Source organism: Panthera onca, chromosome B3 (genome assembly GCF_046562875.1).
Source record: "Panthera onca isolate mPanOnc1 chromosome B3, mPanOnc1 haplotype 2, whole genome shotgun sequence".
NCBI lineage: Eukaryota > Metazoa > Chordata > Mammalia > Carnivora > Felidae > Panthera > Panthera onca.
This window is the reverse complement of record NC_138344.1, coordinates 62420153-62489453: the sequence shown is the minus strand read 5'-3', so window position 1 is coordinate 62489453 and position 69301 is coordinate 62420153. Positions and strand designations below refer to the sequence as shown.

Genomic DNA, 69301 nt, shown 5'->3' with positions numbered 1-69301 from the left:
ACGGGCATGGACGCTGATAGCGGCAGCAGCAGCAGCGGTCCGGCTCCCTGCCCGGGTCCGGATGAGGAGCAGCAGCCCAAGGAGGAACCCTTGGCCCCAGACGGCAGCTCCCCGGACAGGTAGGGCGGACCGCTCCGCAGACCCGGCTCGCAGACCTTCCCAGCACCCCCGCCTCAGGTATCCCTGTAGCCGCCATATGTCTCCCTCATTCATTCCCCAGCCCCTCCCAGAACCCCTTCCACCGCCCCGAGCTACCGGCCCCCTGGCCACGCCCTCATTCTGCCGGGTCAATTTTCTCTTTCCCTGATACCCCCTACTGTCAGTCCCCGTCGCCCTCATTGCCCAATACCTGCCCCACCCACTGTGCCTACCTTACCTCTAAGGCCGGGGGTTCCTCCGCCCCTCCAGCCCTCTGAGCCCCTCCGTCTAGGCCCTGCCCCCGCATCTTCTCAGTAAGCTCCAAGCCCGCAGCCCGCAGTCCGGGTTCTAGCATGTCAGTGTACTCGAAGGTGCGTGTGCAGGGTAGACAGGAGGATCCCCAAGGTGTGTGTCCTGGGGAGAGCAGACACTCGCCGCCACGCCAAGGACTGTCTTTGTACATCACTGTCAGTCTCCAGTCTGCCCTGTATGGCCGGCTGCGCACATGTGGGCTTGAGTGCCCGAGTGTGGCAGCCACCGACAGGCCCTGGAGACGCTAGGGTGGGCAGGCTCTAAGGCTCAGGCCGCGGTCAGTACTATCCCTGAAGGAGCCCTAGGCCGGTGGGACAAGAGGAACACCTTCTCTCTGAGGACCCAGATCTTGGTGCCTCTCCTCCACCTTCCTCCACCATATGTGTGAGGGAACAGCCCAGCCAGGTAGCAATATGGCGCAATTTCTGTGCCCTGCCTGGTCTGCCACCCTCAGAATTCCTCCCCTGACATGATACTGCCTGTCTCTCTCTTGCCTGGACTGAAATAAGAGGTATTATTTGGGGGCAAAAAACAGAGATGGACATATGTCTACACTGCACCAGTTAAAATGTACATTCTGTACCTCAGAGCAAAGGGGAGGCCCCACAAGTGGAGAAAAATGTTCTCTTCCCTCTATTGTCGACACATCAGCCTGGATAGATTTAGCCACCTTTCACTCTGAAAGGCACAGAGCTTTCTTCAAGGAGGTGAAATAGGATGGATGTGTTCCCTGGACCAGGGGGGTACCTGGGACTATGGCCTGACCAAGGAGCTAGGGACGGACATGACAGGAGCAGGACACAGCAGGGCAGGGGCCTGGGACCAGGAGCATCCCTAGAAGGGGCTGGAGAGTCATTTGCTGCCTTGGATATTTCTTTTACCAAGGATAAACCCTATCGAGTCTAATCACTTTCCCTGCACATGAGGATCATTCCTGGGCACAGGAACCACTTGCTCTCCTTCAGCAACTCCCTGGGACCTCTGGCCTCTCTCAGCACTTCCCCAGAGACCCTGGGCACTAAGCAGGTGAAGGGACACAGTTCAATTCAAGAAACACAAATATGTTCCTGCTGAGCTAAGGACTACTCTAGGGTTAGATACACAGTGAATAAAACTGCACGTGTGTAAGCACACACAGTCCTTTACTAATGCATTAACTACAGAGCAATTTGAAATAGTTCATTCTCTGTTTCTTTTTTTAATTACCTTTTTATTTTCCTAGTGGCATGAATTCCTCCCTCATCTGTCTAGGCCTGTCTGCGGGATCACATGGATGTCCATATGGCTATGTGTCTGTGGGCCTGGGGGTGCTGTTGATGCACATGTACATTTATCTCTTATGAGTCTTCCATGTGGGGGCTCTGTGTCTGGGGCCCTGTCAGCCAGGCCATGGCTGCTTTAGCCTTGGCCTCTTGATGAAGCCTGTGTCACCACTTTCCATCCCCCTGCCTGCCTGCCCCAGTCACTTGGGTTGCAGGCCAGCCTAGGAAGTTGCTCACCCTCGTCAGAGCGATGGAACTGAGGGGATAAGAATAAAAGCTGCCTGGGGAGGCAAAGCCTGGGATGTTTAACTTGTATTATCACTAGGTATCCTGGGAACAGAGGGCAGCAGGAGCTGGCAGGAGAAATCTTTTTTTCTCAAAAGAGTGTGGCTCTTCTTCTTGGGAGGGTTGAGTCTGGAATGTGGAGGGTTTCAAATTTTGCCACACTGACAATGATGGGCACTGTCAAGAAAGATGGGATTTAGAACCAGCTGATCTTAGGTCCTTGGACAGGGATAAGGGGGGTGTAAAAGAAGGGGCTGGGGCCAGGGAGACCCCCGTAGAAGCAAATCAATGGTAGAGGCTGGAATCCCTCCTTGAACAAAGCCAGTTAAAGAACGATGCAGGCTTACGAGCTTTGGCAGACTGGTTAAGGGAGAGTGTTTCCTTTCTCCTCCAGCACCTCCAAAGTGCTTCCCTTCTTGAAGAAAAAACAAAACAAAACAAAACAAAACCAGACACTCCAAGTGGAAGGGCCTGGCTCCTAGGAAAAGCCCAGTGCTCAGCGAGTGCTCTAAGGCCATGAGCAGCTGGAAAGGCCCCCTGGCTGCCCCCCCACCACCGACCCTTGGAAGGCAGGCTTTGATGTAAAGAGGGTGACCAGGGAGCACCTGGCTGGCTCAGTCAGTGGAGCATGCAACTCTTATCTTGGAATTGTGAGTTCGAGCCCCACATTGAGTATAGAGGTTACTTTAAAAAATAAAATCTTAAAAAAATAATAATAAATAAAGAGGGACACCAAGACTAATGGGTCATATTCATGCCTTCAGGATTTAACCCAGACCAAAAACAGTGCCCAGCATGTGGTAGGTGCTAAAAAAAAGACCTGCAGGAAACAAAAAACACCTTAAAGAAGTACATGTCCACACTTATGCACATAAACCTGGCCATTTATCCAGCTTTATCCAGCCTCCCTTTGGCCCATGGGGAGGGGTCAATAAGGTCTTTTATCTGCCAGGACGCTGGCTGCTATATCAATTCTATGGGTCATCTGAGGTCTTCTTTTAGAACATCTTTGGTCAAATTCCTATTTTTCTAAAGGTTGAGTTACTTTAAAAATAAGTATCAGTGATTTTTTAAAGTTTATTTGTTTATTTTGGGGGGGAGGGAGAGAGAGAGAGAGAAGGAGAGAGCCAGTGGGGGAGGGCAGAGAGAGAGAGGGTGGGGGAGAGAGAGAATCCCAAGCAGGCTCCACACTGTCAGTGCAGAGCCTAATGCAGGCTCAAACCCACGAACTGCGAGATCATGACCCAAGCCGAAGTCAAGAGTCGGACACTTAATGGACTGAGCCACCCAGGTGCCCCAATAAGTATCAGTGATTTAAACCATGAGATCAAATTCTGATGTAGCTTTTAGATAACAAAAAGGAAAGTATTTATAATTATATATGTAATGAGATTCTCAAGGTACGGGAAGTTCTAAAATGGAGATATATTATCCGAGGTGCCTAAAGAGGTCAAACTGTAAATATAAATATACTTCTTAAATTATATGCTTCCTGAAGAACTGAGTGTGGGAAGGGGCAGGAAAGCAAATGTATCTTCCACATGCCAGGCTCCATGGCAGGCACCTCACGTATGTTGTATCAGTTAATTCCCACACCCAACGGAGAGGGGGCATTATCAACATACTCTCACTCAATAGGCAAGGATGCCAGCACTCCAAGAATTGTGTCTTTCCCAAGGCCCCAGAGCTAAAGGATGATGGAGCCAGGAGCCCACTTCCAGTGCTCCCCCATTTTGCTCTCAGCATGGGGCTTATCCTTTCCCAGACTGCTATGCCAGCCAGTCATCCTTCTGGGTGGAGGAGGAAGAGCTTACCTATTCTATCCACTTCCTCTACTTGGTCTCTGGGCAGAAGCCAGCCTCCCTGGGCAATGTCTACTTGCCACCATGGCTGGGACTCTGGCATATAACCCCTTCAGCAGTGCAGCAGGCAGGGCCGGAAGCCAGGGTTGGCTCAGCGTAAACTACACAACTACACAAGTTCTGGCCAGCCAGGTGAGTCAGTGAATGGGGAGAGAAGACAGAACTCTGCCAGGGCTTCCCAGTCCGAAGCCCCTCTGGAAACCCTCCATAGCCCTCAGCTACTCTGTTCTGTGGACATCTTCTCTCGTCTTAGGTCTGGCAATCCTGCCACTGGGTGGGACTCCACCTCCCCCTGCACCCAAGGAGTGGGGCTGCGTCCATGCACTGAGAGCTGCTCTCATGAGTAATTTTGAAAGAAGAATCTATTGCCGATTCTTCCTTAGCAAGTTCCTTGGGGGTCCCAACTCCCTCTCCCAACTGTGCACACTCTTACAAAGCAAACCTTCTGCCCCATGGCCCAAGGCTGGTGGAAGGGCAGCACTTGCCTCTGCCAAACCTTCCCTGAGGTTTGGCATACCCTAAACCTCACACCCCTATCAAAGCTGGGCCTTCCTCTGGGCTCCTTCAGCCCTCTGACTTCCTCTCTCACAGCACCCAACATGTTGGACTGTTGTCAACCTCTCCTGCCTACCATGAGTGCCTAGAGGCCAAAGGCCCTATTCATCCCAGGACCACTATTAGCAGCCTATCTAGTGCTCAGTAGTCATTCAGCAAACATTCCCTGGGCACCTTCTGAGTGCAAGTCACTCTTCAAGGCACGAGGGCTGCAGAGATGAACAAATGCACCAGACCCTGCTCTCCTGGAGTTCACATTCCATTTGCGAGCCAGGCAATAAACATGACAACACTATAAGGTCTGGTGGGGCAAATGCTGTGAAGAAATATAAAGCAGGGTAAGGGGATAGAGAGCTGACAGGTGATTATTTAGAAAGGGTGGTCAGAGAAGGCTTCTCTAAGAGGGTAATAGTTGAACAGAGACTAAAGAGGGGCTATGAGCCATGCAGTTATCTGGGGGAGGAGCACCCCAGGCTGAAGGAGGAGAAAGTTCACAGGCTTTAAGGTGGAACCAAGATTGCAGCAGGTGCTCAATAAATGTCCGACAAGAGAATGAACAGATGACTGCAGCCGGAAGAGCACAGGACTGCAAGTCAGACCTGGGTTTAAGGCCCAGCGCTTCATGGCTCACTGAACCTATTTTCAAATCTATAAAACACGGAAAGTATCTCCCCTGTAGGGTTTTTGTGAGGCATACAGGACACCATATATGTAAAAGCACAGTGTTCAGCATGTGCCAGGCTCTGCCAATAACGTTTTTTGAGCGTGTGGACAGATGAGTGAATGAGATAGCGGACCCAAGAGGTAGGCTGGGGAGTAGCCTGCACCCTCCTCACCTCTCCCCCAGGACTAGTAATAGAACAACCCCAAGCCCCCGGCTCCTTGCCTCCAACTCCTGAACAATGATGGGGCATGGGATGACCCCCGCCCCCATCACCGTTGTCTCCTCTCTCAACAGGTCCCAAAGCAAGGCTGTGGCCCCTGAGGCAAGCCCAGAGAAGAGCTGCTCTCTCCACAGCTGCCCCCTTGAGGAACCTTCCAGTTCTTCAGGACCCCCACCAACGACTTCCACCCTCCAGCCTGGGGGCCCGTCAAGCCCCTTGGCCCCTGCACACTTCACCTATCCCAAGGCACCACAGGAATACCGGGGGGACAGTTCCCTGCCAGGGCTTGGGGACCGGGCAGCTCTATGCTCCCATGGCTCTAGCCTCAGCCCTTCTCCAGCCCCCTCACAGCGAGATGGGGCCTGGAAGCCACCATCTGTGCAGCACCATGTGGTCAGTGTCAGGTAAGGAGGGGTTCAGCAGCCTGCAAGCTGCCACTGGAAGGTGGGGCAAGGCTTAAAAGTGGAGTGAGCCCCTGGGGCTCAGGACTCCTTCATTAGGAGGCAGCCCAGGATGTCTCCTGCCTCTGATGGAGGAGGCAGCCTGGATGGAGGAGGAAGTAAGGGTTGGAGCTTGGGAGTAGAACAGCCTGTATGGGTTAGTACCATCTTCCTCTACCTCCCACCCTGCAAGAGGGCTCTGACAAGCAAGTATCTTTTCTTCTCTTCCACAGGCAGGAACGGGCCTTCCAGATGCCAAAGAGGTAGGCCTGGGCCTTCTCTGGCCCCCTAAGGGTGACTAGGCTGGTGCCAAGTTTGGCCCCACCACCCCTTCTTGTTGACTCCTAAGCTCATCACACCCTGCTGCCTTACCCAACACCAATTCCTGTGGGTTCTCTTCCTCTTTCCCAGCTATTCCCAGCTGATTGCCGAGTGGCCGGTGGCCATGCTGCTGCTGTGTCTGGCTGTCATCCTCCTCTGCACCCTGGCTGGACTGTTGGGGGACCGACTGCCTGACTTCTCCAAGCCCTTGCTGGTAAGAAAGGGCGGGACGGGGAAGGGATAGGGGCCCCAAGGCCTGGCCACCTCGACTCTGTCTGGGGCAGAAAGTTGGACAGCACAGCTGGAGTGGGGTGGCAGTGCACGTTGGGGAAATGGTACAGAGGCGATACTCTCATCCAACAATCCAGACAGGTGGACTGGCCTTTTCTGCTCCAGGGATGCAAAGGGGCAGAGCCAAGAAGGGCCAGACGGAGCACCCCTCCTCCTGCCTGACCTTCTCTGTCCTCCTTCCTGCAGGGTTTTGAGCCTCGAGACACAGACATTGGGCGCAAGCTAGTGGTCTGGAGAGCACTGCAAGCCCTCACAGGCCCCAGGAAGCTGCTTTCTCTTTCCCCAGACTTTGAGCTGAACAGGTAGTGGGTTCCCACCTTTCCACTGTTGAAGCGAATGGGGGAAAGAGAGGGGGCATTGGGTGACCTCCCCAAATGCAGGTCAGAGGGACTTGCTGGGATCCCCTGGGGAGTGGTATCCGGCCTCCTCTGAGCCCCTACCCCTTGATGGTGCCTGGCATAGATTTTCTCTCTACCTCAGCTCAAACCCCCACACCACTCTGAGCCCCACACCCTGGAGCAGTGCCCAGGAGGGCTTGGTCCGGCCTCGAAGGATGGTGGAACCCCTGGAAGACAGAGGGCAGGAGGACTTCTTTTGTGGTCCCCCTGGTAAGCTGCAGCCTAGCCAGTTCTTGCCTTTCATGGTGGTCCCCTTCCTACCTACTAGAACAGGAGGGCTCAGGAGAACAAATGTGGGCAGACAGAAAAGGAAGGAGGTTGGTTGGCCATGTTCAAGTCAAGGAAGTTGGGTTACAGCTGGGAGGCTGAGGCAGGTCTCGGGTACTCCAGCCACACAGGGTCAAGCTGGGTGGGGGTGGAGCACCGGATCAGGCAGCCTGGCACAGGTTTCAGACTCCTGAGACTCTGAACCTCATATGGCCCTGGGTAAGCGTCTTTCCTCTGGTGGGCCCAGGACCTGATGCCAAAGAGCTGAGCTCTGGAAGGGGCGGGGGGTGGGGTGTGTTGCAGAGAAGAGCTATGCACAGCTGGTGTTCATGTCGACCTCAGCGGGCAGCCTATGGAACCTGCACGCCATCCATTCCATGTGTCGCATGGAACAGGACCAGGTGAGCAGACTGGGGAGGTGCCAGGGGTTGGGGGGTGTGGGGGTGGGGCAGGGACATCAGGGACCTGATCTCAAGGAAATACAGCTGAGCCAAGACTGCCAGGGTGGACAAGGGAAGAATATTCCCTGCTTAGAAAATTATTCCAACCCTGTTGAGAGGCTCCAGGTCGGGGTGGAGAAAGAAGAGTCAACTTTTTATAAGAGCCAAGACACAGACTATGTGGAGCCTGGGGATTTTCAAAAGGTCCCGAAGAAAAGCTTCAAGAGCTGTTGAGGAGGACCCAGCCCAAGGCCCCCAGCCTCCATCAACCCAAGCAGTGCCAATCCAACCATGCCAATTGGAAAGTCATATACCATAACACCTGAAGAAAGATTTGCTGCTAAAAACAGTGTGAACACCACTGAGTAGCCCAAGGCACTCCATACAAGTGAATTCAAAGTACCAAAAGACTCCTTAACATGCGCCCTGGAGTCAGATGCCTAAATTCAAGGCCAGTTCTAATACTCCCTGGCCCTAAGAGGGTTTAAGCAGACCTGTGGACAAAGGTGGGGGGCTAAGGCTTGGCACTGACCCTGATCCTGGAATGTTTTGGCCTCACTTTTCCCATCATTTGCTTCCAGTTCCCTGGACCCTTGACCCCTCTGTGGCTGGCACTCCACTGGCACTCCTGGCTCAGGCAGTGAAGAGCTGGGGTGTGTGACCTGCAGGGGTCCTCAGGGCAGGACCTCTCAGGCTGAGGCCTCGGGCAGCATCCCTGAGGCTCCTCTTTGATGGAGTCAAGATGTAGTCCGGAGCCAAGTGCAGCTCTGAGACAAGCCACTTCTACTGGGCTGGGGAGATACCTCTCTGCCTCTGCCCTATAGCCTGAAAGGAGGTGAGGGGGCCTTGGATAGGGCTGGGGAAACCTGGGCCCCTGCGTTGCTCCTGAGCTCTCTCCCGCTGTGTGTGCTGTACAGATCCGCTCCCATACCCGCTTTGGGGCTCTGTGCCAGCGAACGGAAGCCAACAAGTGCTGTCCCAGCTGGTCCCTGGGCAACTATGTGGCCGTGCTCTCCAACCGCTCCTCCTGCCTGGACACGACCCAAGCGGATGCAGCCCGAACACTGGCCCTTCTGCGGGCCTGTGCCATCTACTACCACCGCGGTGCCCTGGTGCCCTCTTGTCTGGGCCCCGGGCAGGACAAGCCCCCGCACTGCGCCCAGGTTCCCACCAAGTGCTCTCGGAGCAGTGCCGTCTACCAACTCCTCCACTTTCTGCTGGACAGGGACTTCCTGAGCCCCCAGACTGCTGACTACCAGGTGCCCTCCCTCAAGTACAGCCTGCTCTTCCTGCCCACTCCAAAGGGTGCCTCTATGATGGGCATCTACCTGGACCGCCTAGCCACCCCCTGGGGGCTCTCTGACAACTACACATCCATCACTGGCATGGACCTGGGCCTCAAGCAGGAGCTGCTGAGGCACTACCTGGTCCAGGACACAGTGTATCCCTTGCTGGCCCTGGCTGCCATCTTCCTCAGCATCGCCCTCTACTTGCGCTCCCTCTTCCTCACACTCATGGTGCTGCTGGGGGTGCTGGGCTCCCTCCTGGTTGCCTTCTTTCTTTACCGTGTGGCCTTCCGCATGGCCTACTTTCCCTTCGTCAATCTGGCAGCCTTCGTCCTGCTCAGCAGCGTCTGCGCCAACCACACCCTCATCTTCTTCGACCTGTGGCGCCTCAGCAAGAGCCAGCTGCCCTCTGGGGGGCTGGCACAGCGCGTGGGCCGCACCATGCACCATTTCGGCTACCTGCTGCTGGTCTCGGGCCTCACCACGGCCGCGGCCTTTTATGCCAGCTACCTGAGCCGTCTGCCGGCCGTACGCTGCTTCGCCCTCTACATGGGCACGTCCGTGCTGGCGCACCTGGCGCTCACGCTGGCCTGGCTGCCCTCCGCCGCCGTGCTCCACGAGCGCTACCTGGCCCGCGGCTGTGCGTCCCGGGCGCAGGGCCCGTGGGGCGGCAGTGCGCCCCGGCGGCTGGCGCTGGCGCTGCACCGGCGGCTCCGCGGCCTTCGGAGGGCGGCGGCCAGCACCTCGCGCCTGCTCTTCCAGCGCCTGCTGCCCTGTGGGGTCATCAAGTTCCGCTACATCTGGATCTGCTGGTTCGCCGCGCTGGCGGCAGGGGGCGCCTACATCGCCGGCGTTAGCCCCCGTCTGCGGCTGCCCACTCTGCCGCCGCCCCGCGGCCAGGTCTTCCGGCCTAGCCACCCCTTCGAGCGCTTCGACGCGGAGTACCGCCAGCAGTTCCTGTTTGAGCGGCTGCCTCAGGGCGAGGGCGGCCACATGCCTGTGGTTTTGGTGTGGGGCATCCTGCCCGTGGACACTGGCGACCCGCTGGACCCTCGCAGCAACAGCTCACTGGTGAGTGACCCTGCCTTCTCTGCCAGCGGTCCCGAGGCCCAGCGCTGGCTGCTGGCACTCTGCCACGAAGCTCGGAATCAGAGCTTCTTTGGTGTCCAGCCCGAGGGCTGGCCCACGCTGTGCTTCATGGAGGCCCTCCAGCGCTGGGTGGAGAGTCCTGCTTGTGCCCGCCTGGGGCCTGGCCTCTGCTGTGGCCACTCAGGCTTCCCTTGGGCACCCCAGCTTTTCCTGCACTGCCTCAAGATGATGGCTCTGGAGCAAGGCCCCAACAGCACCCGTGACCTAGGACCCCGCTTCAATAGCCAGGGCGGCTTGGCTGCCCTGGTTCTGCAGTTCCAGACTAACTTCCAGTACAGTACAGATTACAGCCAAGCACACCACTTCTATGCTGAAGTCAGCCACTGGCTGGCAGGGGAGCTGGGCAGAGCACCTCCCGGCCTCCACCGGGGTTGGTTTACCAGCCATCTGGAGCTGTACAGCCTGCAACACAGCCTGAGCACAGAACCTGCTGTGGTGCTGGGCCTGGCTCTGGCGCTGGCGTTTGCCACACTGCTGCTGGGCACCTGGAACGTTCCACTTAGCCTGTTCTCCGTGGCAGCGGTGGCAGGCACCGTACTGCTCACCGTGGGGCTCCTGGTTCTACTCGAATGGCAGCTCAACACTGCCGAAGCCCTCTTTCTCTCTGCTTCTGTGGGCCTCTCAGTAGACTTCACTGTCAACTACTGCATCTCCTATCACCTGTGCCCACACCCCGACCGCCTGAGCCGCGTGGCCTTCTCGCTGCGCCAGACCAGCTGTGCCACAGCTGTGGGGGCCGCGGCCCTGTTTGCGGCCGGTGTGCTCATGCTGCCTGCCACGGTGCTGCTCTATCGCAAGCTGGGCATTGTCCTCATGATGGTCAAGTGCGTCAGCTGTGGCTTTGCCAGCTTCTTCTTCCAATCTCTGTGCTGTTTCTTTGGACCAGAGAAGAACTGTGGGCAGATCCTCTGGCCTTGTGCCCACCTGCCATGGGATGCTGGGAATGGGGAGCCTAGTGGGGAAAAGGCAGGCCGCCCAAGATCAGGGCCAGTGGGAAAGGCACCCGGATCCTGCTCAGAACAATACGAGCTACAGCCCCTGGCACGGCGCCGGAGTCCCAGCTTTGACACCAGCACAGCCACTAGCAAACTGTCCCACCGGCCCTCGGTGCTCTCTGAGGATCTACAGCTGCATGATGGCCCCTGCTGCCCCCGGCCCCCACCGGCCCCTGCCTCCCCAAGAGAGCTGTTCTTGGACCACCAGGCAGTCTTCAGCCAGTGCCCGGCCCTGCAGACCTCCTCCCCCTATAAGCAGGCTGGCCCCAGCCCCAAAACCCAAGCCAGGCAGGACTCCCAAGGGCAGAAGGCTGAGCCCGTGCAGGCCTCACCAGAAGCCTCGGCCCACCCTCCCAAGCCCAAGGCCGTGGAGCCTCCTGATTGCCTCTGCTCCTCAGCTAGCACCCTGGAGGGGCTCAGCGTCTCTGACGAGACCTGCCTAAGCACCTCCGAGCCCAGTGCCCGAGTGCCAGATTCTGTGGGTGCCTCCCCAGAGGACCTGGACGAAACAGAGCAAACGGTACCTGAGCGGGGCCAGCTGAATGAGAAGCGAGACACCCTATGGCTGGCACTGAGGGAGACCGTGTATGATCCGTCGCTGCCTGCCTCCCACCAGAGCAGCTCCTCCTGGAAGGGCCGTGGGGCACCAGGGGATGGCAGCCCTGTGGTGCTGCCCAATAGCCAGCCAGATCTGCCAGATGTTTGGCTACGCAGGCCCAGCACCCACACTTCAGGCTACAGTAGCTGAGGGAGGCCCAGGAAGGCAGGACTGGGGCACAGAGCCTGTCAGAGGTGACAGGAAGGGGGCAGCCCCAGACTGGAGCCTGATAGTGTCTGCCCGCATCAGCATGGAGAGGTCTCACCCTCCAGCTGTGGATTTTAAACCCTGCCAGATGTTTCAGCCTTGGTCCAGACTGCTACTTACTCCCCACATCTGGAGGATTCAGTGGAGAGGGTCTTTGGAGAGAAATGTCAAGCTCTCCTTGTAACTTGCTGAGGTCTCATTTGTCCCCATATGCCAACCAGGACCTCTGGAAGGGGGAGGGCCAGATGTGTAGCTCCAGGTATCAGGGCGAGGCTGACCCAGCCCCCAAGCCAAGTGGGACGAAGGGACTCAGTCCGTGGAATCCTGCCAGGGCACCTCACCAACCAGAAGAGCCCTAGGGAGCCTCAGCAGCCTCCAGGGCCTCACACCTTTCAGGGGCTCTTCAGCAGGACACTTCCTTCTCTTTGGAGAGCTTCTCTGGGCCGGAATTAAGCGACTCTTTCCTGAACAGCCCTACCCCCTCACACTCCCCGGGCTGACCAGATATTTGCCAGGGCCTGGCAGAGACGGCTGCTGGGAATGAAGCAGGAGGAGGAGGGCTGGTCAGCCTCAGAGTGTCTCTCAGTTACAGGACGGTCCCTCGTGAGGAGCTGCTCTGGTACACGAAGCGTGCTCTCCCCTGTGAACAAACAATAAGAATCCTTTACATCCTGCATCTCTTAGTTTACAGAACACTTGCACACCCACTTTCTCCTTAGTCTCACCATGTCACTATGGGGAAGCCTGCGGTTAGCCAGGTCCTTCTGCCCCCGATTTATAGGTAAAGTCATTGAGAGTAAGTAAGCTTAAGCGATTGACCCACAGTCACAGAACTAGTACAGGGGGAAGCAACTTCCCTGGCTCACTCCCCCCTGAAACTTCCACTCTCCTGGCTCCCTGCCCCAGGGACATTGGCTTGTGGCTAACTTGACCCTTCACCTCTAGCACCCTCTTACGACCTGCCTTCACAGGTGTCTCTAAGTGCAACACTCCCTTCCTTCCTCTCTTTAGACCTCTGTCTCCAGAGAGAGCTATACTCTGAGCTGGCTGCAAGTTGCTCCGCATCTGCCCAGTGCTTCCCTTCAGATCCACTGAGAACCTATCGGCTATGGGGCATCCTGGCTGATCTGCTTCCCAGGTTCAGGGGCATGCTTCTTCCATGGCCACAGTGTATGGAGAGCCCCTGTCAGGAGAGGCACTGAGAGTAGTAGAGGTTGAACGGAATTCAGTTAAGGCAGGACCCCAGGCCTGCCCCCTTTTGGGAGTGCGTGAGTCTAAAGCTATTCCCCACGTCAGGGTCCCCAGCTTCCTAAGGACATGTCGTTCTGGGGGTTCTCAGCAGACCAAAAGGTGACTCCTCCTCCCCAAAGCAGAGTCTCTCCGCAAGGTTTTTGAGCCCACGTGAGAGCGATGGCACTTGGAGCACATTTACTTGAACACCTACTCTCCTACGGTACTTCGGGGAGACGGAGGCATGGAAGGAAAATCGAACATCTGCCCTCAAGGAGCCCGCCCTCTAGCTGGGGAAACAGCTCACATAGACACACAGGAGCGATGGGTCACTGACAGCACCATGCAGGGCATGCTGAGGGCCAAATGCCTGTCACCATTAGTATCGCTGGAGGTCAAGTACCCAGGACTGGGTAACCAGGAAGGCTTCCAGGAGGGAAACAACTCAAGCTGGGCTTCAGAAGTGCAAGTATCTCAGACTGGAAGGGACCTTAATGATCATTTATTCCAGCAGTTTTCTTTTCTTTTGTTTTTTTTTTTAAGTTTATTTATTTTTGAAAGAGAGAGAACACAAGGGGGGAGGGACAGAGAGAGAGGGAGACACAGAATCTGAAGCAGGCTCCAGGCTCTGAGCTGTCCGCACAGAGCCCCACGCAGGGCTCGAATCCACAGACTGCAAGACTGTGACCTGAGCTGAAGTCGGTCGCTTAACCGACTGAGCCTCCCAGGCGCCCTAATTCCAACAGTTTTCAAGCTCTGTAGCCTCAGGACCCTTTCTTCAAAGAATCCTTGTGTGAAAACACAGCATATAAAACATAACAAGCAGTGACTCTAGTGGGTTCTGGGTGGGGTATACAGAGCCAGCTGAGCTCCCCTTTTTACTGTGCCTCTCAGACAGGCCCTGGGGAACCCCTCAAGTTCCTGGCAGCTCCACAGAATGTAGCATGAAAACCACTGATCCAGGCCATCTTACAGATGAGTATCACAGACAGGAAGGGACTTTTCTAGGGCCAAACAGTCTGTGACCATGCTGGAGGCAAATCAAAGGGCATTTTTGGTTTTGTGTTTTCTTTATATCGTTGAGACCTACCTCCCACCCCAAGTAGCCCAGAAGGGGAGCAGGAACCCGAATGACAACAGGAGTTGTGGAAGAGAGAGAAGACCGTGGGCAGGAATTATGGGATATGTCGGCTCCTTTGCAAAATAAGAAAATCAAATCCACTTGACCCCTGACATCAGGAGGAGGAGGAGGCAGTGACTAGGACCTAACTTGGACCCGTCCCCCCGGGAGGTCTGCTGGGACCACTCTGTCTTCATGTCCAAGTGAAATTCCACCTGTCTGGCCTGTGGCTGTCATCAGGGTCTTGGCTTCTCTACACCATGGACGTGTCCTCCTGTTGCCACACATCCAGGCCGAGAGAGCCCTGGTCTCATCTGGCACAATCAGCCAGGGGGAGGACAAGGTGAGCCCTTCCTCCTGAGCATAAGCAGAAGTCTGGCCTTGATTCAAAAGAGAGACCAGCATTTTAGTTGCTTCTGAGCAGCTCACCAAGGCTCTTCTGCCCTGTATTGTGGGAGGGCAGCAGGGATCCAGACCAAAAGAACCTGTTCCCCCACACCCTCTCTTGTGTCTTGCAAGAAAAGACATGGTGTCTAGGACTGGAGCTTCAAAGCTTTTTCTGACTCCGTTAGAATACGGAGGGGTGGGTGGGGCAGGCATCGAGGATTTGGGCACACCTGAGGACCCTACTCGGGGATTTCTGGGTCCCATTCTTGCAGGCCACAGCCACAAAACCCTACAGGAAGGCAGACAAGCCAGAGTAGTTAAGGTACCAACTGGATCTGTTCTTTCTACCGCCAGGCCCAAAAGACTGGAAGAACCCAGTGGTGACCTAAAACATCACCTTACACCTAGAGGGGCCCATACCAACAGCAGGCAATCCACATTAGTGAGTAACCCAGCTTGCCTCTCCAGCCCCAACTGTGGAAAGCAAGATGTAAAGCATTTCCAATTTCCTTTGAGTTTCAGCAGACCTATTCACTTTATTAATATATCAGTGGTTACAATGAGTATATGGCTTAGAAGCATGCTGTGAAGCAGAGGAAAACCAGTTAAAGCATTTATGTTTGCTCTGAAAAATTCAAGAAACGGTTTCTTAACACGGAGACCCTCTAAAATAGAACTACGTTGATACCCATTTGGGATTTAAGGTCATTTCTCCTATTTGTGCTACAGATCCTTGAACTCACACTCAGAGTATGAGTATGCGTGCTGTATGTTTTTAAAATGTAACTTGGTATACTTTGTTACTATGGAAAAACCCATCCTTCCATGGCTCTGGTGCTTTGTTGACAATGTTAGAGATTGATTTGACCGGCAGAATCTTAGATTTTACTGGCACATGGCATAACTGATACCATGATATTTAGGCAATATCCCAACTTGAGCCCGATTCTGAAAGAGACATCTCACAAGAGATTTATAAGCCAAACTTCCTCAGCCCCCTCTAACTCGTTCCTTTCTTCTCCCAGTGCATGAAAGGGCTGGGAGGGGTCTCGGGAAAGAAGATTCATTTGGTTTACAACCTTCACCCGTTTGTCCAGAGAGTTTCTGATCTTTCCTTCCATGGTGGCCTTATCTCAGCCCTTGATAATACACGCAGGCAACAACAAGCTCTCTGACACCCATGCCATCCATCAAGATTTCATTTACTTGGGGAGAAAAAAACAGGCATTCCTCACCCTTTCTACCCACACCCTTGTTCCCAGGGAAGACTATACCTCAAGGTCTGTAGGTGTTTTTGCTTAGGAGAAGAAATTGTAACTCAGTTCAGTGGAAAGATGAGAAACAAAAGAAAGCCACCATGTGCTATGTGAATGGTTGGTTGTCCTAAAGCCACTCTGTGCTGAAAAGCCCTGGAAGGACCTTAAAGTTATAATCATTATCAGGTCTCTGTGTGATTATTCACATTATACCTCAACATAGGAAAAAGATCAGGATTTTACCAGATTCACAAACATCTAATAAGAGCTTCAGTACTGCTAAAAAAAATCATGCAGCTGGGCAGATTGGTGTAGATTTGAACTCGTGACCACCAGACTTTACTGGACCCTCAGCTCTGCCTACCTTGTTTCCATTCTAGTTACTGGTTTCCATTCTTTGTAATGACCATTTAACACTTTCTCTTGCTTCCTCCAACATCTGAGACAGAGAATTCTGGAGATCTGCAAAGGACCCCCTCGAGTAGTCAGCATAGCACTACTCATTGTGTAAATGTGAGGAAACTACTTGAGACTAAGGAAAGAACCATTCAAAATGATTAGAGGGAACAGCAGCCAATAGTCATAGAGGACTGGAATAGTGCCTGTTCCCATCAGCCAGACTTGAAAACATCATAATTTATGGAGCATTGGTTGGAGTTCTCAGAAGGGTCTTGCCTCAATAGTGGGGATTCAATTAGCCCTAGTTTATTTATTTTTTTATTAGCCCTAGTTTAAACACTGCTCACCCCATCTAATAATTGTTTCCCATCTAATAAATTTTAAAGCAAGACCTGAAGGGATGAAACTGTTTCTAAGTAATGTAACTGTATCCCAAAACAAACATCAAGAATATTCACATGAATACAAAAATAACCAGCCACCAAAACCAAAATTTACAGTGTGTGAGGCCTAATAAAAAAAAATTACTTATCACACGAAGAAGCAGAAAAATATGACCCATAGTGAGGAGGAAAATCAATTGACACCGACCTAGAACTAACATCTATGTGAAAATCAGCAAAGACATTGTTATAGTTGTATTCCCTTTATTCATATAACTACATAGAGACTTGGAATATGTTTTTAAAAATATACAAATTGAACTTCCACAGCTGTCTGAGATGAAAAAAATCACTGGATGGAATTAACAATAGTTTAGACACTGCAGAAAGAAGACTGGTGAACTTGAAGACATGGCAATAGTAATTGTCCAAAATGAAACACCAAAAGGAAAGATTTGTAGAAATGAACAAAGAGCAGGGGCACCTGGGTGGCTCAGTCAGTGAAGCATCCAACTCTTGATCTCACCTCAGGTCTTGATCCCAGGGTCATGAGTTCAAGCCCTGCACTGGGCTCTGTGCTGGGCGTGAAGCCTACTATTAAAAAAAAGAAAAAAAGAAATTAATAAAGAGCTACAAGGTATGTAATAGGAAGAAAGTTGGTCCTTTACAAATATCTAAAATTATGAAAAAATGTAGGCGTCAACTAAAAATGGGTGAGAGGGCACATTGGTTTTTGTTTTTGTTTTTGTTTTTAATTATTTGTGGAGGTGGGTGAACAACAACAAAAAAGATTTTGAAAATGCTGCTCCAGATTCCATCTTCCTTCCCCTTTTCTGTATGACTTTTCTCCTTTGATCATCCCCTCTCCCTCTGAAGCATCCTTCTCTTCCTGCCAGCCTGCTTGTTCCCATGGGCACATGTATCCACTAGTAGCTGCATCTTTGAAAAAACCCTTCCTTGACCCCCACAACCCACCTCCAGTTATTGCCCAATTGCTCTACTCCATTCACAGATTCTTTAATGTCTACACCTGCCATCCCTGCTTCCTCATCTCTCATGTACCCCTTAACCCACCTTGATGTGGCTTCGCTCAGACCTACCTCTCCACCAGAGTTCCTTTTGCTATACTTGCCAATGACTTCTTTACCAGTTATTCTCCATAGTTTGCCACTCCCTCCTTCCGCAGTTTAAGACTTCCTCCTCCTGGCTTCTAAAACACCACCCTCTTTTTGTTGTCTTGTCACCTCTGTGGCACCTCTTTATCAGGTTTCTTGGTTGGCACCTTATCATTGCCACTTCTAAATGCTGCTATCCCTATCCTTGGCCCTAAGGCTCTCTGTATACTCCTTCCCTTGGAGATCCCATTCAGCTTTTATTTTATTTTTTTAAATGTTTATTTATTTTTAAGAGACAGAGCGTGAGCGAGGGAGGGGCAGGGAGAGAGGGAGACACAGAATCTGAAGCAGGTTCCAGGCTCCAAGCTGTCAGCACAGAACCTGACTCGGGGTCAAACTCATGATCCTCCAGATAGTGACCTGACTGAAGTCAGACGCTCAACCAACTGAGCCACCCAGGCACCCCCCTGGCTTCCCCCCTCCCCAAATATATCCATAAACCCATGACTCCTAAGAGTCTATCTCCAAGCCAGACTCTCCTCTGGGCTGAAAGCCTATTTCAAACTGCCTACTTGACAACTCCACTTGAGTGTCTGAGAGGCATTTCAAGTTTACCTTGTTCAAAAAATCTCTCAATCTCCCAGGAACACAAAATAGTGACTCTATCCACAGTTATTCAAGCCTGGGAGTTATCCTTAAGATCTCCCTTTCCCCTGCCCCTCCTTCTCCCGTATCCAGTCCAACACGGAGTCCTGAAATCCTACCCTCCAAAAGCTGTCTTAAATGTGTCTGCTTCTTTTCCATCACTGTGGTGTCTGAATGGGGTCTCTGATTGGATGGGGGCCCCCAAATGTGGGGCCAGTGGCATGGACAGTGAAAGTGATGAAGTTTAGGGTGATGGGGGGTTCGTGGGGTCCGGAGCCGTTGGCCAAGAAAGAGTTCTGGAAGATGTCTTTGGTGCAAAAAGGTGATTTTATTAAAGCACAGGACAGGACCCGTGGGCAGGAAGAGCTGCACTGGGGTCCTGACGGGTCACTCACTATATACCCTCAGGTCAGGATTAGAGTAAGTATCTAAGGAATTTTGGAAGCAAGGTTTCCAGCACCTTGAAGGACTAGCTGTTGCTAGGGAAATGCCATTTATTACCATTTAATAAAACCTCAGTCATGAGACCCTTCTGATGTATATCAGGGGGCCATGAGCTTGGAGTATGATTGCCAGTGTATATCTTGGGGCGTTGAGATAAAGGAAGTCGACTTACAGGGTCCTCTAGGTTGGGATAATGTTAAGCTAAGGTTCTCTTTGTTCCCAGCAAAGTGTCATCCTTGAGGCAGCTGAGCTCCTAGAGGGAGGTCACTCTGCCGATTTCAAGGACTTGACAGTGGGCTGTAGGCAATAAGGGAATTTAATTTTTCATTTGCCTCAGTTTCCCACCTTACCATGGCAAGCACTTGAGCCCCTTTCCTTTGTTCTTGGGTAGCTGGGACTGTCCAAGGAACATCACACATATTCCACCTGGGGGGCAGGTGTGCTGGCCTGTATTTTACCCTCAACCTACCTCATGCTCCCTCATCAAAAGGATTCACCTGAGGCAGAACGAAGGCGATAGAAGGTGATGGAATACACCGCAAAGGAGCAGTGGGCAGGACAGCAGAGGGGCTGTCTGAAACAAGGCAGTGGGTGGGGGCTGTTTTTAAAGGCAGAAGGTGAGGAGGTGTATGGACTATGGAATTTTCCCTGCTTTGGTAACCGTGCCTAGTTGTAAGCAGCCCATTGGGTAGTTAGGGCCTATGGATATTTTGAGGTGGGTGGCCTGACGGGCCGGTCAGGTGGTTGCTCTGGGCCTTTTCCACATTCTGTCTCTCAAGGCTGTTTGCCTAGAAGCGGTCTCTACAATCCTCACCGCTACCACCAGCCTTGCGGCCAGGCCACCATCATCTCTCATTTGAATGATTACAGTAGCCTCCCAGGCATCTCCCTAGTTTTGCCCTTGCCCCCCTTCAATCCATTCTCCATGAAGTAGCCAGAGTGAGCTTTTTTTTTTTAATTTTTTTTTAACGTTTATTTATTTTTGAGACAGAGAGAGACAGAGCATGAACGGGGGAGGGGCAGAGAGAGAGGGAGACACAGAATCGGAAGCAGGCTCCAGGCTCTGAGCCATCAGCCCAGAGCCCGACGCGGGGCTCGAACTCACGGACCGCGAGATCGTGACCTGAGCTGAAGTCGGACGCTTAACCGACTGAGCCACCCAGGTGCCCCCAGAGTGAGCTTTTTAAAATATAAATTGAATAACACTCTACTGCTCTAATATTTCAATGACTTCCCATTACTCTTAAGGATCAAATCTAATCTCTTTACCTTTGGCCTGTAAAGCTTGCTATTTGGCTACTTATCTCTCCGGCTTTATCTGTACCACTTTCCTCCTCTGTGTCAGCCTTGCTTGCTCAATCCTGCTTTGGGACTTTGCATTTGTCCTCCCTTCTACCGACCCCACATTGTTCATCAGATTAACTCCCACTCATCTTTCATTAATCAAACATAAGTGTTTTCCCTCACTATTCGATTTCAATTGGGTTTCCCAGGCTTTTGCTGCCATAGCAGTGTAGAAAATGTTGAGGTTCGGAGCCAATGGCCAAGAAAGAATTCTTGAGACATCTTCAGTGCAAAAAGGTGGTTTTATTACAGCACAGGGACAGGACTTGTGGGCAGAAAGAGCTGCACTGAGATTGTGAGGTGTGGCCGATGATACACTTTCAAGTTGGGAGGGGTTAGGAATAGCACAAGCCTCCAAGGTATTTTGAAAACCTTGAAGGTTTCCAGGATTCTGAGGCTAGGAAAAGTTAATTTATTACTGTTTAGTAAAATCTCAGCCATAAGACCCTTCAGATGTATATCAGTGGGTCATATTCTTGGAGGATGATTGCTAACATACATTTGGGGGGGGGGGGTAGAGATAAAAGAAGTTTCCAAAGGAATTTTTATATGTTAGAGTAGACGTACAGGATCCTGGAGGTTGGGTAATGTTAAGCTAAGATTGTCTTTTGCCCTTAGCAAAGTGTCATCAAAGCAGCTGAGTTCCTAGAGAAATGTCACTCTGCCTATTTCAAGAACTTGTCAATGGGCAGTGAGGAAATTTAACTTTTCATTTGCCTTTGTTTCCCACATCAATTGTACATTGTGCTTTTCCTTCATAGTTTTACTACAGTTGGTAAATATGTATTTATTTGGTTTTCTTCCCCCCACTTAATTGAGGTGTAACTAGTGTTTGTGTGATTATTTGTTTATCATTTTCTATATTGTAAACTCCAGGAGGGCAGAGCCAGTCAGTCTGGGTATTTGTTGCCCCACCCCCATCTGTCCTGTTAGAAGAACGGTCTGGCACACAGCAAATGTTCAATAAATATTTATTGAGCGAAATGAATGAGTGCTTTAAGAGCTTGAGTACCCTCCCCTATTCTCTAGGAGTAGCTCTGAATCTCTTCTTAAAATCTGGGTAAGTGTTGGGGTACCTGGCTGGTCCAGTTGGTAGAGAATATGGCTCTTGATCTCAGGGTCATGAGTTCAAGCCCCAGGTTGGGTGTAGAGCTTACCTTTTTTAAAAACGGGCGGGGAATCTCCATGTGTTATTACAGTTAGGACTGAGGGCAAGTGCCTGAGGTATTTCTGTCCACAGATCCTCTTTAAACGTCACCTACCACTCACCACTCTCTGCCTATCCAAATGCTCTGCGCTGTCCCAATCAGCATGCAATCTCCCTAACAATCATGGACCAAAAAAAGAGAAGGATTGTGACATGGACTCTAAACGTGACCGCATTTGCGTCTCAAGCCAGGAATATGACGCCCACAGCTCATTGCTCCTTCCAGGCCCGCAGAGTGCACCACTTCCCTCCCCTGCCCAGACCTGGGGGCTCCAACACCCAAAGCCTAGGAGCCCAGGCTCCGGCCATTCTTTTGACCTGCCGTACAGCATGGCAGCCCCCAAAGGCGTGGCCCAGGGCACTGATAGACGTACAACATGGCCGCCTACAGGAAGCACACCGCACGCCCTCCCACCCGGCCACCGGAAGTTTCCATTTGAAAGCCAGGCGGCAGACCGGGTTGCTGGTGCGGCAGTTACTGCGGAGCAGCTTTTGAACCAGAGCGACGAGGGCTGCGAGTAGGAGCTACAGGCGCCTGGGTTCGGTTGTCCCAGGGCGAGAGACGGGGCTGGATGTCGGAGGCGGGCGGGATGGACTGGGAATGGAGAATTTTCTTTCTCCCGACTTCTTACCCGGGCCCGGACAGGCCAGGTCGCCCTCTCCCGGGGCCTTCCACCTGCTTGGGCCCCCTGGCCCACCGCAGGCTAACATTCGATTCGCACCTTCCAGGGCCCAGCCTTGCCGCCTCGTTACGATGACCAGCGTGGTTAAGACAGTGTACACCCTGCAGCCCCCCGCTGTGCAGAGCAGCGGCCTGCCGGCAGGTGGGTATCAACGCCGCCCTGCGGACTCGCGGAGGTGGTCTAGCCTAGGAGTATGAGGGCTTAGATCGGTGGCCGGGAAAGGGGGAGGCCATTCCATTGGCTCTGACACCTGCTAACTCCCCCGAAACCTGGCTAAATTGCTGATTGTTCCACAATTTATTTCCTCAAGCTAGGAATCCCTTGTTAAGCAATTGCTCGTTTTGTTTCCAGAGTTGGGCTATCTGGCTGGACCTGATTTGTTACCTGGGAGAAGAGAGGAGAGTCTGATTCTTAGAGGCCCCAGGGTTCACCCACGTCTAGTTCACATTTGTAACTGCACAGTATCTCTTATGTAGTATGTTCTCAGTGTTTGTTGGGTGAAATGAGGGAGAGGGGCCAGGCCTAGCTGGAGTTTTCCACAACCTTGGGAGAAGAGAGGATTAAAAACAATTTTTGATTCCTTTGACATCCTGCTTTGTGTTACTGGGCTTGTGGTTGGAAGTCATCTCCTACAATCTGCAGTTGTCCAGCTGAGTAATCTGGAGAGCGTAGCATATAATAGACTTCAAACATCAGAACCTGTTGTGGGAGATTTTGAAACAGCTTTATTAAGACTCGTTTCCAGGAGACTGCCACTGGTGGGTGAGCAGTAACAGGATTGATCTGTGAGGTAAACAGGCTTGTCTCCAAAGGCTTAAAGGTTTTTGTTAGTCTCATGTGGCCTCAGAACACCTAAATGGTAACCTGGCTTCAGCAGGACTAGGAGTCTCTGGGGGAGCTGGAGCCTGGCCCCTTTACCCTGCCTTTCCCTTGGAGAACAGTGACCATCCTTGGGTGGAAAATGACGGGCTCTCCCCAGACAAGTTGGGAGTTTTCATCTCAGTTTTCTGTCCCTGTCCCAGCTTTATGATCATATATGACCAAAACAGTTTAACGTTTTAAGGCGATCTCCTAGGTTTTTTGTTTTGATTTTGGGCATCGACTCGTTTCTAAGTTTTAGTTTTCCAACTAGGTAACATACACATGTTAAAAATCCAAAGTTAGAAAACAATCTGCGGTAAAGACCGAGTCTCCCTTCCTTGACACCAGCCACCCAGTTCCCCTCCTTAGCGCCTCTCATTTCAAGAAGACAGTCTTTGTTAAATCCTGCTAAATTTTTCCTACAATGCAGCCCTTAGGTTCTAGCAAGTACGGATTATTGGATCTGCTTCCAGTCAACGAAGAGTTGTTAATTTTGATCAATTTACTATTAAGACCCTTTCTCATGGGATATATTTGTTACCGTGTAGAACTTCATACCTGAAATAGGATGTTCCCCCAGGATTACCTTTTACTTCAGACAAAGACCTGGGGCACCTGGCTGGCTTACTTGGTAAAGCATGTGACTCTTGAGCTCAGTTCTGAGTTCAAGCCCCACATTGGGCATGGAGCCTACTTTAAAAAATAAATAAAAACAAATAAATAAAAACATGCGTACTTCAGAGACTTCAAAAAGAACCTTTTTTTTTTCCAACATATGAAGTTTATCGTCAAATTGGTTTCCATACAACACCCAGTGCTCATCCCAAAAGGTGCCCTCCTCAATACCCATCCTCCACCCTCCCCTCCCTCCCACCCCCCATCAGCCCTCAGTTTGTTCTCAGTTTTTAAGAGTCTCAAAAAGAACCATTTTAATCTTTGCTTTGTGGGCACGAGAATGGAATATAGGGTATAAGTGCCCAGTGAGTGTACCTATAAATGAAATCATTTGTCAGCCTGAGAAATCATATTTATTCCAAACTATTGTGCAGCTAAAGTCATCACAACAAAATCTGTGTCAAATACAGATACCAGTTTCCTAATGCCTGTGATCCAGTGCTTTGTACCTCATTTCTTCAACTTGATTTGTTACAGCCCTTAATTTAGGTCAAGCTGAAGGAGCCATTTTACACTGAGCAAAGTGAAAGTTGGTTTAAATTAGAAAATCCGTGGGGGGAGAGGTGGAGAGGCAGCGTGTAACTCCAGAACATGTTACTTGAACTTGCTGTGGTCTATAAATGGTGAAAAGACTGTGTGGTGGAGGGCTGGCATAGGGACTAGGGGGAAATGCTCCTCTCTGGGGCAGAAGCGTGTCATGGCAGGGCCACTTCTCAGGTTATCTGGCAGTACCCTAGCAAGATTGGAACAGAATGTCAACTAGGGAACCTCTACACTTAATGAATAAACAAAAGGGCTGAAGTAAAGGCAATCATCATGAAAAGGGGAAAGAAGGGGCACCTGGGTGGCTCAGTGGGTTAAGCGCCCGACTTTCAGCTCAAGACATGATCTCACGATTCATGAGTTCGAGCCCCATGTCAGGCTCTGTGCTGTGTGCTGACAGCTCGGAGCCTGGAGTCTGCTTAGGATGCTGTGTCCCCCTCTCTCTCTGCCCCCTGCCCCCCTCTTGCACATGCTTGCTCACTCCCTCCCTCCCTCTCTCTCTCAACAATAAATAAACATTAAGAAGTTAAAAAAAAAAAAAAGTGGCGGGCGGGGGAGAAGACTAGAGGAAATCATTCAGAAATGGTGTATGAAATATCGTCAAGTGTGAAGTTCTGAAGTGTTCTATATGTTCCGCAAGTGGGTACCAAACCCCTGTTAATATGCTGGATACTCTCTAGGCGCTAGGGACACAAAGACATCTCAGAGTATTTAGGGAGACTGGTCAAAACAAGTGTGTGGCAGTTCAAAGAGAACCTCATAGCAGCTTGAGTGTAGCCTTGGGAGAGCAAACTGAATGCTTAGGAGCTTAAGGTGGTTCGATTCCACTGGAGATGGATGAAGGATTCAGCTGTGTTTTGCCCTGCTGACGGCCACGCTGGCTCGCATTTGGCTCTTTGCTTGTATCAGCCTCCACTTTCACATCTGTGCCCTCTGGCCGTTCACTTTGCTGCACCATCAAGCTTTTGGCTGTCCTCAAACACATTGCACTGTCACATTCGAAGAGTTTTAGTTTCCATCCCCGATTATTCTCGAACTCTTATTCTTCTGAATTGATCTCCACGAGTTGTGGTTGGCCAGAATGAAAATCCAAGTGTCCGACGACCTGGAACAGAACTGTTTGTTATAGAGTCGCAGCTATCGGGTCATGGTGCTTGAGTCTTCACCCGCTTGCTTTCCTTTGCAGACACACAAACTCGAGCCCCTTCGAAGAGCCTCTTACCAGTGAAGTCCAAAGAAGTGGATGTTTCCAGGCTTCATTCAGGAGGTGCAGAGAACGATATTACAAAAATCATCAAACCAAGACGAGAGAACGGGTGAGAGTCAGAGCATTGGTATCCAGTGAGAACCTCTTGCTAGAAATTACTCAGCATGAAGATTTAGAAAGTAGGGTTTTTGAAAGCAGTCGATCAGTTCTGAAGAGGCCCAGCAAGGGTTAAGATAAGAGGTACTCTTTCCTCTCTCACCACTTGCTCTGAGTGTGCAGACAGCAGTACTGTGGCCAAACACCAGCCCTAAGTGGTGGTCGGAGTGGGTGGGGCTGCTTGCTAGCCTAGGTTGCTGGTCTGAGCACAGTCCAGCCCAGGGAAGTGTGTGCCCCTCCCTCTTCTCAGTTCCCATAGAAGCAAGGTTGACATGAGATAATTACACCGTTTTGAGCAGCAGCAGGTCTGTCGGGTGGTCGAGGTGGTCAGGAGAGGAGCCCATTCCCTATTAATAGTCTGGGCTGAGACAAAAGTGCAAGGACCCTCAGAGCTTCTCAAGCGTCTGCTGTTTGCATTCTATGGAATCTCTGGTTCTTTCCTCAGAAAACCAAGCTCTTTGTTCTGCCTTGTTTACCACACATGTAACAATGCCACAAGTCTCTGATTTCTCTGTTGTTTCCTTTTTTAATTGAGGTATGTTATTAACACATTATATTAGTTTCAGGTGTACAATATAATGATTAGGTATTTGTGTATGTTGCAAAATGATCACCACAATGAGACTAGTTAACATCCGGTTTCTTTGTTTTTGCTCCTCTAGGCAGGTGAAAGCTGCAGACACTGCCTTTAGGAGGAACATCAGAAAAAGGTGAGCATCGGGGTAAATGAAAGCTGGCCACTATTTTGGGGTGGTGGATCTCAGTCGCGTACCTCAGAATCGCTCATGGGTTCTTGTAATGTGTTATAGTCTGGGTGCCATCCCAGAAAGTTGAGTGGAACTTTCAGGGATGAAGCACAGCCAAGTTTGAGAACCACTGTCAGGGCAAGGATCAGTGATGCTACCATCTTGAGAACCAGACGAGCTTTCTGGGCTCCATGCCAGGACCACTGCTAATTGGAAATCAAACCCAGCTAGATAGCCCATCAATAGGAGCATGAGCCTTCAGGATAGGAGGCACTGCATGTGGTTAGTGACTTTGAGATGGGGGTGATGGTGGTGGTGTTAGAATCCTGGGGAAGGATCCATCTCTCTGTTTGAGGCTAGCTTGGATGTTTTGCAGTCCTGAAGACAGAAATAGTGCAAGCTGGAAAGTTTGTAGAAATAGGTTCTGATTCCAAATCTAATTCCAGATAGGTTCTAATTCCAAATCTATAATAGATTTGGGTATGTCTTAAAAGTTCTGGGGCGCCTGGGTGGCGCAGTCGGTTAAGCGTCCGACTTCAGCCAGGTCACGATCTCGCGGTCCGTGAGTTCGAGCCCCGCGTCAGGCTCTGGGCTGATGGCTCGGAGCCTGGAGCCTGTTTCCGATTCTGTGTCTCCCTCTCTCTCTGCCCCTCCCCCGTTCATGCTCTGTCTCTCTCTGTCCCAAAAATAAATTAAAAAAAAAAAAAAAAAAAAAAAAGTTCTGAAGATAGGAGCACATGGCCAGCTTAGTTAGTAGAACAATGATGCAACTCTTGATCTCAGGGTTTTGAGTTCGAGCCCCATGTTGGGTGTGGAGATTACTTAAAAATAAAATCTTTAGGGCACCTGGGTGGCTCAGTCGGCTGAGCATCCGACTCTTGATTTTGGCTGAAGTCATGATCCCAGGGTCATGGGATCAAGCCCCACGTTGGGCTCTGTGCTGACTGTAGAGCCTGCTCAGGATTCTGTCTGTCTCACCCTCTGCCCTTCTCCCCTGCTTGTGCTCTCTCTCTCTAAAAAGTACAGGGAAGCCTGGGTGGCTCAGTCGGTTGGGCGTGACTCTTGATTTTGGCTTAGGTAATGATCTCATGGTTCTGAGATCAAGCCCAATGTTGGGCTCCGTGCTGATGGCATGGAGCCTGCTTGGGATTCTCTGTCTCCTTCTCTCTGCCCCTCCCCCATGCTCTCTCTCTGTCTCTCTCAAAATAAATAACCAAAAAAAAAAAAAAGTAAATAATAAAACCTTAAAAAATTTATGAAGATAAAGTACTATTCAAGAAGGACTCTGAGGGCATCAAAAAGAGAGGTTGATATTGATCATAATGGCTAATATTTATTAGGTATTTACTGTGTATCTGTAGCTGTGCTAAGAATTATTACATGTATTCTCTCTCCTTTTTCACAATAATGTTATGAGATGTGGGTATTACCCTAATTCTAGAAATGAGGAAACCAAGCCTCAGAGAGGTTATGTAGCTTACTGAAGGTCATAAACTATTAGATAATGAAGCCAAGATTCGAACTCCTGTTTGTGTGACCCTATAACCCATTTTAACCCCTCCACTGCTTCATACAAGCACAATTATCATTACAGCTACAAGCCACTGAGCAAACAGAAATCAGAGGAAGAGCTCAAGGATAAGAACCAGCTCTTAGAGGCCGTCAACAAGCAGCTGCACCAGAAGTTGACTGAAACTCAGGTGAGAGACCCACCAGACCTCTGTCATCACTGCACTGGGGAATGCATGGAATCCCGAGGGACGGCCCCTTGGGTGGGAGCAAGCTTGCAATGCCCAGGTGCCCAAGGGCAGAAGGGGAGGACACCGGGTGTGGGCTGTGGCTGTCCAAGAGTAAGGGCAGCAAAACCACCCCCACAGAGTGGAACAGGCCTCATCTGTCTGCATGGCACCCTGATAGGGAGAACTGAAGGACCTGACCCAAAAGGTGGAGCTGCTGGAGAAGTTTCAGGATAACTGTTTGGCAATTTTGGAGAGCAAGGGCCTCAACCCAGGTAAGAGACGGTACACAGTTGCCTTCAGAGGAGTCAGTGCACCTGCCGCCTCCTGGGCTGATTGTGGACTGGCTGTCAGGAGTCCGGCATGGCATCAGCTGGTCCATTTAGTGCAGGGGTTGCTTAGCAAAACCCTGAAGATTTGGAGGAGTTTTTCTTTCTTTTTTTAAAGATTTTTTTCTTTTTGTTTTTAAGTCATCTCTATACCCAATGTGTGGCTTGAGCTTATAACCCAGACATCAAGAGTCATATCCTCTACCGACTGAGCCAGCCAGGCACCCCTGGAGAAGCTTTCCTTTGTTCCCTTGTGATGTTGACTTAAACCAACAGAATTTCAGATAGTTGTAGAGAGAGGATTATCTCTTATCTGAACACTTTGTGCCATTCATTTGATGCTAACAAGTATGACCTTGCAAATAGATCAGAAATATTTCATTTCTTTCTTTTTTTTAATTTAAAAACTTTTTTTTTTTACGTTTATTTATTTTTGAGAGAGAAACACACACACAGCACAAGCAGGTGAGGGGCAGAGAGAGGGGGAGACCCAGAATCCAAATTAGGCTCTAGGCTCTGAGCTGTCAGCACAGAGCCCGACGTGGGCTTGAACTCACGAACATGAGAGATCATGACCTGAGCTGAAGTCGGATGCTAGCCAGCTGAGCCACCCAGGTGCCCCACATTTCTTTCAAGGCAGATAGCAAACAGGGTAAATTTCCCAGGTGGGAAAAGATAGAGGTGACACTATTTCAAGAGTTCCTAAACCTGGCTGATCAGCAGAATCACAATAGTTAAATGTGACTTTTTTTTTAATATTTGTTTATTTTTGAAAGAGAGAGAGAAAGACAGGCAGACAGCACATGAGTGGGGGAGGGGCAGAGAGAGAGGGAGACAGAGAATCCCAAGCAAGAGCCAGGCTCCGAGCAGTCAGCACAGAGCCTGACGTGGGGCTCGAACTCAAGAACTGTGAGATCATGACCCGAGCTGAAGTTGGACACTTAACCCACTGAACCACCCGGATGCCCCTTAAATGTGATTTCTATTCTGACCCTGTCCCTAGAAAGCAGAGTCTGTAGCAAAGAGGGGCATAGAAAAAGGAATTGCTGAAAGACTGTACTCAGACTGAGTTGAGGAGCCTGAGAATACCAGGTAAAGGGGCCCAGGCTTCTTTGAATTCAGGGACACTGGCTTTGAATGCTGCTGATTAACCTGTGCATTTTAGTATATATTCTTTATAATCACCATATATGTTTTTGTATAATTTTAATTTGCGATATATGTGCACTACTTTTACCAAAAATAATAATTTATTAAGCCTGAAAAGATTTTTTTTTTTTTAAAAAAAGACACATTTATTCAGCATCGTGATCAGACTATTACATTTAGCAATCAACAGCATGGGTGCAAAAAAAAAATCTACATTAAAACCCTTTGCTGGAATGCTTTACACTTTCCACAGAACAAAAACTAAAATCACCTATGTTAAACAATTAGTCACAAATACAATCCTCGAGTTTTTGTCCATACACACGAGTATTGTCTAATAAATGTCTTCTTTGTAGCAGCTAGGCCCTGCCACCACTGTGCTTGGCTGAGTTCACAAATCTGTTGTAACCTGTAGCTTCCCTGTCACTTCTGTGGCTCTCCCCTCCTGCTAAGTTTTGTTTCCTGGCAGTAATTAAAACCTTCTGCCACTGCCATAGCTACTGCTGTTGCTGGAACCATCATAGCCACTTTGGTTTTGTGGTTTGGCAAAGTATTGGCCTCCACCACCGTAGGGGCCAGAGCTTCTGCCTCCAGAATTTGAAGACTGACTGTTGTAATTGCCAAAATCATTATAGCTTCCGCCACCTTCAAAGTTGCTTCCATCGATACCAAATCCGTTATAGCCATCCCCACTGCCACCATCCACCATCACCTCGACTGCCACCAAAGCCACCTCACCCACTGAAGTTTCCTCCACAGCCAAAGTTGTCATTCCCACCAAGAACACCTCCACGACCACCACCAAAGTTTCCAGAACCACTTCGACCTCTTTGGCTGGAGGAAGCACTAGCCATCTCTTACTTAGATGAAACTTTCCTTACTTTACGGTTGTGGCCATTCACAGTATGGTATTTTTTGAATGACGATCTTGTCTAGAATCATGGTCATCAAATGTTACAAAAGCAAAGCCTCTCTCTTTTTGCCACTGCCTCGGTGAGTCATGATTTCAATCACTTCAGTTTTCCCGTACTGTTCAAAATAATCTCTTAGATGATGTTCTTCAGTGTCTTCTTTAATGCCACCGACAAAAATCTTTTCCACAGTTAAGTGGGGACCAGGTGTTTGAGAAGCTTCTCTCGAGACAGCCTCTTTGGTTCTACAGCTCTTCCATCCAACCTTGTGTGGCCTTGCAGTCATGGCTGCATCTGTCTCTTCCACAGTGGCCTACGTGACAAACCCAAAGCCTCTGGAGCGCTTGGTGTTTGGGTCTGTCATTGCCACACAGTCCGTGAGCATTCCCCATTGCTCAGAATGGCTCCTCAGACTCTCATCCATTGTCTCAAAGCTCAAACCTCTGATGAAAAGCTTCCATGGCTTTTTAGGCTCTTTGGGATACTCTGACTTAGACATGACAGCGGTGTGGAGCTGGGAGCTGTGGACAGCGGAGCGGAGGGGAGACTTTAAGGATGCTTAAAGGCAGCATCCACAGGCAGAAAGCCGGAAAAGCTTTTAAAAATAGTTTTTTGTATTGTCAATGAAACAGAAAAATCCAACCTTTGCATTTTCTCTAGACAGATTTTCTGCTGAGCTGAAGAGAAAGCAGACTGAACTTTTGACCATATCCAAAACTAGAACAGAGGGAGGTAAAATAAAGCTCGGAGGGTGGGTGTAGGTGACCCTGCCAAGGTGAAAACTCAGGAGACAGTCAGGGACCAGACACTCAGAGAAGTTTCCCTCATGAGTATTCCTATACTTGTCCGTGGAGGGGTTTTTATTTCTGTTTAAGGTGCAGTTCCCTAAGCAAGCTGACTCTGTTGTTTGTATCAGTTTTAGGCAGTGAGACCCTGGCGTCACGGCAAGAAGCCACCACAGATCACACGGACTCTATGGTGAGGGCATGGGTGTGAGTATGTGGGGGCCAAGGGACCACGGGTCTCTGCACAGCTAAGAAAGTCTCTGCCATGTGTCCAGCAAACCCCAGGAAGCAGCCTTTGTTTCCATGATAGTGGAAGAGAGCCGTGGATATGTACTCGAAAAGCATATTTTACTTGGAAGGCAATTTTGTGCTTACAGATATGAGTGAGCCTGAGTTGAAAATATGCTACTTTGAGACACATAATAGGATGAACCTGTAGAGAGAACTTTCTGGTTTTTCTGTTCTCCACTTTACCAAATTTCTCCCCTTACCCATTTACTGAGAACTGTATGATGGAAAGGTGCAGCCTGAATTAAAATCGGCTTCTCTTTGGTTCTCTCCCAAAGTAGGAAGGTAGTTGTTCAGGGTTAAGTCTTTTGAGCTTCTCTGACTTCTTCACCAGGAAGATCAGTGGTCATATTAGAATAATAGAATACTCGAGATGGAAGCCTTCCTCCAGTCCCACAGGCTAGTAGTCACCTCTCCGGTGGCTACTGTGTTTGGACCACATTGGCTGTGTAACATAGAGCACCCGGAAGTGGGGTGATCTGTCCATCCTGTGGATTGAGTTCCTCCGGGGTGCCCACTAGAGAGCCTGCCACAAGTGGGGCACTCAATAGATGACTGAGCTAAGGGAAGGCTTGTTAGCAATCATCTAACCAACTTTCATTTTATATAAAGAGATTAGTTTATATAAAGCAAGTTTTCACCTATCAATAAAGATTTGTTATCACACTGTACTTTCCTTTTAGTTGCTACTGGAAACTTTGCAAGATGAGCTGAAGCTTTTTAATGAAACAGCCAAAAAACAGATGGAGGAGCTACAGGTGAGAGACAGATGTCACCCCGAGTCAGGATTACCATTTCCTACCACAGTAGGTGGATCTGTGGAGGACTCTTTCTTATTTACCTATTTATTTATCTTTAACAAACCACTTTTTAACGATAATGGATTTACCGAAGAGTTGCAAAGATAATACAGAGAATTCCATTCCCTTAATGTTAACACCATATATTATCGTAGTACATTTATCAACATTAAAAAACCAACATTGATGTGTTACTCTTAACTAAATCCTGAGACTTCATTTGTTTTCACCACTTTTTTTCAACCAGTTTTCTCTTCTAACGACGCAGAAATGTTCACAGCTACAGGGCTTGAGGCAATGTGCAAACACTAGATGGCTCAAAGTTAGAGGTGGGCCTGTGCAAACTGTGCTCTGGAAACTTGGTATCTCAAGGAAACCTGGAATAGGAAACCCAGATTCTTGGGTCTGGACTTCTTTGGATTGGTTGGAAGAATCATCGGATAGTACACTGGAACCTAGAGGATTTCGTGGCCCCACTTTAGATATAGGAGAGAGACCATCCCTAAAATGAGCACAGATGTACAAATTTAAGGTAGAAAATACAATGTCTGTCAGTATTCTAATGGTCTTCCTCAATGGAAGAGAAGTATCATGTCCTGAGATGGTATTGTCTCCCATGTGAATCAAAGTTTTGTGGGTGTTTGTCTTGTTTGTTTCTTTTTGAATGTCTTTCCATGCAGGCCTTAAAAGTAAAGTTGAAGATGAAAGAAGAAGAGCGGGCCCGGTTCCTAGAGCAGCAGACATTATGTAACAGTCAAGTGCATGATTTTACAACAGCCCTTGAGGAAATGGAGCAGCTATTGGAAATGTGATAAAAAGCAGACCAGCTGGCTCCCTCTTGGGGTTAAACTCTCAGAGGAAGCCACTTAGGACATCTGCTTCTTGGCCATGACCTTCTAGGACTCACCATCCCCAGAATGAAAACAGTTTCTGCAGTAGGATTAAGGACAGTTGATGCCGGAATGGCGGTTCCTCCTTAAACAAGTGTTCCCAGCCTTTCAGATTGGTCGGCTCTCCTGAACCTCACATGTACGTAACTGAGGCCTACAAAGAGGGGGTGCCTGGAAGCTTGGATCAACCTTCTACGCAACAAAGCGGCAAGCCATTAGAATCAGACCAAATCAGTCATAGTCAGAGGATCCCAAAGGTAACATTCAGATGTGTAGGAAGAAAGCCTTAATTGTACAGAGGAGCACAGATGCTCCACAGGAGACATCACTGAGAAGCCATGCTAGACTTCCTAACTTGGAACACATTCTGTCTCATCCCGGTTGGGCTCTATACCTCATTGTAAATCATTGAACTTGAAGTTACTTAAGATGGCTTAATAAATGGGGGTGAAGGTATAGATAGCAATAACACCTACCTGAAACCGTACACCTTGGAGCTTTTAATCTAAATCACTTCCGTTTTGGGGGTTTGGTTTTGGTGATTTTTACGAAGTGCTACTTTTAAAATAAATATTTCTATAACTGTCCGGACTACACACTGAGAAATGGAAATAGCCTTTTAACTTAAGTATGTCCACTGAACACTCTTGAGCTAATCTAGTTAACACAGTCAAGACACTGATTTAACCCAGAATATTTTTCTTCTACTTAAGTGCCCTGTGGCTAGCCCTGCCGTCTTCCAGGAGCAGTAGCCTTCTGAGGGTGTGCCCTTTTAGAGCAGTGGGTGCCAGACTCCATCCACCAGGCATGTGTCACTAGCTGCCTGTGTCTTCCCTATATTCTTAAGCACGGTCACGGACTGCTGTTTGCACAGCCAGTCCTGGACCTGGCCCCGTGGATCCTTAGTCAGCTGAAGTCTGTGGCAGGCTTCCCTGCTGGCTTACTAAAGGCACAGCTATTTTCATTTCTTAGTTGATCAAGGCAGACTTTGGCTTTGGCTGTCTTCCTTTTTTTTTTTTTAAATGTGTATTTACTTTTCTTTAATGTTAATTTCATTTTTGAGATAGAGCGTGAGTAGGGGAGGGACAGAGAGAGGGAGAGCAAGAATTGAAGCAGGCTCCAGGCTCTGAGCTGTTAGCACAGAGTCCTACGCGGGGCTCAAACCCACGAACCATGAGATCATGACCTGAGTGAAGTCGAACACTTAACCAACTGAGCCGCCCACGCCTCCCGGCTATCTTCCATTTTTTTTCCTGCATCTCCCAATTTCTTCACCAAACTCCCATCTACTCTTGAGCATTGAGTCTGCCACCCAATCAAAGCAAGTAACACCCCCGCCCTAACTTTCAGGGATGGCTAAATTTCTTTGCCTTCATACAAAAACATTCACACAGTTGGTTATGTCCCAAAAATTATGAAGGGGAAACCCAGTTACATAATTCTCACCAGTGATAAGGACTGATTATTCTACCCATTTTCAAAATGTTGACAGTTTAAAAGATTGTTTATCCCAATAATTTGAAATTGGCATTTCTGGCCAAAAAAAAAAAAGTTCTACTTCTTGGAAGGAGAGGAGGGGAAACTCAGCTGTGGGATCCTTACCTCCTTGTCAGCCCTCCCTAGTTAACACCTAGGAATGTAACTCAGTGGCTGTTACTCATCTTTCCCAGCACAGAAACCCCATTTACTCGTAGCTTGGGCTCCCAAGGGGCTTTCACCTCACTGTTCTTTGCACTCCCGAATGGCGTTTCTGCACTCTTGCCTTTGCCCGTTCCCTCCAACCTCTGCTCCATCTGCCTTTTGTACATGTGGAGGTGTTCTGGGTGTTTGATCTGGAGCCTGGATGAATTCATATATGTTATATTAACTCAGCAAATTGTGATCTGTACCCTCCACTTTGCTGGATGCTATAGGAAACTTTAACTCAGCATGGCATTCTTAACCTCAAAGATGCTTGTAATCTATTTGGTAAGACAACGTGCTGGTGACATGTAAGTTAAATAACAAGCAGCAATACTTTACTAACAGGGTTGTGTGATAGAGTTGTGTACTCTAATAATTAACCCTGGGCTAATTTGGTGGAAGAAGGCTTGATGGAGGAGGTAGAATAAAGATTGAAGGAAGAGTAACATTTGGAGAGTCTAGCTAGGAAGTTAAGGACCTTCCAGGTTGGTGAACACGTGGAGGTCTGGGGAGAGTAGCAAGCTCAGGCCATGGGAGCCTCACTTCCTTTCCCCACTCTTTGCTCTATGCCCTATGCATCTCTTCTGCCTGGCTGTTCCTGAGTTCCAGCCTTGTGTGGTAACCCAATCATCTAGTAAATAAAATGTTTCTCTGAGTCTGTGAGCTGCTTTAGCAAATTAAACCTGGGGAGGGGGTATCATTGGAACTTCAGGGGGAAAGAGTCATGAAATGTCCAGATGAATCTTGGAGAAATGAGTATGGGAAACTAGGCTTGTTCAGAGGGTTCAAGATGAGAGGGGATTATGTCTGACACTTAAGTGAGCACTTGTAATATGCCATCCATGGTGTTTTTACATGTTCCTCATCGTACTTCTTAGGTAGTCTTCATTACCATCACAAGGTAAACACTATTACCTCCTTTTACAGCCAGGGAAATAGGCACCGAGAAGTTAGGTTGGTTTGCCCAAGGTCAAACAGCAAGCAAATACTGGAGAAAGATTTGAGCCAGGGAATAGTGGGGGCAGGGACGTACATGGTGTTAGTAGAAGTCATGAAGATCCTTAAATGCCAGGCTAAGAGGTGTGGGTTTTTGTCATCTAGGCTAGAAGTTTCCAAACTTTCCCTAGTGTCTTAGTAATATTTATGACACCTGAAGAAATACTTAATGGTTCTATTTTAAGTAGTGAGATCCATCAACTTAGTAGGTATTTGAAAAAATAATGCACATAAATCTAAGAGAAAAATTTCATTGCTTTTTTTAGTTGATTTATTTATTTACTTAAGCAATCTCTACACCCAATGTGGGGCTTGAACTCGTGACCCCAGGAGCAAGAGTCACCTGCTCTTCCCACTGAGCCAGCCAGGCGCCCTGTGTTTCATTTTTCACTAACTATAATTACTAATGCAATCATCAGTGCAAAATGAACAAACTTTTAAGAATCTCTAAAAGCAAGGAGTTTTATTAGAGCCCAAGTAAGAACAGCTGCCCAGACATCATGCTTTTCACAGGGAAGGTGCTCCAGAGAATGAACAGTTTTTACATTGAACAGTTTTTGCGTTGTTAAATTTTTTTTGCATTTTGTAAAAGCTCAAAAGGTAATAGCTTAACATACAGGTATGAATCATGAGTTTAATGAGTTTACTGTCGAGGAGCACAGAGAGTAGGAATATTGATTGATATCTTAAGAACAAGATATTTTTCCTTTAGGGCTTCAGATGTACAATGTGTGCTTGGTTGGCCATAAATCAGGCTTATATGAAGGTTTATATGAAGTTTATGTACATGCTGATTTATAAATCTAAAATGTCTTTCCTTATGTTTCAGGCTTTTAGAAAAGCTTCTTCTCTCACCAGAACGTTAGGCACTGCTTAACTTCTCAAACCGTGGAATCAAGTTGGACACTACCACCTTCATTCCCTGTTTGACACTGAAAGGAACCTAAATGACCTAATGTTGAAACTGACCTACTTCAAGCTAGTAGTAACTATATTTTCTAATAGATGTCAAGTATCACTGTGATTCACCCCAAAGCTTAAAATATCCATGGTATCCCTCTGAGTTTGCTGCCCATGGGTACCTTGGCTCACATTCTGGAAACCACAAATCTAGGCAATATGAATCCCTGAGAAATTTTCAGCAGGCAGTCATCGTACTATTTTAGAAAAATGAATCCAGCATTGGTGTTAAAGATGGATGGTGGGATTGAGACAGGAGTGTCAAGGACATCAGGAAAACAGAAATGAAATGTGTTAGGGCCATGACAGCAAAGGTGTAAGGGAAGATTTGAAACACAAGAAAGCTACACGAAACACAGATGACCCTTGAACAAGGCAGAGGTAAAGGACACTGACCCCTCTCCCATGGGTGCAGCTGAAAATCTATATCACTTAAAAAAAATCTTAGAATTTTTATTAGGTGAGATGTATTTATTTTAAGTAATCTCTACGCGCAACATAGGGCTCGAATTTACAAGCTTGAGATCGAGAGTCACATGCCCTACCACCTGAGCTAGCCAGGCACCTTGAAAATCTGCATAGAGCTTTTGACTCCCCAAAAACTTTATCAATAACCTCTTGGCCTAACCAATAACATAGTTGGTCAACACCCATTTTGTATGTTTTATGTATCAATACTGTATATTTAAGGTAAGCTTGAGAAAAGAAAATGTTATTAAGAAAGTCATAGGAGAAAATACATTTACAGTACCATACTGTGTTGAAAATCAATATATAAGTGGACCCATGCAATTTCAAACCCATGTTCTTCAGGGGCCAACTCTAATGTATGGCACAAATTGTGGGGGGAAGAAATGTACATACTTAAGAGGTTTTCAGCAGGGGTGACGGTAAGAATTCTTTATAAAATAAGAATGTGAAAACTTCAGTTTACAACCCATCCCTAGCCAGATGGGTATGTGTTGGAATCCCAGCCCAGGCACTAAAAAGTGGTCTTTGCAAATTACTTCTCTTAGTCTCATTTCTTTTTTTTTTTTTTAAGTTTAATTTTTTAAAAAATTTTTTCAGGTTTCTTTTTTTTTTTTTCAATATAATTTATTGTCAAATTAGTTTCCATACGACACCCAGTGCTCATCCCAACAAGTGCCCTTCTCAGTGCCCATCACCCACTTTCCCCTCTTCCCCACCCCCCATCAACCCTCAGTTTGTTCTCAGTATCCAAGAGTCTCTTATGATTTGCCTCCCTTCTTCTCTGTAACTTTTTTTTTCCCCTTCCCCTCCCCCATGGTCTGTTAAGTTTTTCAAGATCCACATATGAGTGAAAACACATGGTATCTGTCTTTCTCTGACTGTCTTAGTCTCATCTCTTATCAGTAGAGATAATACCTGTCTTGCTGGATTGTATTTCCCACACCTAACCTAACAAAGATTATATCAAAGTTCAAAATTTATCTTCAAATGATTCCCTTAATAATCTTGCTCTCAACTTCCACTATAGAGCTGGCTCTCAGTCTCTATCCTTGGTGCACGCTTTTACCATGCCTTTGTAACCCTCAGATATTCAACTTCCTCTCCAATAGACACTCCCAACTTTCATCCCTTCTGGCTACTGTCCATCTTCTGTTCACAGGCAAATTTCTTTTCTTTTCTTTTCTTTTCTTTTCTTTTCTTTTCTTTTCTTTTCTTTTCTTTTTTTTTTAAGATTTTATATTTGGGACACCTGGCTGGCTCAGTTGGTAAAGCACATGACTCTTGGTCTCTGGGTTATGAGGTCAAGCCCCATGTTGGGTGTGGAGATTACTAGAAAATAATGGTTTTTAATGTTTATTTTTGAATGAGAGAGAAAGACAGTGTGAGCAGGGGAGGAGCAGAGAGAGAGGGAGATGCAGAACCCAAAGCAGGCTCCAGGCTCCACCTGTCACAGTATAGAGCCCAACGCGGGGCTCAAACCCACCAACCACAAGATCATGACCTGAGCCAAAGTTGGATGCTTAACTGACTGGGTCACCCAGCACCCCATTTTTGTTGTTGTTGTTGTTGTTGTTGTTTTAAAGATTAACATTTTTTAACATCAGCCTGGAGCCTGCTAGGGATTCTCTTTCTGCCCCTCTGAATCGTGTGCATGCGCATACACACCATTTCTCTCTCTCAAAAAAAAAAAAAAAAAAAAAAGGAAAAAAAGAAAGAATTCTACTCCTGGAGAAATTGAAACTGCGATTAAGTCTTGATCTGCTGTCCTGGGGCAAGTGACTCCACCTTGGGCCTATGGCTTCCTTGTCAACACTCCCAACAGCCTTGCAGTGGTGGTATTGGTGGTGTTTTCATTTTCATGAAAGGTGGTATTGTTTTCATTTCATTTCATCTTCATCCCAGAACTCAGGGTGCTAAACTACTTGAAGATGAACTGTTCAGGGCATTGGTCCACCACGTTGGTGGAGGAAAACAGCAAAGGGGGTGGGGGTGGGGGATAGAGGCTTAATTCCATCAGCTCTCCTCTTCCCCTGTTAAATAACAAAAATTCAACTGAGTAAATTTTAAAGATCTAATTGGCTTTATTAAATGTCTCATGACAAGGGCAGTATCCCATCTAGCAAATAGAAAGGAGCTCCATAGAGTTGTAGAAAAGGAAAGGATTTGGGGTACCTGTGTGGCTCAGTTAAAGCCTCCGACTTTTGCTCAGGTCATATCTCACAGTTCACAAGTTTGAGCTCCGCATCGGGATCCGTGCTGACAGCTCAGAGCCTGGTGGGATTCTGTGTCTCCCTCTCTCTGCTCCTCCCCTGCTTGCATTCTGTCTCCTTCAAAAATAAATAAACATTGGGGCGCCTGGGTGGCGCAGTCGGTTAAGCGTCCGACTTCAGCCAGGTCACGATCTCGCGGTCCGTGAGTTCGAGCCCCGCGTCAGGCTCTGGGCTGATGGCTCAGAGCCTGGAGCCTGTTTCCGATTCTGTGTCTCCCTCTCTCTCTGCCCCTCCCCCATTCATCCTCTGTCTCTCTCTGTCCCAAAAATAAATAAACGTTGAAAAAAAAATAAAAAAAAAATAAAAAAATTACAAAAATAAATAAACATTAAATAATTAAAGAAAAGGAAAGGTTTTTTAAAGTAGCAATGGAATAGGAAAAGGAAATTATTAGCAAAGAACGATTGTTTCAGGAAAGGTCTATCCTAAGGGGAAAACGAGGGGCCTATCAAATTGTCTAGAAAATTTCAACACTAGGATTTTCAACACTAGGAAGTTCCCATGATTGGGTGGTTAAAGGTTACATTCTTGGGGAGGTGAAACTGCCTAGTTTAGGCAGTCATGGTTTAGTGACTTAGAGCCTTAAGTGGCTCCACTATGGCTTTGGGTTTTCTTTTTAATACTTGTAATACACTACTCTTCCTTTTCTGTATCCTCACCCCCAACCCTGTTTTTAAAAAGTCCTGATTGCTGGTTTGTTTTTTGGGTTTTTTGTTTTTTGGTTTGTTTTTTGTTTCCTTCTTTCTTTTGAGAGAAAGAGAGTGTGTGTGTGAGCCGGGGAGGGGCACAGAGAGAGGGAAAGAGAGAAAGAATCTCAAGCAGGCTCCGCACTTCCAGCACAAAGCTCAAAGCAGGGCTCAACTCACAAACCATGAGATCATGACCTGAGCCAAAATCCAGAGTCCCACGCTTAACAGACTAAGCCACACAGGTGCCCCCAATTGCTGTTCTTAAATAATTTAGAAGACAGCAACTCTTTCCCATGAAACTCCAAAATCGAAAAACCCTGTGACGTAATAAAACAACATTTATTGACTTCTAACAGTGTGCACACTGGAGCCAACACTTCTTAGCCATCCCATGGCTTTAACAATTTATTTCCAAGCACTGGGCATCCCAGGCTGTTTTAACACTTCCTTTCCTGCAGAGGAACTACAGACTGCTACTTCAACGCGGAGTAGTGAGGCACTACTCCACTCAGAAAACGCCTTTCTTGCTCTTCTACTAAAAAAAAGTCCCAACCTAGGAGTGACTTCATCATAGCGGTTCCGGCGCCCCCACCACCAACCCCACCACGGCGTAGTTAGGTGGAAGGTCACCGCTGATTGGCTCGTGTTGTGGCCAAGGCCAGCTTGGCGTTCCAGCCGGCAGCAGAGGGTGATAGGCTGCTGGAGACCCACCCCTCGCCGATTGGGCGGGGGCAGCGAAGCCCGGGATTGGTGGAGCCTGCGGGGCGGGCTCCGCGCCCCTGCCTCTGGCGCTCTGCCTCAGCTTCCAGTACAAGGGCGAGATGGCGACCGCAGCTTGGCTTCTGGGACTGCGCGTCGCGAATTGGAGGCTGCGGACTCCGCTGGCGCCGCTCGCCAGCGTCGTGTCACAGCGGGCCCACTCCCTCTTGCCCGTGGACGATGCGATCAACGGGCTAAGCGAGGAGCAGAAGCAGGTAGGGAGCCCGATCCCCTTCCGGGCCCCAAGGCCTGCTGGCCAGGCCGCATCGCCCTGCTCCGTGGTCGCCTCGACGTTCTCTGCCCGGCGCCCACCCTGCTGCCGCAGTGGGAGCGCGAGAGCGGGCGCTGGTCTCAACCTCACTTCTGTGGAGGCAGCAAAGCCTAGCTTTCGAGTTAGATAAGGAGTCAGAGAAAAGAAGGCTGCTGGGAGACTGATGGTGTTTTGGAGGAGGATTGGCAGAGCCACTCGAGTGTGACGGAAAGATCCTTAATCTGTCTAAAGTCCACTTACATCTGAACACTGCCTTAAGACTGTGGTTCTCAAGCCTCGTTAATCATCATCATCAGGGTATCTTTGTCCAATACACACCTTAGGGGCTTTGAAATGCAGAGTGTAATCTGCTGTAATTCTTCAGCCTACTGGGTCAGAGCACAACGCCGAACTGTAACTTGAAAGGTCCTTACAGAGGGAGCTGAACTAGAGCCTTCCTGGAAGAAAGTGACTTTATTTGGATGCTGGCACAGAATTCCCCAGGAACCTGATTCTCCTGTTAAGCAAGTGCCTGAGCTTCTAGAAACGCCAGCAACCGTTTGGGTTTGCAGTCAGTAAACAGAGCTTTGAATCACCTCAGGCAGGAAGGGGTTCAATCCTGGCTCTCAAACGTTTCTGCCAATAGTTTCTAATCTCTTTGGGTATCCTTTTTGTCAAAGGCTCAGGGGCAGAAAGCCTGGCATGTGCCAGAAACTGAAGAGGGTGGGCTGGAGCACAGTGAGTGGGGGTGAGGAAGGTACTGGAGAAGGCTGGAAGAGTCAGGAGGGGTCAGCTCATGCAGGGCCTTAATAGGCCTGAGTAAAGAGCCTTCTAGGTATAATGAAAAGGCATGGAGTGATCTTATTTAGGGGAGTGACATTTTAAAAATACTCAAGCTGTCTGGGTCACCTGGGTGGCTCAGTTGGTTAAGCATCCGACTTCTGCTCAGGTTGTGATCTCACAGTTGGTGAGTTCAAGGCCCATGTCGGGCTCTGTGTTGACAGCTCGGAGCCCACAGCCTGCTTTGGATTCTGTGTCTCCCTCTCTCTCTGCCTCTCCCCCGCTTGCACTCTCTCTCTCGCTCTCTCAAAAATAAATAAACATTAAAAAAATTTATTTTTTAACTGTTTAAAAAAATACTCAAGCTGTCTAAGCTGAGGACCTTAAAAGACATAAAGATCATCTCTGGGAAAGTATAAACTAGTATGCCCTCTAAGTTTCAATCTGATGCTGTTTGGTGGGTTGTTTGTAGCCTGTTTTCCTGAATGTGTCCTCGATAGTGAAGATGCTGTTCTTAGTGGCAATAGTGTAGTGTTTCAGTGGCATCTGTCCACCTCTTTCCTTCTAGCTTCGTCAGACCATGGCTAAGTTTCTTCAGGAGCACCTAGCCCCCCAGGCCCAGGAGATTGATCAGAGCAATGAGTTCAAGAACCTTCGAGTGAGTCATGATGCCCACGCCAGAGGGTGGGGGGGTGCAGAGCGACAAGGGGGCAGCTTGGGGGCTGGGCTAGTCTGGGCTGGGAATCGAACCGCTACCTGGAAGAGCTCACACAGTCTTGTGGTAAATGTGCTCCCAAAGAATGCAGCCCCTATCTGTGAAGCGTCTGGGTCTCATTCCAGATGTGCCAGACACCTGAGACTGGCTGCCTTCTCACAGCTCACTGCACTCCTTTCTGTTGGCAGGAGTTTTGGAAGCAGCTGGGAAACCTGGGGGTCTTAGGCATCACTGCCCCTGGTGAGTATAGTTTCCTTCCCTAATGAGAACTCACATGCCCTTTTGCACTGTTCCCAAAAGAAACAGGAGAGGAGGGGAAAGATCATGCTAAAAGAAACTCAGGGGCAGAAACTTCCTCTTGGACCTGAGAAAGCACCCACAGAAGACTATCAGCCCAGAGAAGAGTCCACTCTATTCCTTTAGGCAGTGACATCTGGAAGGCAAAGAGATGAGGCCAGTGCGGTGATGGATGAGGATCAGACTCTTGAACTCTGCATGCTTACTAAGCTCCCCCAGGTGATTTGGGCAGTTTAGAAAACTCCATTATCACGCAACTGTCTTGCATGTCTTACTGTCTCCTCTACTCCCTAAGTTCTACTCTACCAGGAGCATCTAGGCAGGACCACTCAGGACAGGGGTGTCCCTGTGGGGACTGCCTATGTCTTGTGCCCACAGCTGACCCTGGAGCTTATTTTGAGAGCCTCCCCGTGAGGTGGCCAGATGATGTCTTTAATAGGCTCTCCCTGGCCTGCCCATTGTCCCCTATGGGTCTTACTACTTGTTTCCAGGAGGAGAGGGCACAGAGCTGACGGGCTTCGGTTTGGATGTTGGCCTCTGAAGGAGAGGCCCAGTGGGGCTTGCAGTACCCAGTGAAGAAATAAGCCTGTGGTCTTACCTGCCGAGGCCTGGACAGCCCACGCTGCTTCAGCTTGTACTTATATTGGACCAGAGGCAGAACACAGTTCTTACATCCCCCTCTTGCTGCTTGGAGACAATTCCTGGGATTTGAGCTGATTTAAGAGTAATGACAAAATGGAAGACTTAAAAATTTAGACCCATCCTAATGGAAAATGGTAGGAGCAGGGCACCTGGGTGGCTCTGTCAGTTAAGAGCAGGACTCTTGATCTCAGGGCCGTTGAGTTCAAGCCCCGCATTAGACTTTGTGCTGGGTGTGAAGCCTACTTAAAAAGTAAAATGGTAGGGGGAAGGCCACTGGAAACTCCCAAACAAGACTTCCTTCCACTGTGTCTTGGGGGTTTAAGAGCCCCCCCCCCCCCCAAGAAAGCCAGTTCTGGTGAGCTCTGGTTTCCACCTTGTTGTCCTGGTGGCTCTGTCCAATGTCACCCACCTGTGGTCTTTCCTTCCCAGACTGAAGAGAATTGGGCTAATCTTTCCCGGAGCCTAGGATGAGCCTGACTCCTTGGTCAGAGTAAACGTGTGCAAAGAGTCTTTTATTTTTTTCTTAAGATCTTATTTTATTATTTAAAGTCATCTCTACACCTGTCGTGGGACTCGAACTCATAACCCCAAGATCAAGAGCCGCATGCTCCACTGACTGAGCCAGCCGGGCACTCCTGTGTGCAAAGAGTCTTACCAAGATTTACCCAAAGAGCAAGGCTGGGGGTGGGAGGGTGGTAGCACCAGATGGTCCAAACCTGTCGATTTGGGATCAGTTGCCAAGGAAAAGCCACGTTTTCTGGTGAGGAGTTCTGAAATTCACTAGCTGTGGCTCTCGTGCTCCCGGATACTAGTTTTGCTTTTTTGTTTTGTTTTAACTTTTTTGAGATAGAATTGACCTGTAACATTGTGTGAGCTTAAGGTGTTCAATATATCGATTTGATAATCCTGCTTTATTAAGTCTAAACACCTGTGCTATGAAATCTCACCTTCCTCGGGCCTTTTGCACATGGCATTCTTTGCTTGGGACCTATTCTTAGTGCTCTGACCCTCCCTCTCTGTGTTTCTTGGTTAACTCCAGGTCCTCTTCCATTTATTCATCTGCCCTTCCAAGTAGCGGGTGCTCAGGCTCTGTTGTCTTCATCAAGTGGTCTATCTGGGATAATGCAGGCATTGCAATGACTATTTCCTGAACCACGCCTCAGCTGACCAGAGGCAGCAGACAAAACCAGTTCTGTGAGCTTGTAAATCAGAGCGCACAGCATCAGCCTGTCAACCTTGCTAGGGGTAACTGGGAATGGGTGCTGCAGAGTATGTTCTTTGCTGCCAATAATCATTCCTGTGAACATCCCAATTTAATCTGGGCTACCTTTTCCACTCTACTGCATCACCTCCACTCCCAGCTCAGTATGGCGGCTCTGGCCTGGGCTACCTGGAACAAGTTCTGGTGATGGAGGAGATATCTCGAGCTTCTGGAGCAGTGGGGCTCAGTTACGGCGCTCACTCCAACCTCTGCGTCAACCAAATTGTGCGCAATGGAAATGAGGCCCAGAAGGAAAAGTACCTCCCCAAGGTGAGGAAATGGGAATGGAGAAACACGCCAGTGTCACAGGGCCACCACCAACACTGAGGCACCCTCCCCTGTCGGCAAGGGCCGGTCAGACTTGCTCCCTACAGTGTGCTGCCCTCAACCGGGTACAGTGAGGAAAGGGTCAGGGATTTGCTTTAAAATAATTCGGTAAGAAGAATTAAAACTAGGACCAGAAGTCCTGAGTCGGTCCCTGGACAACATTTACAGAGCATTCTAAGAAATGCAAGACCAGGACTTGCTTCCCTTGTGAAGGGAATGGGAAAGCAGAGATATTTTCAGTTTTGTAGACGGTGGGCTTCTCTTCTAGGACTTTACCAATACCTGGTCTGAGATGCGTTTGAAGGGGTGTCATGTGCACAGGTGAAAGCAGGACAAGTGAGCTCCTGTAGGGCACTTCTGAGTCATAACCAGCCCTTGCGGTTTCCCTTGCAGCTGATCAGCGGCGAGTACATAGGAGCCCTGGCCATGAGTGAGCCCAACGCTGGCTCTGATGTTGTCTCCATGAAGCTAAAAGCAGAAAAGAAAGGTGAGGCACCTCTTGGGAGCTTCTGGAGTGGGAGCTGAAATGGACAGAGAGACAGACCTCCTCAGGGTGAGGGAGTAGTAACCAGGGGTGGCCCCTGCTGGGTTTCCAGAACTGTTTCCCAGCAGCAGGTCTATGAACTGAGTGGTGAGACAGGCCACCATGGCTTGAGCAAGTAGCTAACTTCCTGTCCTTAGGCGATCACTACATCCTGAATGGCAACAAGTTCTGGATCACCAATGGCCCCGACGCTGACATCCTTATTGTCTATGCTAAGACTGATCTGGCTGCTGTGCCAGCCTCTCGAGGCATCACGGCCTTTATCGTGGAGAAGGTGAGTGGAGGACAGTGCATGACGGGAGGCTTTTGTCTCCTGACGGTGGTACCAGAGATGGCTCCCTTCAGCTGGTGGCAGACACAATCAGCATGTGCTCTGCCAAGGCTCCCTGAGGCGGGGGTGAGGCACAAGAGCTGACAGAAAGGAGGGTGGCCAAAGTGGAGCCCAGGATGGGTCAAGTCAAAGAATGGTGGAGCCTTCCGTAGAGCTAGGCCACACAAAGCAGTCCAGGAAGATGAAGACTGAAAGGCAACTGGCTTTGACAACGAGGATGTCATTGGTGGCCTTGGGGAGAGCAGCTCTGGAGACCACAGCATGAATGAGAATGCAGGTGGGGCGGTGACCAAAGACTGCGGCAAAGCAGGGGGGAGCTAGAGCTGGAGTTGGAATGAAAAGGTGGGCATTTGAGTTTGTTTTGAAGATTGGGAGAGAACTGAGCAAATTATTTGGTAGAGAGAAAGGAAAAGAGGAGAGGGAGACATTGAAGTGTGTGGGAGCAGGTGAGCAAGGCCCAACTGTGAGCCAGGAGAAAGAGGTAAGGCCGGGTTACAGGTGATGGTGGAGGAGCCATCTGCCTCATGACCTCAAGGTGTGAGGGCTGGGAACCACAGGAGTGGGGGATTGGGGAGAGAATCCCATGAATGAGTATCATAAAGGTTTGCAATACCCTCCACAGAGAAGGGGCTGACCAGGTTTGAAGAATAGGAAAAGTGAGGGTCCAAAGGGCTGGCTGAGGTTGGAAATCTCAAGGTCCTGTGGCACCACTCCTGTCAGCCTGTCCATCCGACACTCTCTGCTAGTCACTTGGGCAATGCACTCGGAATCTGATTAGCCAGGCCAAAGCACATAGATGGCTGAATTGATCCTGGGTGGGACTCGGGTACAGAGGCAAAGGAATTGAGTGGGCTGCAGAGAGGGTCTTGGAAGTGCTCTCCCCTGAGGAAAGGAAACAAAGGCAGCAAAGGTCAGGGAGCACCCAGGGAGTGAGTGTTTCACTGAGAAAGAACTGCTCTGGTGAGAAGTGGGGAGAATGCACCTAGCAGCAGGGGTGGGGGGGTGTTAGGGCCAGAGCGTCAAGGAGTAGAGCAGTCATACAGAGTGGGGGCCCTGAGAGTAGGATGCAGTGTGTTGTACAAATTCAGGGACTGGATGGGAAGGCAGGCGTTTCCCAGGAGTCTGCCTTTTACTAGCCTTCCTTGGGGACTGGTCTGTAATCAGGCCACCTTTTATTCCTATAAAGGGTATGCCTGGCTTCAGCACCTCCAAGAAGCTGGACAAGCTGGGGATGAGGGGCTCTAACACCTGCGAGCTAATCTTTGAAGACTGCAAGGTTCCCGGTGAGTCTCGAATGGACCAACCCCTGTCCTGACCCTTTCATAAACCGAGAAAGCCCATCTCTGGGTAAGAGAAGCTCACCATTGTCAGCTTACCGATGACATGCGTCTAGGCAATGGGCCTCCCACTGCTCCACTTGCCCATTGGCCTGTCCGTGTGGGACTCGGGCTGCCGGGCAACCGTCCTTCTGGCCAGAGCTGTGTGCCTGACCATGGCTACAATGAAGGGTGCTTCTTCCTCTATGGATAACACACTGTGCAGGGTGGGACTCCAGTGTCTGGAACAGACAGGTAAGATGTGCCCTCACTCTCTAATGTCCTTCAGACATCCTCGTTTGTGTGTGTCCCTGAACAGTTCCTGTGAGGTAGGCATGAATGATGCTAACAACCATTCAAATAAACTGATGGAAGCCAGACTCAGTGAAAACCTGGCAGTTCGAGTATTTTCACCCCTGAAGTGTAACTGAAAACATGACACATCATGGGAGAGCCAGCATACCCATCATGTGCTAATGAGACATGATTAATGGGCATAGATTCGATGGCCAGCTAGGTGGGCTCTGTGCCTCAGCCATTGACCATCCCTTTCCCCGGTGACCCAGGACCCCAGAAAAGGATGCTTTGGTTACAAGGAGCTCTAGGGAGCAGGGGTAATCAGTACAGATCCTTCTGTGTCGGTAGGAAACAACCACCATCATCAGGCAGGTCAGTGGTGTCCATGCTGTTCTCTGTTTCCTGTTCACACCTCCCAAGGCCATCCAGTGTCCTGGCTTCCAGGGTGGAGAGGCGTTCAGCAATTTCTGTATTGTATTGTATTGTACTGTATTATAAGTAGGCTCCACACCCAACATGGGGCTTGAACTCATGACCCTGAGATCAACAGCCACACACTCTACTGACTGAGCCAGCCAGTAGCAGCCCCTAGCAGTTTCTGTAACTAGCACTGAATGACCCATCTCTTGGACAAAGACTCTTCCATAGATCACTTTTGTCAGGGTGAGAGGGGATGATACTGGAGCAGAGCAGACTCAACCTGGGGGACACTAATTCTCGCCTTTATGGGCATGGATAAAAAGAACTAGGGAGAGGTTCCATGGCAATTGAGGAAGAGAAGGGGAAGATCTAAGGATGGGGACTTTGTGTCTGGTCTTGTGGATGGTGTGTGTGTGTGTGTGTGTGTGTGTGTGTGCGCGCACGCGCATGTGCCTGATGGGTTGGCGGTGTGGGGGGAGAGTCCCTCTAGCAAGCTCTACTTCTGACTGGAAGTGGTAAACTTCATTCTTTTCTCTCACTCAGAACCCTACTTGAGGTCAGGTGACATTTTAGTGCCTGTGTGAAAGCTAGGTACCAAACCTAGCAGCTTTTATAAAAGCGAGGAGTCTGGGAGCGCCTGGGTGGCTTCACTCCATTAAGCGTCCGACTTTGGCTCAGGTCATGATCTCACGGTTCGTGGGTTCAAGCCCCACATTGGGCTCTGTGCTGACAGCTCAGAGCCTGGAGCCTGCTTCAGATTCTGTGTCTCCCTCTCTCTCTGCCCCTACCCCACTCATGCTCTGTCTCTCTCAAGAATAAATAAACATTAAAAATTTTTTTTTTTTTTTAATGAGGAGGCTGTGAATAGCCTTCTTCCCTCTGACCAGCATTTTTTCTGGCAGCTGCCAACATCCTGGGCCATCTAGGTAAGGGCGTCTACGTGCTGATGAGTGGGCTGGACCTGGAACGGCTGGTGCTGGCTGGTGGGCCCCTTGGGTGAGTATGAGGCTTGGCAGAGCTGGGCTTTTGGCAGGCGGTACCATCGCCGACTTCCCTTTGGGGGCCAATGGGAGCCGCCTCCTGGAAGATGCACCTTCTTTCCTGGAGATGAAATGAACAAACGTCCTCCTCCCATATTTAATTTCTTCACAATGAAGGTAAATATTATTATATGAGAGACAAAGGGCCTAAGGGACTATCCTGCTTAATTAATCAGGCTGGAACAGGATGCCCAGGCTCTACGGCCTGCCTGCACAGAGGTCCTGCCACTCTATCTGGTGTCAGGGAAAGGGGCCTAAGGCCTGGGCAGTCAGGGCAGTGACTGAGCAGGGATGATAAGAGTCCTCATGCTCCTTTTCTCCTCCCTGGGACTCCAGTTCCTTGTCTTACCAAGCTATATCACCCCAAGCCTTCCCACGTTGGCATTTTGCCACCCCAGGTGGCAATGGGGATACAGCAAGGCACCTCCCCAGTGTCTTTCTCTTTCCTGGCAGGCTCATGCAGGCTGTCCTCGACCACACCATTCCCTACCTGCACATGAGGGAAGCCTTTGGCCAGAAGATTGGCCACTTCCAGGTGAATGGAAATGCTTGTGCTGAAATGTACTTTTTTCATTGGGCTCAAATTTTCTTTAATAAATGAGCAAGAGTCTCATTTATTACTGTCTCTTGCCACCAACATGAGTCTGAATGCTTGGAATGCAGGCCTCGGCATGCTCCCTGGCTTTGGAACTTGTCGGGAGGGTGATCACAGGTCCCCTCACTTCCTATTTGAGATCAATGAGCTAGATGTCGTAAGGCTGCAAGGTGAAGCGTGCAGATTGTAGGCAGGCAGGGGGAGAGGGAGCAGCATTTCTAGTCACACCTCCTGGTCTGAAGCCACCATGGGATGTTAATGTGGGTTGCCGTAGGTGGAGGGCCATTTCAGTGTGCAGAGTCCATAGCGACGGCAGCTCTCTGGCCATCCCTGTTGTCCTAGGCAAGTGCTGTCTCTCTCTGTGCCCTGGTATCCCCGTGCCTGGCTATCAGGTCACTACTGCTGACCTGCTTGTGGCAACTAGGGGGAGCGTCTGAGAGGAATGTGGCTCCAGCATGTTGACTTGTGACCTTCCTTTGTCCCCAGCTGATGCAGGGGAAGATGGCCGACATGTACACCCGCCTCATGGCGTGTCGGCAGTACGTCTACAATGTTGCCAAGGCCTGTGATCAGGGCCACTGCACTCCCAAGGTAAGGGCCGGCCGTTGGGACTCCCTCCTGCGGGGCCCTGGCAGGGCCCCGCTGACCCAGAGCCTCCTCCCACAGGACTGCGCAGGGGTGGTTCTTTACTCGGCTGAGTGCGCCACACAGGTAGCTCTGGATGGCATTCAGTGTTTTGGTGAGTGGCCCCCACTCCCTACTCCCAACCACAGAAAGAGGCTTCCTCTTCACTCACTCTGTGCTTTGGCTGACTGCAGTGAAGCTGGTACCCTTAGGCTCCCGCCCCAGGTACTAGGAGGACATCTTAAAACAAATGGGGAAAAGTGCTAGAGGTCACAAGCTGTTCCTACTTTCAGCAATGCCCCTTCTCCTCCTTCTGGCCTGGTCCTGTGAACCGTAGGAAATGGGGAGGGAGATAAGCCTCCGGGGCTAGATGGCCTTGTTTCACTGCTGCACAGTAGTTAAGAGTACACACCTGAGCCAGAAGACTTAGGTTTGAACCCTTGCTCTACCACTGCCCGGTTTTGTGACTCATGCAAATTACTTAACTTCCCTGGCTGGACCTGGCACCCAGTAAGTACTCCGCAGTGACTTTTTGCCCCCCTTCCCAGGTCTGCCAGTGGCTCTCCCGACCTTTGCCTGGTACCTCAGCACTCTGGATGCCCTTCCAGCCCCGTGCATCCATACCCACCCACCCCTTCCCCCCCCACCCCACCCCGCAGCCAGGTACTCCCCACATTCTCACCAGTGTTAGCTGCTTCTCTTCAATCGGTCTGTCCTCCTCTGGCGTGTTTCTATAAACTTGGCTTTCTATTAGCTTTCCTCACTGCCCATCACCCTTTATTGTCCTTTCTTCTCTGCCCAAACCCTGGCTGCAGGTGCCAATGGCTACATCAATGACTTTCCCATGGGCCGCTTTCTGCGAGATGCCAAACTGTATGAGATTGGGGGTGGGACCAGTGAGGTGAGGCGACTGATCATCGGCAGAGCCTTCAACGCAGACTTCCACTAATCCCGACCCTTCACCCCTTTTCCCAGCACCTCGAGGCCTTTCTTTGGAAGCAGAGATACAGCGGCTCTCCTGCTGCTCAGCTGCCAAGTGCTCAGGCCTCAGAGCTGGGCCAGCCAGCCAGGCCAGACACGGCAAGATGTGGGCAGGCATGGGGTGGAAGGGGCATTTGTAGCCACACTTTCTGGTCTGAAGATTCTGTGGGACATTAATGAAGGCCATGGCCAGTGGAGGGCCTAACTGAAAAGTGTTCAGTGGTTTAAAATGGACTCAGCAGGAAGCCTTCTGGCTCTTCCAGGGCTTGTCGGGAAGGCTTTGGTGACTCTCTAACTTCCGGGCCCTACATTCCCCTGGGTGGGCACTTGGGGGCAGGCAGGCAGCCACCCCTTTTTTCAGCTACACTTCTAGCAGGGAGCCCAGGACACAAGAAGCATTGCTCTTCTCCATGTATTTGAATCTGGTAGCCTCTTCTTTCTGGGGGGAAAAAACCTGCCAAAACCTAGCCTCTGTTTCTGCTGATTTTTAGAGGCATCCACTCCCAGCAGCTGCTCTGTTCCCCCGGGGCTCCATTTGTTAGGGCTGAGATCACGCCATGTTGGGGTGGAGCTTGGGGAATAGGCATCTCAGAACACCTGTGCTACCTGGACTCCACCATGGGTCAGAGGTCAGTGTGCTTGGGAGGGATCGGCTCAGCACGGGTCTCTGTGGCAGCACCTCTGAGCCCTTGAGCACTGCTCTGTCCAGTCCTGACCGGATGACAGCCCACAGCAAGCATGGTTGGCGGCTCAACTCCAGCCAAGGCTGCCTGTGTACATTTCTCTGGACACCCTATGGCTATTTCTGTTACAACAGAACAGTGGCTGCTGCCATTTTGTATTAAACATACTGAGAAGCAAACCCATCTGCTTCTAAACTGATGTTTTGGGGGAAAAGCAATCTACTTGCTACTGCCTCCTGTCTGCCTCTAGCCCTATGTCCTTGGCGAAGGGCTAGTCCAGGTGCTACCCTCCTGCCCTTCAGCCTGCTCACTGGTGATGTGGGACAAAGAGGTGGCATCCGCCTTTAGGACAGAAGAGGTTTTAACCTCCCTTTCCCAGATCGCCCAGAGAGGTTAACAGTCTTGGAGCTAGAAGGAAGCTTATAAGTTTCTGGACACCATCTCCATGGTATTTAAGAAGATCAAGACAATTTGATTTTCTCAAGGTCAGAACTGAAGCTAGAATCCAGATAAGCAGAAATGAGAATGCCAGCCTGCCCCCACCCCCCCACCCCAAGCTGCAGTCAAGAGTGGAATGGGCTTGGGTTGTTCCACGCTATCTAAATTCCTTAAAAGAACTCGTTTTCTTGGCTTTCAGCCCAGGGGTGCCTTTCTGACTTTTGGTCCTGGCCTGTAGCCAAGTGCTGTTCCAGCCTGATGCTTGAGACAGGTGGAGTTAGCGCCTTACCAACACCAGCCCAGTTCCATCCTAAGCAGGGGGAGACCCAGGACTTGGGGCACTGTCCTCTTACGTCCCCACCCTGCCCGTTGTTGTGTTGGAGATGAATGTGGCCAGAACACTGGTCTTGCTGGGTTTAAAGTGTAGCTGGAACAGTCTAGAGACCTTCAGAATGTGACAAAATGGAATGTTTCCTCGTCTGTGTGGGTTAAGGAGCCCTGCCACCAACGTGGGGAGAATGTGATTGTTCTCCTGATGCTCTATGTGAATTAGAAAAGAAATGTTTTAAAATAAAGGCAAAAATAAATAAATAAAAGGGTGCAGCCTGAGTCGTGAATGGAAGAGCAGGGGGCACTTCCACTTTGGTTCTGGTGGGAGTTTGAGGTTCACATGCGTTCTGTAACCATAAAGCCAGCTGCCAGCACTATTCCTTCCTAGGGCTGCTGCTAATTCCACTCCAATTTTAGGCAGGTCACACTATCAGCCCAGCTCCCCTGTTGCCTACCCTCCCATTCTTTGTTTTCCTACTGTTTGTCCTGTGGGATGGCAACAGAAACTGAGAATGGTTCTCCAAGTGTTGTCTGGAGACACTGTTCATCAGAATTTGGCAACCTGTAAAATGCAGATTCCTTGATCAACCCCAGACTCAAGCACATCTCCAAGAGCAATTCTGAGGCTTGGGCAACCTTTTAAAATAACTGACCTGGGGCGTAGAGGACACTTCCCCAGAGGCCTGAATCCTCATTCTAATATCATCTAGTAATAGTTGCTTGCCTATGTAGCACTCTTATGTCCCCTTTTGACATATCAGCTCCTTGGTCTTCGCCACAACCCAGGGCAGAAGACAATGTCTCACAGGGCCACCTTCCGGAAGACGGAGAAGGTGAGTGGCCCATGGGCACCGAACACGGTGGTGAGCTAGCCACGCCCAGGAGCGAAGTGGCGCCAGAGCGGGTGTCAACGCCTTGCGAGACTTGGGGAGGGGAACCCTCTTTTTGATTTGGCAGCAGACGCCCAGTCTGCGCCCCGCCAGGCAGAGCCAGGAACTAGACCCCAGGTGGCCGTTGATCGCGACCCCCTCGGCTAGGGCAGGTCTCGGGGCCTCCCTGTACCCACTTCGCGGAGGGACAACGTTTCGGAGAGCGAGAGCGCGCTGCCGGGACTCGCAGACTCGGGCTGGGGCGCGGCTCTGCAGGGCCTGTGTGGAACTCGCCTGACCTCTGCTGGACGGCCGCGGGATTACAGGCGCGCTGTTCTCGGGCCTTGGGCCGGGTGCTTAGGACTAGCGGCTCCCAGTCTGATTTCAGGATGCAAAGGATTCAGCGACGTTTTTTTGGGTGTTTTTTGTTGTTGTTGTTTTGGCAAATGAGGACATGATGGGGAGCGGAGGAGAAGCTGGATATCTACCTTGTATAGTTGCATGCCAAAAAAAACCCACTTTTAGCAACTAGAGGGATGTAAACTCAGAACAAAAGCCAGTGCTTTCTTTTTCCTTTTAAAATTTTGTATATATTTTATGTTAATGAGTTTTAAAACATGATAGTTTAACAGGTTTATTATATTTTTTAATCTCACGGTGCCTAAGTGGCTCAGTCGGAGCTCAGCTGGTTAAGTCTCTGACTCTTGATTTCTGCTCAGGTCACCATCTCCCAGTTTGTAAGTCAAGCCCCTCCCTGGGCTCTGTGCTGACAGCACAGAGCCTGCTTTGAGATTCTCTCTCTCTCTCTCTCTCTCTCTCTCCCCCTCCCCAATTTGCACTTTCTCTCTCTCTCTCTCAAAATAAATAAATAAACTTAAAAAAAAATCCTCCTCTGTTCCCTACCCCTCTTCTCAGGATGAAATCACTCTTGAATTTTTTAGATTTCTCTTGGTAATTCACTTTATGCCTCTCAGTGATATGCTTCTTTACTGATTTAATTGCAAACACTTCTAAGGATAGTTATTCAAAGTGCATACATTTAATTTATCAGAAGCTCATTACAGGGGTGCTTGGGTGGCTCAGTTGGTTGAGTGTCTGACTCTTGATTTCAGCTCAGGTCTTGATCTTGGGTGTTTTGTGTTTGGTTGGTTTTAGTGAGAGCAGAGTTTATTGAAGATATAGAGAGACTAGATACAGATAGAATGTCTTGGAGACTTAGAAAGGAAAGGAGAGAGAGTCTCTGATCTCAGAGTTCAAGTCCCATGTTGGGCACCATGCTGGGTTTGAAGCTTACTTTAAAAAAAAAAAAAAAGTTCTAAGAAGCTCATTACCTGCCCTGTTTTCCTCACTTCCTTGGGCCAGTCCTGTCCACAAGCCAGCATTTGGGAACCCTGGGATCAAATGGTGCACAGTCCCATTCACATTCCTTGCCATCCTCTGCCCACATTTAGTGCTCCTTAGTACCCCGGGCCCAGAGCTAGTTCTGGGTTGGAGCCTTCTTTTCCCTCTGCTCCACCTGGTTGCTTGGCAGGGAGCTGGTGTCTCCTACACCCACCACCCACCTATTCTCAGACAGAGCTAGCCTACCTAGATATTTCTTGGATCCAAAACAACCTGACAACTTGCCTGTCTTCTTCCAATCCATGCCCCTCAACCCTTCCTCTATATTGAGCTGGAGTGAATTCTCCAGCTCCCCCGTAATCCTTCGATGGCTCTCAGCACCTATAAAATTTAAGGTTTTGCAAAGCAAATATGACTCTGATCCCCCTCGGCTGTCCCCACCAGCTGCTTCTCTCCCCATCCTTGCTGAGTGCTTGTGTTTCGGTTGCAAATAGTCCTCAGGCGCTGTTTCTTCCCCCTGTGGCTTTGCCCTAGCTGGTCCCCCTGCAAAAGATGTCCTTCCGGCCCTTCGCCTTGCTCTTGTTTTCCTCATCCCTAAAGTCTCAGTTCAGGGTCTGAATGTTTAGGAAGACCTCTCTACTCCAACCTTCCCCACTCCTCCATCTCTGTCTCACCTATCCTAAGCAGGGGGGTCCTTCCTGCTTCTCCCTGGGCAGAGCTGCAACAGTGGCCTTGCCCCACTGTTGCATTTACCTTGTATGTGTGTTTCCTGTGCATTAGGCTAAGAACTTAAGGGCCAGGATTATGATTTAACTGCCTTTTATATGTCCACTGTCCAGCGCTGTTCCTGGTACATAATAGGTGCTCAACAAATGTTTATTGAAAGAGTAGATAAGTAGTCATGTGACACTTAACTCACGTTTTCTGGTACCATGTTATTTGTATACATGATTACCTCTGAGTATATACTGTAAGGTCTTTGAGGTCAAAGACCATTTCTCACTTATCTGAACCTTCCCAACAGCACCCAGTGCTCACAGTAAGCGCTCAGTGGCTATGTTCATGCCGAATGAGTGAAGTAACAGGTGGGCCAGAGCCCTGGCCTAATCCCCAGAGTTGGCAGAAAGAGCAGAGCCAGCCGGCCTCGCCTGGCCCTGCTTTCCCCAGGCCTTCTCACCCCGGAGTAGCCAGGGCCCAGCTGGAGAGGGGAGGCCCTCACCCCCCATATTCCTCTGACCCACTGGGAAACAGAAAAGAACTGAGATGAGGGACCCTGGCCCCTCCTCTGGCAGCTGAGAACAAGAATGCGGATTGATGGGGAAAAGGGGCAGAGTTGAGCAATACCATCCTTTTTTTTCTTTTTGTGTACAATGTATGATATATACAGAAGAGTATGTAACATGCATAACTGCAGTGTAAAGAAGAAGAATAAACTCCTGTGCACCCAGCAGCCAGGTCAACAAATATTCCAAGTACCTTAGAAGCCCGTGTGCCCCTCCCTGACACATTCTCCCCAAAGGAGCCCCCATCCTGAGCTTAGTGACAATCCTCTCCTCCCATTTTGTTCTGTTTTGTTTCGTTTTATGGTTTCCTACCTCTCTGCATATCCCTAAATCCTATTGTCTAGATTGCCTGTTTTTGTTTTTGTTCTTAACTTTCTATAACCGGACTCAGCCTAAATATATTCTGTGTCGTGCTTCCTTGGCTTGTCACTGTATAGTTTTTATTTTTATTTTTTTTTTAACGTTTATTTATTATTGAGAGACAGAGTGACACAGAGCATGAGCAGGGGAGGGGCCGAGAGATGGAGAGACGTAGAATCCGAAGCAGGCCTCAGGCTCTGAGCTGTCAGCACAGAGCCCGACACGGGGCTCGAACTCACAAACCACGAGATCGTGACCTGAGCCAAAGTCGGAGGCTTAACTGACAGAGCCACCCAGGTGCCCCTCACTGTATAGTTTTTAAAGATTCATTCATGTTAATGAGTGGAGATGTAATTTGGTCAAGGTTTTTTCTTGTATAGCGTTCCATTGTGTGAAAATACTACAAGTTAATTATCCATTCTAGTGGTGATGGACATTTGGGTTGTTTCCAGTTTGAGGCTAGTCTAAAACATTCTGTATGTGTCTTCTGGTTCATGTGTGCGAGTCTCTCTAGGTACATTTCCAGGAATGGAATTTCTCTGTTGTAGGGTATACGTGTGATCAGCTTCATGAGGTAATTCCAAACCGTCTTCCAACGTTGTTGTATGCCTATGTTTTTTAGATGGATGCCGCCAGAGGTGACCCAGGGCAGAGGTGGCATGCCAGCCAGGGCCAACCCTCCATGAGCTTATTTTCCGCAAGGGAAAGAAGTCGGCAAAAGAGTGTGTAGATCCCTGCTTCCCCGCCCAGGCCCATAAACCACATGGTCCACAAACCTTTATAAACAAACTAAGAGCCATGCAGCAGCTAGGGCCTGGGAGGGACCACTGAGGTAGCGCAGACCAGCCTCAGAGACACTTATGTTTCTGCTTACTCTACCAAGCCATCTGACACGGCTTTTCCCTGGAAGACATGGCAGAGTAAGGGCCAGACAGGCAGGTGGGAGTTTTCTTGAAGAGACGAACTATATTCCGGGCCTGGGTATGTCTCAGGCCCTTATAGCACAAGCAGTATCTTCCCTCCTCCCCTCCTGCCAGGGGAGGGCAGTGGATCAGTGGAGGAAGTACAGGGGGCTGCCCTTGCCGGCAGCAGAAGGAGGTTCGAAGAAGGAAAGATCAGGGCTATGCCTGGAGCCACAGAGATGGACGCCTCTCCATCCAGACACATCTGTGCCCTCGTGCCCATCTAGGGCCAAACATGGATGTGCACACACACACACACACACACACACACACACGCATGCAGCCATACACACCAAGAGACAGGCTGTTAGACACGCCATAGGAGCAGAGGCAAGGAGCATGAGCTTGCAGCTGCCCTCGGGAGATAAGCAGAGCATGGGGGCCGCCTGCCGGGCCTGCCTTGAGAGTCCCCACGGTGCATCCAATGATGCATCCGCCGGGGCTCCCAACACGCAGATTCTGCAAAGCTGAGTGTTTTCAGGACAACCCGGGGGGCCCCACCCCAAATACTTGTTCTATTGATGGGAATGGGGTAGCAAAGTCTCTAGTCCGTATTGGAGTCCTGTCTGACGCTGCCAGGCTGGGTAGGGTTGGCTATGCGGTAGGTCCCTTTATTTGTTGAAGTAAAATTGTTTAATTAAACTTATTGTGAGGTGAATTAAGATTTAAAATAGGGGAAGGGGAGGGGCACCTGAGTGGCTCAGTTGGTTAAGCGTCCAACTTCGGCTCAGTTCATGATCTCACAGTTCGTGGGTTCGAGCCCCACATCAGGCTCTGTGCTGACAACCCAGAGCCTGGATCCTGCTTCAGATTCTGTGTCTCCCTCCCTCTGTCTCTGTCCCTCCCCTGCTCATGTGCTCTCTCTCTCAAAAATAAATAAAACATTAAAAAATTTTTTTTAATAGGAGAAGGGGGGCACCTGGCTGGCTTAGTCAGTAGAGCATGTGACTCTTGATCTTGGGGTTGTGAGTTTGAGCACCACGTTGGGTGTAGGGATTACTTAAAAATAAAATCTTAAAGAAAAATAAATAAAACAGGGGAAGGAGGAATCTGAAAGAACAGGCTGTATGGAGGTGAAACTTGCTGTCTTTCATCATTGGCCTACAGCCTGCCCGGTCCTTCTTGCTTTCCAGACTCCTGCTGTTGGCCCAAAGTGGAAGGGTGGGGTCGTGGCCACCGCAAGATTGCTAATTAAGGCTGAAGGCCTGTGAATTTTGTGTGACTGCAGTTGCTTCAGAGAGCAGGGATCTGCTCCTGGGCTGACACCACTTCCAACACCCAGAGCTGGCAACAGTTCAGACCCAGCAAGGGCCAGCCACTTTCACCACCTCTCTCCCTGCTCCCACCTCCCAGGCACCCCTGGGCAGACTATACCCCATGGTTCTGCAAGGCTGAGAAGGAGGGGATGGGAAGCAGGCTGGCCTTTGGTATCTCCATCTCTCAGGGTGCCAACCCCTCCCTGGGACGCTGCCTGGCTCCAGAGTGAAGTAAGGTGAAGTCTCACTGGAAAGCAAGCGGGGCCTTCCTTAGTCTTCTGTGCTGGCTTCCCAGGGACTTGGAACCCTGCCACACACCCCCACCTCACCCTGCCCCATGCCCCATTCCCCGACCCTTAGGGGCCTATCGGAGAGCTTTGTGCTATGGTTTTTCTGCTCTCTCTACCTGATCACCCATACCTCCCAGGGGGCTGGAGCCTCTTGTCCTGGACTCCTGAGCCCTGGAGTAAGCCGTGGAACAGGGGGGCAAGAGCCCCTGGAGTGTGGAGCTTGTTGCCAGTAGTTAACAAGACGATCTGTAAGTGAGGCTGTTAGCCCTCCTCAAGAAGGGGCAGACAGAGAAACACTGGCTTCTCAGTGGTAGCTCTGGGGCATCTCCCTTTCTAATGGCTACCCTACCCTTTCCCATATTCTGCATTCCATAAACTTCTATGTCCCTTCTGCTCCAAGGCTGGAAGCCCCAAGTGGCCACTCCTATGGACTCAACCATCTTATGCTTCCCCACAAGGTCCTCTGATAAGCCCCTTTCCTCCACCCACCCCACCCCCAGCCTGCTCCTCTCACCAGAAACAATCATGCAACTCATTTCCATGCTGCCTCCTAGAAACTTCATCTCTCTGAAGTTCAGAGTCTGAGGGTTACCTGGGCCCACCACCCAGCCCTCAATCAATGGATGGACCTCCTGCCCCCATGCAGCCTCCTGCCCCCTCCAACCACACCAATGCCCAGCTCAGTTAAGAATAACTGTCATTTACTGAGGGGCCACTGTGTGCCAGCAGAGTAACAATTGTGGGGCCAGAGGAGCTTACAATCTAGTTGAGGAGGTAGACATAAAACAGATCATTTCTATCACCCCAATCAATTTCAGTGTTCTCCATTCTTTAAGACCCAGCGCTGAGCATTGCTCACCCAAACATTACCTGTCTCTGGCTTGGTGCTGTATTCCCAGCATTAAGCCTGGCTAAATAGAGGTGCCCACCCAATAAATGCTTGCATAATGAATGCCAGCCCTGGGGGCTGCTGGAAGGGAGCACCTCTTTCCTATAGACCTCCACTGAGCTTATCTAAATGAAATCAGACTTTTTAAAAATGTTTATTTATTTTATTTTTTGAGAGAGAGTAAGCAGGGGATGGGCAGAGAGAGAAGGAGAGAGAATCCGAAGCAGGTTCCATGCTGTCAGCGCAGAGCACAGACTCACAAACCGTGAGATCATGACCTGAGCTCAAATCAAAAGTCAGACACTTAACCGACTGAACCAGCCAGGTGCCCCTAAATGAAATCAGATTTCAGTAAAACATAAAGGGCCGATTTGCAGTGCGGAGGGACAGAAGTGGGCAGAGGAAATCCCAAGGCTTTGCCTTGAACTAAATTCTCCAATCTTTTTAGTAGCAGCTGAAAGAGCAGGGTTTTGGGGCCACAGACTCTAGCTTCTTGGAGAAGCCATCTGGACTGCCAAAGCCAGAACTGTGACTTTTATGTGTTTAGGTTTCAGAGTCTGCTCTGTGGGAAATGTAACTATTGTAATTCGGTCACTGAATTAATCCAGTCAGCAAATTTTATAGTAAAAATATACACAAATCACAAAACTCACAAACGGCGAAGACTCAGAGGTCAAGGTAACATCATAATTAGTCCTGAAAACAGCCTGGAAGGAGTGGGCTGGGAGGAGTGAGTTTAAGAGCAGCAGGCAGGGCCTGGTACACAGTGTGCTTACAGGAGGTAATTTTCTAAGCTGATACAAAATTCTAAAACACTAATTTCTAAGCTGATACAAAATTCTACCCCTGTGGCCACCTGGCAAAGCAGTCCGATGTCAGAGCCACTGTGGCACAGGCAAAGGCTTCATTTCTCTGACAGTCATTTAATCATTCGCCATTCCGTAACTGTTCCTGAGAAACTACCATGTGCAGGTACCTTACCAGGCGGTGGGGAAGCAGAGGGACCCAATGCAGGCGTGGTCCCCCCCCCCCCCCAGCCTCGTCGAAGAGACAGATCTCACCCAGGAACTACTCACTTGCTCAGCCTGGCTTGAGAGAGAGGGAGTATCTCAGGTACAGGAGTGTGATTTGGGGCTGGGATCATGGAGCCTCCCCACTGGGGCAGCCTCAGGTGTGAGTCCCAGATTCAGATCTTTAGCCCGACAGCCAGCAGGAGCCTCAGAAGGGCTGAAGCGGCAGAATGATATGATACAGCCTGTTTCGGAAAGATCTTCTGGTTGCCGCATGGAAAACAGACATGGTTCCGGGGCGGGGGGGAGGTGACGTCCATGACAGGGTGGCAGTTCCTGGAGTGTGGAGAAGGAGGTAGTGGAAGTGGTAAATGACAGTCAGGCTGTGGTGATGGATTAGCTATGGGTGGTGGCTGGCAAGGGAAAGGGAGGCGCCAAAGAAGACTAGAATATTCCAGGCTTTGGAAATTTGGTGGGAGGTGGTGCCTTTACCCCAAAATCAACTCACTAAGAGAGCACTGGGTTTGCCTGTAACTGGAAGTTGGTTGAAGTGTACCTGACGTTCCCGAAAGACCACATTGTTACTTCAGTGTCAAAATGAGTGCAGAGGGCAGAGAAAGGGTACTTTTGATGAGGCTGTGCAAAAGGAATATTCCTCTTATAAAGAAATATGACAATACGCTCACAACATTTTGCCCCCAGTCTAACAGATGAATATTACTCACAGCAACTTCATGTATAAAATCCAAATGAGTTGCTAACAGACGTTTGGAAAACAGAAGAATAGAGAATTGTTTGGGAGAAGCTCATTTGGGAACAAGTGACAGAGGAACAATTAAAAGTGACAAGGCTGGGATCTGAACCCTGTCTCCATTACTTATTAACTGTGATTCTGGACAAGTTGTGGAACTTTTTCTAAGCCTCAGTTTCCTCGTCAGTAAAATGGAATAATAACAGAACCTATTTCCTAAGACTGGTTGGGTTTAAATGAGCGCAAAGAAAGAACTTAACACAATGCCTGGCTCATGAAATCTCTCTAGGAATGTTACATATCATCACAGAACACACTCCAGCAGAGAGACACAAGCAAAAAGGGTAATTGCTGACTTCCCCCGTATACTTCTTAAGAAAGAAGAGTTGCCCATATAACTGTGAATTTCACAAACCCCCTTGTAAGATTTTAAAAAATAGAACCATATTCAGAATCAGGGAAAACTATTTGTCAGATCTCATGCCTGAGTCTTGGTGTCACCTGCCCAGCTATTTGTCGTCTGACTCAGTCTTGCTTGAGTCATAGACTCTTTGTCAAGTTCTTCAGTTCCAGAGGGTCCACTGCTGGGTGGAGGAGAAGCTTTCCAAGGTCAGAAGCAATGTTACTGGCATCACCTCCCAGGTCCCACTGGTGCCTGAACCCTGCTGAGCTTGAGTAGGGCCATAGTTGGTTAGCGCAGTACTTGTGGCTCAGACTGTAGTTCGGAGACCTCTCCAGGGAGTGTCTCTGCTGGGCAGGCTCGTCCTGGCTCTTACGGGTTCACTGAGGTTGAGAGAAGATAGCAAAACAGCCATAGGTGATTCACCCTCTGCTCTTGGCCTCGGAAGACTAGAGAGGTTGGTGGCTCTGGCTGAAAGCCTAGAGGAGATGGGGCCACTTCACCTTGGGGACTGTGATTGGGGATACCAAGGGAAATCTTTCCAAATGCTGAGGAAGATGGCTGGGGTCACAGAGACAGCCCTGGTGTTGGGAGGGTGTCATGGAAGAGTCCTAGGAAGGGAGGCTGGTTCCTCCTTCAGACCCAGCAAAGGAAGGCATCCAGCCTGGCTGAAGCCACAGTCTGACATACTGCGTGCGGCTGGGTGGACAGAACACAGCCATGGGCGTGACATAGTAGGGACTCCACATGGGACACAGGGTGCAAACAGGAGGTACAGGACCAGATTCCAATAGAGTAACAGGGCAGACTGCAGGAATGGCCCGATAGAGGCGTGATGAAGTAGGTTCATAACTGCTAGTGTTTGGGGGCATTTGCTATGGGTCGGGCACTGTTCTGAGAGCTTTGCATGTTTTAGGAGGCTGCAGAGCCAGGACTTCCACTCAGGAAGTCTGGCTAAAGAGTTTTTATTCTTAACCACTACACTATGTGAAATGTAGAAAGAGTAAAGGTTTTAGATCAACAAAGGGTTAGACCTTTGTTTAACCTTTATGCTAACTGCTGTACTTAAAGAAGCAAAGGTTCGGAGCCACTCCAAACCCTTGTGATCTTGAGGAGTTGCTTAGATTCTCCAGGTCTCAGTTTTCTCATTCACTGTAAATGTGAGAATAATATTTACCCGATAGGGTTTTTGAGGATTAAAGAGAGAAACGGGTGTTAAGTGCCTGCCCATGCCTTCTGTAAGACCCCTGGCTTTGCAGGCTCTCAAGTCACTGCCCGTTCCAGATCTGGGTTTCCTCCTCATCCCAGGAGTCTGCAGGTCTGGGTTCAAGGAACCAGTGGGTGCACCCCTCCACTCCTAGTCCACAGCCCGTGGGATTCCTCAAGGGAGGGGTCTCCCTTAAAATATTCCCATTTGATATCTGAGCAGACAAGTGCCATGACAGCAGTGACCCTGGGGAAGATGAGGTCCCAAGCAACCTACACCCAGACCATCTCAGACATTCATGCTTCTTGGAACGGCTTTCCCTTCTCCCTCAATGTATTTAGTCAGTTACTATTTACTAATCGTTTCCTATTCAGTTCGTCAAACATTAAGCACCTACTACTTGCAAGACATTATACCACACTCTTGTGAGTAGTCATTTAGAGAAGCCCCAAAATTCTGAACCATGTTGAATTTACCTTTTCATCTCCAGCCTGAGTCTATGGCTTCTGCACCTGGGAAAATAATAAAGGTGCTATTAGAGATGACCTGTGAGAATGTAGCAAGGCTTTCCAAGTAGGTCTAAGGGAAGTAGACACCCCTAAAGGCCTAGACCATAACACCCATCTATGTTGCTGTGGGCGCAATGAAAACCTTCAGGGGTCAGGCAAGTCTTACAAGTGCCTGAATAGGACCATGAGGGGCCGTGGCAAACTTAAGCATGCTTGTCCCAGGAAGATGGCATTTGCTATTTGGCACTGGCCTATTGTTGCAAGTGGAAATGTGGGCCAAAGGTAGCCAGATTTTCTGATTTTTCGAGAGGAACTGGAATTTTTTATTTAAATTTTTAAATTTTTTAAATTAAAATTTTTTACTGTAAATCTCAAAAAACTTCAGCATTGGCTCCTCATTTTAATCTCTTTGAAAGCCCTGTGGGATAAGAATTTGTCAAACTGGGGCACCTGGCTGGCTTAGTCGGGAGAGCATGCAACTCTTGATCTTGGGGTTGTGAGTTCGAGCCACACATTGAGTGTAGAGATTACTTAAATAAATGAATAATTTTTTTAAAAAGAACTGACAAACAGAATGTGTCTTCCTGCTGAGTTCTGTTCAAAGATTGCCAGTGTGGGATTCCTGAGTGGGTCTATGGAAGGAGAGAAGTAGAGGGTTGTGTATCCTGAGGCTAGGTAGGTTCTGAGGGACCTAAAATGCTATCCTTCCTCGGGTCCGGAGATGTGCTAGACACATAGGAAGCCATAGAGAAAGATGAAGCGATAGTCGTACCCTCCAGGGGTCTACAGTCTCATCACAGAGACCCAGGCAAAGCAGCAGATCATTTGGAAGACAGTATAGAACGCTCCCCCCCCACCCCAGGAATTCAGCGTGGACCCCCTGGAAATTCGGGGAGCAAGGTGTACCAGAGCTTCAGGAGACCTTTACAGAAAGTCAGGCTTGAGAGTCAGAGGCAGAGTCCAGGCAGCTCCAGGAACAAATATGAATAGGTCTGACCTATGCTAGAAATCCAAAGAAAAGCCCCAGAGAGTTTGCTTCCAGATGTTGTAGAAAAAGGCTCTCTGGAAAGGGCAGGGCTATAGTATGAGATTTTGCTGACACGCCCACACCCCGTCCTATTCACTGGCAATCCCAACTGTGGTTGAAGGGAAACAGGAAAGCAAGCAGGGCAATGTTCTCCAGGCTCACAGAAGGCAGTGCTATGCAGTGGGGCCAGGGAGTCTGACCGTGACCTGAGTCAGGCAGGCTGGGGTTTGAGTCTGCCTGTGTGACCTGGGACAGAGACACTAACTGCTCTAAGCCTCTGTTTCCAAATCTGTGAAATGGCAACAGTAATCATGCCTGCGTTTTGGGATCCGGGTGAGGACAGGACCAGCTCTTGAAAGTCAAATGCTCAGCTTTATGCCAGCCCCAGGGCACCACTGAGGACATCTGCCAGAGTCTCTATGTGGTTTTAATAACTTTAAAAAAAAATTTTTTTTTAACGTTTATTCATTTTTTTGATAGAGACAGAGCACGAGTGGTGGAGGGGCAGAGAGAGAGGGAGACACGGAATCTGAAGCAGGTTCCAGGCTCTGAACTGACAGCACAGAGCCTGACGCGGGGCTCAAACTCATGGACTGTGAGATCATGACCTGAGCTGAAGTTGGATGCCTAACCGACTGAGCCACTCAGGTGCCCCTCTATGTGGTTTTTATCACCAATGTCCACTACCTGAGAATTCTAGTCCCAAGTGAGGTGCACAAAGAGCACCTGGAGGGGAAAGTTGGTCCCCGTGTTTGTCGTCTTCTTTCCTGTCGCTGCTCCATGAAATAGCATTGATTTTGGGAGGGCAGAACTCCCTAGAAGGAGTGAGGGAGGAGAAGGAGGTATCCCCCACATCCCTTCCCAGCGGGGAGAGAGAAAGTACAGCCCCTGCATGGTCAGAGGAGCAGTGCTTGGAGAGGACACTTCTCCGAAGATGGACCCTTTGCCGCCCAACCCGCACCTGAGAGGGAGGGCACAGACCTAAAGTTAAACGTCCTTCTGGGAAGCAGGTACTGAGTGGAAACCGAGGCTCAACATTCTCCCCTCATGAGCCACATTCCGCTGCTCCCCCAACCGGCCTCCCCAGATCCTAGTCACACACAAATCTGACCAGGACCTTCTTTCCCTTAAAATTCCCCAGTGCCCCCCAGTGCCTTTGGAATGAAGCTCCCTGACAAGGTTTACCAAGCCCGGGTGGCCCCTGCCCCTATTTCACAGCTCTGTGCCTTTGCTAAAGCCGGTACCCCACCTGGGGCTTCCTCAACTTTCACCCTACCAATGGCAGGTGGGGGTGAAGTATGCCTGCTCCTTCAAAAAGAGAGCGCACAGTTTAGCTCTTTCTCGAACGTTCTCGCACTTCACCCCAGCCCCACACCAGGTGCAGACCATGGCACCCTTCCCTTTGCTTCCTCAGCAGCCATTACGTGTTGCTGTCATGAAGTTGTGTTAATCACGCTGTTCTGTCTGCTTGTCTTTCGACCCACGACACATTCCAGCCTCCGACGGGAAGCTTCTTGAGAGCAGGAACAGTCTTATTCCTCTCGGTAACCCAAGGGCTTGCCTTTTTGTCAGGGGCATTCTGGCCCCTCCGTAAGGGTGGATAGTCGCGCGGGGGGCTCGGGCCAGTGGGCGGCTGGATGGAACTAGAGCAGTGGACCGGGGCTGCTTTTTTAGAACCCGCAGGGGTAGGGGTGGGGGTAGGGTGAGGTTAGCATTTCACCCACCTCAGTAGGCTCCTGCCGAAGCCAGCCCACCCGGCCGGATCCCGCCCTCGGAGCCCGCGCCCACCCAGCCAGGTGATCTCGAACCTTCTCCCTCTCACACCCCAACAACAAACAACCCTCGCGCTCTCCCTCCGGAGAAAGGAGGTGGAGCCTGACCTCAGCCGGAGGCTGCAGCAGCTGCCGGAGGGGGGGGGGGGGTGGAGTGGGGGGAGGCCTCCGAGCCCCAGCCCCGGAGCGGGGGAGCCTCTCCTCAAGGGAGTGGCAGGCGCGGGGGCCTTGGCGAGTTCCCAAGCGCCCGGGGAAGCCCTCCCTTGGCAGCCTCGACCCTCCACGGGCGAAGGGAGGAGGGGCAGAAGAGGTGGCCTCAATGAGTGCCTGCTTCCGACTCTGTCCCTCGGTCGGTCTGGAGTGCCCTCGGACTCTCCTTCCCCCATTCACACCCACCCTTCCTCGAACCCTGCAGTCCCAAGGGCTGGGTGAGACAAGGTGCCGAGTAAGCAGGAGGGAGAGGCTGCAGCTCGGCTGGGCTCCCAGCAGCCGAGGTGTGCCCATCCCCCACCCCTTGGTTGGTGGGGGGAGGGCTCAAGGGGGTGAGACGGACCCCAGGGGCAAGCGTTAGGGCAGGAAATAACCTGAAACGGGGTGCAGTCTGCAGTTGTTGGGGCTGTGGTAGAGGCAACTTGGATACGGGGCAGAGAGGGCACCCCAAGGGTGAGACCAGGGGCCCCAAAGAGGGCAGGAGTCAGGAATTGGAAGAGAGGAAAGGAGAATGCAGCCTTTTCGGGGACAGGAAGCCTGCAAAGACTTCCCCTGCCAGCAATTTGGAGGCTTGCACTGGACAGATGGGGGTTTTGGACACAGCACCATGGACATGTGTTCCCCAAAGTTTGAGTGCATGTAGCCCCCCTTGTTCCATCTTACCAGAGACTGTGCCCACACAGGCCCCCACCTCACCTTGAACCCCCCACCCCCAACCCCACCCCAGGCTGTGGCAGTGAGTGCCATTAGAGGAGAGAGAGGTCCTGCTCTCTGCTGGGCACTCAACAGCTGGCTCCTTGTCGGCAGGAGGGGGTCTTGACCCTCCAGTTCAGAGTCACAGGGAGAGCACTTCTGCCTCCCCATCTCTAGGGAAAGGGGCCCCAGCAGGTAAAGACCAAACAGACGCCTGCACTTGGATTTGCTTGGGGGCAAATAATTTCAGGAGATCCCTTTAAGGAGAGGGTTCCGATCCCTTTAAGAGGGAGTGGGTCAGATAAAAGGACTATAAAAGTCCAGCTTTCTTTATTCCCCGACCCCCGGGGGGTTCCTATGATGGGGGAGGGGGCAAGTGCTGCAGCCAAATTTAATTGGTGCCCCGGTGTCCCTGCCCCCAGAAGCCGTGCCCTCCACTTAGTCCGTTGGGGATGAGGGGCCAGGTGGCTCAGTAAGTGTTCCTGGGACCTAGAGTTTAGGCACTTTATGGAGGAGGGGAGCAGCTGCCCCACTCCCAGGAGAGATGGGACTAGAGCGTGGAACAGAGGAAGGGGAATGTGGGTACTGCCATCACTGCAAGGACTGCACTGCCCTGCTGGGGTGCCCTGCCCGATGCCAGGTAGCTGGAGCCGAGGACAGGCAGTCTGCAGGGACTGCGGCGGGCAGTGGGGGAGGTGCCCGGCGGCTGGACTGGAGATGACGGAGCAGCCAGTCTGTCCCGGCTGTCAGTCTGGTCGTGCACAGTGGGGGAGGGGTATGCAGCGTGTTTTCTCTCAGCCCTGGATGTTTTCCTCTCTGCATCTCCCTCTCTCTGCTCTCCTGCTCTGAGGCAGTTAACCCTTCCAGATGGGTCTTGGAGGCGTCTGGGTAGAGAGAGCCCCCTGCCTGGAGGCATGGAGGGGTGGTCCAGGAGACCTGATGGATCCATTCCTGTCCCCAGGCCAAGTGGCAAGTCCTTTTCAATTGGGGGATACCTGGGTGTGCTGGGATGAAGAAAGGTGATGGGGCCCAGGCATTGGCACCACTGCCTTGGTGGAGTGGGGTGGGAGCACTCACTCAGCAAAGGTTAGAGGAGCTGAAGGGTTAGAAGAGGAAGAGGTGGAGGCCTTTCCAGGTGTGGAAGGACTCTGGACTGGGAAGGAAAGAGGCCCAGGCAAAGAGGTCCTAGCAAGTGGGGTAAAGGAGGAGAGGAGAGGCCAAAAGCTTCCATGGGGGACAAGCAGGGTGTGCAGTCCCTGGCCTCTTTGCTGGCTCACTGAGGCGCTTTAACAAAGGGGGCAGGGAACCGGGGGAGATCAGTGGGCTGGCACAGGAGGAACACCAAGTGCCTTTAGCCAGCCTGTAGCCTACTCAGTCAGAGCCTCCTGGGGCAAAGGAGACAGCCACCCACATGGGGGGAGGCTCTGAGAGTAGAGTTCCTCCAGCTGCTGGGCAGGCAGGAATGGGCTCTCAAGACCACTCATCCTCCTTTCTAATCAGTGTTCCCTTTTCTCCCTCCCATCAAGACCCCAAATAAAGACAATTCTCCCCCCACCCCCCATCCCAGAGCCAATAGATCTTTACTCCTAGAAACTGGGGGTGGGGTGGGGGGGAGGCATCCACTCCTCCAGCCTCACCCTATAACCACTTCCTAGGCCGAGCATGGGCTTCCTGCCACTTGGGTCTCCTTCCCTGTGAGTAGCTACGTTTCTCTTCTGACCCTTTTGGCCTCCATCCCTGCCCATTAGTGGGCATGAAGCCAAGGTCAGCACAGGCTGGGCTGCTGACAGAAGC

At 49.9% G+C, this 69301-nt stretch overlaps 3 protein-coding genes across 7 annotated transcripts in view; all 3 read left to right on the top strand.

Annotated features, from left to right (window-relative positions):
* DISP2 (dispatched RND transporter family member 2) overlaps positions 1-11648 on the top strand; it is a 19538-nt gene extending 7890 nt beyond the window's left edge. For all 5 annotated transcript variants that reach the window (XM_078448494.2, XM_078448492.2, XM_078448495.2 and 2 more), the window contains 8 exons: positions 1-119; positions 5373-5702; positions 5972-6001; positions 6150-6273; positions 6537-6652; positions 6831-6958; positions 7319-7416; positions 8373-11648. The exon at positions 1-119 is cut by the window's left edge. In XM_078448494.2, coding sequence (XP_078304620.2) covers positions 7-119; positions 5373-5702; positions 5972-6001; positions 6150-6273; positions 6537-6652; positions 6831-6958; positions 7319-7416; positions 8373-11633 — 4200 coding nt within the window. In that variant the 5' untranslated portion in view covers positions 1-6 and the 3' untranslated portion in view covers positions 11634-11648. The remainder of the gene's footprint in view (positions 120-5372; positions 5703-5971; positions 6002-6149; positions 6274-6536; positions 6653-6830; positions 6959-7318; positions 7417-8372) is intronic.
* A 9710-nt stretch (positions 11649-21358) lies between these two features.
* On the top strand, positions 21359-33575 carry KNSTRN (kinetochore localized astrin (SPAG5) binding protein). Its single transcript, XM_060618943.1, has 9 exons — positions 21359-21738; positions 21950-22044; positions 25169-25298; positions 26008-26055; positions 27686-27791; positions 28009-28102; positions 31133-31194; positions 31973-32047; positions 32770-33575. Exons 1-9 carry the CDS (start codon positions 21374-21376, stop codon positions 32899-32901), a joined length of 1107 nt encoding a protein of 368 aa, XP_060474926.1. The 5' UTR covers positions 21359-21373; the 3' UTR covers positions 32902-33575.
* A 7255-nt stretch (positions 33576-40830) lies between these two features.
* IVD (isovaleryl-CoA dehydrogenase) lies at positions 40831-52944 on the top strand. The gene is made up of 12 exons (XM_060618942.3): positions 40831-41022; positions 42406-42495; positions 42741-42792; positions 44853-45022; positions 45473-45566; positions 45761-45897; positions 47141-47237; positions 48890-48983; positions 49481-49562; positions 50109-50213; positions 50289-50361; positions 51062-52944. Exons 1-12 carry the CDS (start codon positions 40870-40872, stop codon positions 51193-51195), a joined length of 1281 nt encoding a protein of 426 aa, XP_060474925.1. The 5' UTR covers positions 40831-40869; the 3' UTR covers positions 51196-52944.
* Positions 52945-69301: the final 16357 nt, after the last annotated feature.

Excerpts from the sequence above, each read along its gene's own strand:
- IVD (XM_060618942.3), top strand. The coding sequence starts at position 40,870 with ATGGCGACCGCAGCTTGGCTTCTGGGACTGCGCGTCGCGAATTGGAGG. Across the intron at positions 45,567-45,760 it reads GCTAAAAGCAGAAAAGAAAG|GCGATCACTACATCCTGAAT; the intron begins GTGAGGCACCTC and ends TCCTGTCCTTAG. Across the intron at positions 50,362-51,061 it reads GGATGGCATTCAGTGTTTTG|GTGCCAATGGCTACATCAAT; the intron begins GTGAGTGGCCCC and ends CCCTGGCTGCAG.
- KNSTRN (XM_060618943.1), top strand. The coding sequence starts at position 21,374 with ATGGACTCTAAACGTGACCGCATTTGCGTCTCAAGCCAGGAATATGAC. Across the intron at positions 21,739-21,949 it reads CAGAGCGACGAGGGCTGCGA|GGCCCAGCCTTGCCGCCTCG; the intron begins GTAGGAGCTACA and ends CGCACCTTCCAG. Across the intron at positions 28,103-31,132 it reads GAGCAAGGGCCTCAACCCAG|TTTTAGGCAGTGAGACCCTG; the intron begins GTAAGAGACGGT and ends TGTTTGTATCAG.